At 48.0% G+C, this 60,948-nt stretch overlaps 1 protein-coding gene across 2 annotated transcripts; it reads right to left on the bottom strand.

The window, feature by feature from the left end:
• Window positions 1-14,630: 14,630 nt before the first annotated feature.
• KCNJ15 (potassium inwardly rectifying channel subfamily J member 15) lies at window positions 14,631-50,142 on the bottom strand. 2 transcript variants are annotated; one of them, XM_084873683.1, is made up of 4 exons: window positions 49,922-50,095; window positions 20,555-20,643; window positions 19,280-19,317; window positions 14,631-18,368 (listed from the first exon to the last, which is right to left on the bottom strand). In XM_084873683.1, the coding sequence occupies exon 4, from the start codon at window positions 18,346-18,348 to the stop codon at window positions 17,242-17,244; it is 1,107 nt and encodes a 368-aa protein (XP_084729809.1). In that variant the 5' UTR covers window positions 18,349-18,368; window positions 19,280-19,317; window positions 20,555-20,643; window positions 49,922-50,095; the 3' UTR covers window positions 14,631-17,241. The 2 variants fall into 2 exon arrangements, with proteins under 2 accessions (XP_084729809.1, XP_084729808.1); XM_084873682.1 differs by lacking the exon at window positions 19,280-19,317 and having other exon boundaries at window positions 49,922-50,142.
• Between the last annotated feature and the right edge of the window lie 10,806 nt (window positions 50,143-60,948).

Here is a 60,948-nt window from a genome sequence, read left to right as displayed (position 1 = left end):
GACTTCCCTGTGAACAGGGCTGGTCTTTCATCTTCACTCGATCCCTGCCATGCTCTGAAGACCTAGCTCTAGCCTGTATTGCCTTAGGGGCATTTATGAAGTCAGTGTCTCTGAAGCAAAAGCAAGGCCAGGACCCTGTAGTTATAAACATGGTTATGAATGTGTGATGACAGTGCATTGTGGTAGACAGCCTGCATTTGCGTACTTCACAGAGACCTTTCCATCCTGAATCGTGCTTCTATTTTATGATTGTTTGGGGAAAGGGAGGCATTTGAGGTGGGGAAAGTGAAAGGAGTTTGGGAAGATGGTTGTGGACGGGATGTTTCCTCCTGGCTGGACCTCGCCATGCATTCCTGGTCCCACTTGGAGATCCACTAGGGGAGTAAGATGATAGAGGAGATCCAACCCCTGTCCTAGAAACAGGGAAGAGAGTGTGGGGCCGTCAGTGAGTAACATCTTTGTAATAAGGAGCCGAGGTTTTCTCCAGGGCAAAGGGCCCACAGGTGCTCCTGGAGACTTCTGAGGCTGGCCTATCAGAAAGGGAGGAGTAAGGCAGGGAGAACCAGGGAGGGAAACTAAGGGAATGAACATGACTCTATCCTTTTATGATCCTAGTAGACACGGTTCTAGCATAGGGTGAATTTTCCACTTCTTCTGGTCTACGTGACTATGTTTAGAAGTGTGTCTTCTATTAGAAACATGGAGAACATGAGTGCATGGGATCAAAGGTAATACCGGTGAGTTGATGAAGGCGATCTTTATAACTGGTTGTCATGGTGATGAAGCCCTGTAAAGAAACCTCTGCAAGCTCTGAAAAATTAGAGTGAAAGGGCTAATAACAGTGGTTTCCTGTGTTTGCTGGAGGTAAAGAGCTCAATAAACATCCTTTCAAATCAGAGTGATTATTCATTCTATCAACACTTGTTTAGCACTCATTAGGTGTCAGATCTAGGCATTACAGATGAAATAACCTCACAACTAAGGCATTGCTGTGTGACTAGCTGATTAAAGACATGGCTACCACAGACAATAGTATGCATTTTTCTGGAACGCTGTCAGGCATCAAACCTGTTGGTGGAAAACATAGGAGATCTGAGTATGAGGCTCAGAAGCTTAATTACCTGTATAACCTCAAGGGTCAAGATCTTGGAGTGGGGATCACCCTGGAAATGTCCACTTAAGCCTCCTCACCTCTCCATGGCTGAGACTCTTGACTTTGCTACAAGGATGGGAACCTCCATCACTTCAGGGGCACCTCAGGCTCCACCAGAGGTGTGTTTGGAGCAGCAATGACTATTGATGATGTCATGTGTCTGCCCTCACGTGGGGCTTGTTGCCTATGGCACTTGGAGAGTCTGCCCACGTGTGTCCTCTGGCTGAATTTCCGACAATCACATGAGGCTCTTCTCCTCAAAGGCAAACACAAGGCTGTTCTGTCAGCTAGCAGAGGGGGCTGCTGGCCCACAGCAAGGAAGCTAGCTGTGACTCATGGTCACCAGGGGTGGGCACGGGAAACCCTCCTTTATGAAAACAGAGAAGGGTCCTTGAGGAGAAAGAACGGAGGCCTATGGTGGGGAATGTTAGGGTAAAAATAGACCTGGAAGGAAAGCAAAAGTGTCATAGCTGCCAGGAACCAGGTCTGCTGGGAAGTGCAGGGAAGGGCTGGCCAGGGCACCTGGTCAGGAAGCTTGGGACACTTCACCTCTGGGCTTCAGGGACCCTCTGTTGTCTGGACAGGAAGGTGTGTGCATGGTTATGGGGGCTCTGTGTTCTGTGTCCCTTCCGCCACCCCCAAAGAGGACAAGTTATCTGAAAGACTCACACACCATGCTAGGATTAAAGATCAACATATTGGAGGTTAGGGTCTATTCAGAAAATCCAGAATGTGTGGCTGTCACGTGGTAGGAGGTAACACTTCTTCCTCACCCCCCTTGGAGGGATAGTACATACTTCACTCTTCTATCAGTCTTACTCTTTTTTCTTATTTACTAATTTCGTGAAAACATAGGCAGGTATGGGTGGCATTTCCATTGATATTTATACTTCATACTGTTCACATACACCTTAAAAGAATGATGAAAAATCTCTCTATCCCTGCGGGTATTTGTAAGGTAACATCTATCAATAAATATTTTCATCATAAGATTGAAAAAGTCTATTCCTTGCTAGTAAATAAGACAAAATACATTATTGTATACGATGACATAAGATGATGATTTATGACAGCTAGCATAAATGTTATATGACTCTGAAAAATAGGTTTTAAGCATTTTATTGACTAGAACATGCCAGCTCTGAAAGGAATCTCATAAAATTTTCGTTTCCATACCTCATGCAATGCACCTCGAAAAATCCGATAGTCCTACAAAGCATTTTGTTTGCATTTATAAGAACAGTGACCTAAACTGCCCTGGCTATTCTGTATTCAGGATATCCCACTACACACCCGCCGCGCTGCTTCCAATACCAAGCTTCACCCGGAACAGAAACATTGGATGAGGAAGCCAGGAAGTCCTATGGGTCCTGGTTCTTGTTGAGTCAGAAAAATAGTATCTTTCTCCCATCCATGTGTTTTATCCAAAAGCAGTGAGACACAGTGATAATTGAGGTGGGTAAGGGACTATCCCTAAAGCAAGCTCACTCTCAGGCCCATTGCAGGACAGGGTCCTGTCTTTGTATGGGCCCTTTGAGACAGATTCAGAGAGCAAGCTGGGAAAGTTTACTGGGGAGTGTCCTTGGGAGATATCCATATAAGAGAGTGGGGATGGTAGAACTGAGCAGAGGGAGAAATTGCCCCAGAATGCAGCTATAATTGGTGCTTCAGTGTATCTACGGGAGCTCCACAGCCAGAGTGATGCTTCAGAGTTGTCCCAAATGGAGGAGAGAAGATGAATGTACTTGTCCCTGCAGAAGCCAGTCATTGGTGACAGTCATCCCCTGGGAGGAGGTCTATGATTGGGCAAGGCAGGCCTGTGGCTGATGGCGCTTCCCATTGAGGGGTACAGCTGAGAGCCACAAGCAGTCTCCGTTCCCATCCTCTGGAATGAGTAAGTCTGCGTCTAGGAGCACTGGGTGGGAACTAGAGCATCTTCTTTGCATGGAATGTTTGTGTCCTGCTGAAATCCCTGCATTGAAATCCTAATCCTCAAGGTGACAGTATTAGGAGGAAGGTCATGAGGGTGAAGCTTTTGTGAAAGGGATTGGGACCCTCGTAAATGGCACCCCGGAGAGCACTGGAGGCCACTTTCCACCACGTGACTAAGTATACAATGAGGAGTCGGTAGCAGTCTGTAACCCGGAAGAGGATCGTTGCCTGAACCTGTCAAGCTAGCACTCTGACCTTGGACTTCCAGCCTCCAGAACTCAGACATTAATCTCTGTCGCTCATACACCACCCTGTCTGGGGCACTCTGTTATGGCTGTCCAAGCAAACTAAGAATATCCTACAGTCACTGCTCTTGCATGGCTCAGATCTGCTTGCTTCTTATGGTAAGTGTGTCCTGTATGGAAAGAGCTTCTCTAAGATTGTGGATGTTTCCTGGAAGTTACAAGAGAAGCACTTTTAGAACAACCTCTCCCACCCCTGCAAATGGTCTTAAACTGGTGCAATGACCTTCCTAGGAGTTTCTGAGTAACTTGCTATGTGTATGGGGTGAGGCCTAAAATTAAGCTTCAGTATTGTGTGTTCCAGCGCCTAACATGGATTCTCTCCCCATTCTGCTCCTTCTGAATGGGACCAAGTGCCACGCCCACTTATCCCTGAGAGCTGGGCACCATTTCCCGGGCAGAGTTACTCAAGCAAGCCAAGCACCTCCTGGTGTCCATGGACCCAGGCTCACGCTGCCCGTTGGTTCCTATAGAGCCTGGCCTGGTGGTCCCAGCTGGCTTGCCTCTGTCCAGAGTTGGATGTGTGCGTCTTGTCAAAACCTAGGGCAGGCATCCCTCCCTCGCCATGTGGGTGAGTCAGAGGCAGCCAGGACCATGTGTGGCATCCTGCGACACCCAGACACCGGTGTGAGCTCTCACTGTTGTAATGACAGTTTGGAGGAAGGTGACAGTGTCATTTTTCAGTGATTTTTGATCAGTGTGTTTAGCTTGTGGCATTAGTCGCTAGAAATGGGATTTTTCGGGAACATCCATTACTCATCCAGGACGCACATTATTTATGCTCACACCTTGTTGGCCAGAACTAATCACATGTTCCCAACCTGGCTGCCAATGAGACTGGTACAAGGGGGGAGGGGTGCAAAGAGGGAGCGTCCAAGTAACAGTGACAACTGCCATTGTCACTGCCAGGTGACTCTACTCGGGTCTTCTCATTTTAAATCCAGAATAAATGTGGTCTTAAAGAGAGATGCAATCTGTCTCCTCTTTGTACACCAGCCTACAATGAAAACTGGGGGTAATGAACCAAAATAACCCTTTTTCTCTGGATTATTTCCATAACTTTAATGGCCACAAATTGGAATCCCCAGGGTGCCTCCCAGACACCAGAATCAAATATCATCAGAAACCCCCAAAATCCGCTGCCAGGCCCTCTCCTCCTGCTGGGCCCCTCCCACTGTAGACAGAAGTGGCCCATGGTGGTTGCACTATACTGTGGTCTGGGCTGCGTCCCTGACAGGAAGGTGAGCCTGGCGTCCCCTGCCCCATCCCTGCCCACCTCTGAGACACTTTCTCCCACCATCTCTGCTTGTCCCTCACTCTTGAGCATTTGATAGGCATTGCCTTTCTTATGTGTCTTGTGGAAAGAAGGACACATGGGGATGGTGGCGATCCCGTGGGCAGGGGACGCTGGAATGCTCCAGTCTTCCACTCTGAGACGACTGCTAGGGGATGTCTGTCTGACAATTCCAGAGGAGAGACTGGAGCAACAGACACTGAGGTGTTTCCCAGGCTTCCCTGAGCCCAGCTCTACTGACCTTACCAGCTCTTAACTTCCAAGAGATCTTCAAAACCATTCCTTCAGCATGTTGGCCTGCACCCATTCTGAATACGTGGGTCATTCTGGGCCTACCCCTGCCTGAAAGTGTGAACTTTCCCTCAAACAAACATTGGCTGGCATACACATTTTCCAAAACCTAGTGGGTTTTTTACTAAATTAAAATAGTTTTGGGGGAAAAGTGATAAAATATTTCTCAGACCTGCAGGAAACTTGACTAAACATCTTAGCATGCCTAGGAATTCTTTAATCCAATTTACTGTAGTAAAATTCAGAGAAAATAACAGCATCTATTTAAATTGTTCTGCTTGGTGTGTGTGAGAGAGTATTGAGATATACTTGATATACAAAAAGTTGTTTTTGAAAGTATATATATATATATATATATATATATATATATGATTTGGATATATGCATACATCTGTGTACTATTACCACAAAGTGCTAAACTTACCCCTCATTTCCAAAAATGTCCTTTCTGTTCTATTGTTGTGTTTGTTTATTTGGCGAAACCACTTAATATGAGAGCTATCATCTTAACGTACTTGAAAGGACACAAAACTGTAATGTCAACTGTAAGTACTATGTCATACAGGCCATCATACAGGCCATCTATGTCATACAGGCCATCTAGAACACAAATGAAATTCAGAGCCTTTCGTCACCCCCAGTAGTTTCCTCAGGCCCGTGTGCAGCCTCTCCAGCCCTTACCCCAGGCAGTCACTGTCCAGCTTCTATCACTGTCGGTTATGGGACATATTTAGAATTTTACATAGATGGAATCACATAGTATGTCCTCTTTTGTTCTGGCTTCTTCTGATCCTCATTATGAATTCATCTATGTTGTTGTCTTTATCCATAGGTCACTAATCTTCATTATATTCCCTTGTACGGATAGATCACATTTTACCTGTTCGCCTATTGAAGAGCATTTGGCTATTAGAAATAAGGCTCCTATGAACAAATGACACATACGTCTTTGAATGGATATGCATTTTCATTTCACTTGGGTATGTCAAAGAATGAAACAATTGTGTCTCTCATTGCCTAAACATTAGACATTTTGCATTATCCCTTTGGCCTCCATGGTTTGTTAATTTTTTTTCTTTTATCTCTTTCTTCTTTAGTTTATATAATCCTACTGACTTATATTCAACTTTAACTATACTTTCTACTTACACTTCTATTTTGCTATTCAATCCATCTACTAAATTTTTTATTCCAGATATATTTCTTTTCAGTTCCAAAATTTCAACTTTGTTCTTATTTATATATTCTATATCTCTGTTGAGGTCTAAGATTGTTTTTGACTCATTTCCATTATATTTTCTCTACCTTATGGAGCATAGTTTTATCAACTGTCACCTCAGGGCTGACCTCTGTTAACTGTCTTTTCCCTTGAGAGTAGGTCACTTATTTATATACCATTTTATTTTGACTTGAATCCTGAACATTGTTAGAACCATATTATGGAGACTTTCAGTTCTGTTCATGAAATGGCTGATGTTTTTCTTTTAGTAGCAATCAACACGGTCAGATTAAATTTCAAACTTGATCTGTGGTCGGTGATGCAGTAGCCTGTTCTAGGTTGGACTTTGCAGTTAACCCTGTGTGTGTATGGGTCAGTGGTCACCCACAGACTTTTCTAGAGTTTAGGTATGCATAGAATTAGGGTTCCTATGCCATGTTCTCTCCTCTCTTAAGTCTCCCCCACCCTACAGTAGCTCTGATTGCCCTTGGTACCTTCCCTTTTTTTCTAAACCAGAAAAATGGTGGCCTTCATTGTGTTTTAGTTGACATTTGACACATCACAGCTACAATTGTCCTGAGGGCAAGGCTGAAAGAAGGAAACACCCCCCCCCCCCTCAACCCCCATGCTCCTGTGGCTTCCTATGAGTTTCAACTCACTTCAGAAGGTTACTTGCTTCCCTTCACTCTATGAAGTCCTTGGGTAGTTGATTTTATGTATTTTTTCCCAGTATAGATACCTGTTCTCTGAGACAGGGTAAGTTTGTTACCACAAGCAGAATTATTGTTTGTGTATTTTTTATTCCATTGATTTCAGTCTTCTTTTAGTATTTTCTTCCTTCCATTTATTTTAGTTTCAATTTGCTTTTATTTTTCTAACTTTTTGAGGCTGGAGCTTAAATCACTAATTTTAGACTTTTCTTTTTCTCTAAAATAAACACCTGAAACTATAACTTTTTCTTTGAGCACTCTCACTGATCCTATCTTTATTTAAAATATTGATAGTTTGTCTACCATGAATTTTTTGGCATAATTTTGATTTAAAAAAATATTGCTTCAAAGTATTGTCTTCACTACTTAGTTTGTTAGCGCCCTTTACATTTTGCACTTGAGGCAAATGTCTCATTATCTCACCTTCTGAGAGGTGGGTGCTCTGCATCACAGGGAGTCCATAGTGCCCAGGAGTTTATCAGGGACCCATAGCCATGGTCAAGAAAGCCCATCATACAAGGTGGCCTGCAGAGCCAGCGGGAGTTGGCCAGGGCCTTCTCAGACTGAGGGAAAAGCATAACAAAGGCCCGGAGGCTGGAAAGAGGAGGCAGTGTTCAGGGAATTACTAATAGTTCAGGCTGTTTGAAGATAGAACACGAAGGCAAGGGATGACAAGAGAGGTTTTCAGGAGCCAGATCGAGAGGAGCCATTCACCCCATGCTAGGACATGGGTATGAAGAATCAGCTTTGGAATAAGGGAGTAGAATGATCAGATTTTAGTTATGATTTTAGGATGACCACCCTGTGTACAGTGGGGCAGATGGGTTGGAAGGGAGAAGGGTTAGAGGCAGTGTAGCCAGTTTAAAACTTCTAAAAATAAACAAACAAACAAAAAACACACACACCACAAAACACAACAACAAAAACTGATGAGAGATAATGATGTATGGATTGTGGTCATCCTCCACAGTCAGCTCCATTCCTGCGCTAGCCCTGGTCAAAACACAGCAACAATAAAAACCAGTGAGAGATGATGATGGCTGGGGGATGGGAGCAGTCATTTGAATGGAAGAGAAGAAACGGGCTTGAGAGCCATGTCAGGGGCGATATGGACAGGGTGATAGCTTAGACACTTGTGGTGAGGAACTGGGGGAAGACCAGGTGGGTCTCTGATTCCCAGCATTAGAGGAGGAGACGGTTTGGGGAGGAAGACAGTGTATAAGAGCATTGCTCCTGGAACAAGGTGGTGCTACCTGATGTGACAAAATGGTGTAAGTGAGAGGACCCAGCAGGCATACGTCAGCTTGTGGACCGGTGACGGCTGCAGAGACACCTTGAAGAAGCCTGCCTTAGCTGAAGGGAGGGTCCCTCCCAACTTTTATAGTAGGAGACACAAATGCAAAAAAAAAAAAAAAAAAAAAAAAAAGACAGACACATAATTATGAAATTTATTTAACAGTCAAGCACTTTCAAGTGTTGGGAAATCAGCAAGCTCTTCAGCCGTTGGGAGGTGAAGCCCAGTACATGATTAACTTGCCTCTGACCATTTGGAAACCAGGGCTACAACCGGGGGAGACAATTTCCAAAGGAGAAAACTCCTATTCTCTACCCTGAGAACCAGGAATCCTCTCAGAAGTCATGAGATGTGTGTGTGTGTGTGTGTGTGTGGGTGGGTGTGGCTTGTATGATCAGAAGAGGCAACACACTTCACAGGTGGCAGATTCGTGATGGGGGCGGGGTAGGGGGAAGCACACATGGTTCTGTGTGGATGTGAGGCAGTGAGTCTTGTGCTAGCAGATGTGGCAGATCTTTACGCACATGTACACAGTGCACAGGGAGGTGGACTGTTGAGAGCAGGAGTTCTCACAAACTCAACAGGGGAAGACCAAGAATGATAGAGAAAGGGGTCCTCGGGACTGGAAAAACACATGTAGGACATTCAAATATACCACGTGCTGAGCAGTATAATGGAAGTGTTACATTCAAATAAAGGGGTAGAAAACTTGAAAAATATTCAGTGTTGGGGAAGGATAGGGACTTTTGCATGAAATTTTAACCATTAAGCTTGTTTGTTTGACATTTTTGAAGACAAGTGAACAAAAGCAAGAACTTCTGAGAAGAGGGCTATGGCTGCCAGGATGCCATGTTTCCAGCCCAGAGCCCAATGCTGCTGTGACGGTTCCCATAGTCACGGCCCCAAGGCCATGGTGCGGTGAAGGCAAAAGTTGTCCTTTGTCTGGGACATGGAGAGCTCAGTCCTCAGCCAAAGTCACCCACTAAGGCAAGCAGATGCTTGAGGTAAAAGCAGAAAATAACACGTGTCTGAGAAATGTCGTGCAGGTTAGGATGAGCTTCATCACTACATCCCAAGTCACTGTGCACTTTCTGGAAATCATTGTGGTGGGTTTCCCCCCAAAAAAAAAGCATCTGAAAAGTTAACTTCCTGCTCTGTGACCAACCTTTCTTATTGCCAGCTGCTATATTCTCACTCAAAGAGCAGTCTTGCCACCACTGAGAATGGTCAGCCAATGAGCCAATGTTCCAAAGAGCAGGTTCCCAAAGATACACTGGAAGCTTGGGGCTGTGGCAGCCATGTGTCTACGTGTGCTTCCTGTGGCAGCCACATGTTTGTGTGTGCTCCTGTAGCAGCCACGTGTCTGTGTGTGCTCCTGAGGCAGTCACGTGTCTGTGTGTGCTCCTATGGCCGCCATGTGTCTGTGTGTGCTCCTATGGCAGCCACGTGTCTGTGTGTGCTCCTATGGCCGCCATGTGTCTGTGTATGCTCCTATGGCCGCCATGTGTCTGTGTGTGCTCCTATGGCTGCCATGTGTCTGCGTGTACTGCTGTGGCAGCCACCTGTCTGTGTGTGCTGCTGTGGCAGCCACGTGTCTGCATGTGCTCCTGTGGCAGCCACGTGTCTGTGTGTGCTTCCCCAGACAAGTGCTCCCAGGATGAAGGCGGTCCCGTGTGCTTGGCTCTGCCCTGTGGATTTAAATGGCTGTGTTGCTTTACAACGGCCCCCACATGGTGTCTTCAGGCTTATGTAATTATGTTTTCTTTCTTTTAATGCATCAAAGTAAACGAGCTATGGAATGTAAAGGACTTCGGTAGGCAGTGAGGTGCTGAGAGGTTGCTGTTAAATAATGGCTTGATCTTTAATTGTTGGCTAGAATGAAATGATCAATAGATCATCAAGGCCAAAATTTGTTATTAAAAGAGGGGCAAGGCACGGATCTCAGTTCTTTTCTTTGATGAGAAAAGAAGCAAAATGCAGTCCGTTAGGCACTGATGGAAACTAACATTGTAAGTTCTTAGGATGGAGCCATTTCCAAATGACTGTCGTTAGGACCATCGGAAGCAGCTATTTCAAATGTGTTTGCCTCTGAGCTCTCTCAGGAAATACTGGCTTCGTCTCCACAGGGCACCACAATAGCACCATCTCCACTCCGACAAAATAAACACACTTGAGACTAGAGGCTTTACTACATTTATATTTCCTATGTTTCACAGATTAGAGTGATTCCACATATTAGAAAAGAACGGTGATGGTGATCAGATGGAAACAAGAAAGGGTTTGACAAACAGAGGTATGGGTTTGTAGACCATGAGGGTACATCATTAAAGCTGATATGGGATGTCTGGGCTCAGCGGCGACAGTGTGCATACCAGTCAGTGTGAGATTTCCAACATGCACCCCACAGCAGCTCAACCATGAGAAACATGAGCCACTGTTCTGCTAACGGCAAATCCAAGTTTAAGACCAGTTTTAAATCAGAGGAAAGCAAGGACACTCCAGTGCCACTACAGAGCGATCAGACAACGATATATGGCAGGAGACCGAGGCCCAATCCAGACTCTGGTGAGAGAACACCGCCGGGCTTTGCCAGGAGTGGGACTGTTCGCTTGCAAAATCTGTGTGTGACTTGGGATGTTAATCTTCATAACAGTCCCTTGCATTCCATTAAGTGGTGTTTTGGAGTGGGTCCTTTTGGAACCGAGCAGTCTGTTTACCAAAGCGTTCTTTTCTGCAACTTACAATTCCATGACACCCTACAGAAATAATTCTTCCTAAATAGATCCAAGTTGGCTGTTACCCTGCCTTCCTCTCCTGGCTGCTACTTTACACTCTGGCGGCGCGCAGACACAGCTTCCTCTGTGATCTGGAAGTTTGTTTTTTTAAAAAGTCCCCGGTACAGTCATACTTCCTGCAGCGATTTGTTTTAATACGACATCCTTACTCTTGAGGTTTGATTGCAGATGAAAAATGTAGTTAAATTTCAGTGAATGAAAAAACAAAAGCATTTCTTTGAACTCCTCTCCAAATACCTTCTTGGAAGCTCTTTACTTTTTAAACAATATGAAGGACATTTGCAATCTCGACAATAGTAGTACCAATAAGCCAAAGAGATCACATTTCTTAGCTTAGAGTCAACAACTTCTGACTTTTTTAGGGGGGAAAATTATATAAGTACTCTATAATCAATTGTAGGAGCTCCATTGGACTCTAATTTTGAGGGGATTCTTGAGTGTTTTGGGGTATCTTAAGGGAGTGGGAAGGGTTCATACTAGATAAGCTTTGACCTCAGATAAAGAGCACAGTGAAGCACTACATCATGAAATGAGAGCTGTTGAGCAAAAACCTTGGGGATGGACTTTCAGGCTGCCTCCTTCATCTTTGGCTTTGCCCATCCACTGCTGGCCAGGACCACAAAAGCCGTGGCCTGATTCTCCAACGGGAGTTGGGGATGAGGGCATGCATGCCATGTGGGGGGGCTCTAAGCCCAACAATAGAGTCTTCTCCTCGATGGACGGGCTAAAATAGCATTCTGCTCTATGCTCACAGACCGTATCAAAAGCCCCCAATGATTGGTTGAAATATATTTTATTAATTGAGCAAGACAAGAAAAAAATTTTTTTGGAATACCCCCTTTCTCTACTACCAGTTGTATGAAAACTATAGCTTCTAAAGCTTCTAAAGCAGTGGTTCTCAACCTTCTTAATGCCACGGCCCTTTAATACAGCTCCTCATGTTGTGGTGACCCCCAACCATAAAATTATTTTTGTTGCTTCTTCATAACTGTGATTTTGATACTGTTAATGAATCGTAATGTAAAATAATTTGATGGTTGGGGGTCACTGCAACATGAAAAACTGTATTAAAGGGTCACAGCATTAGAAAGGTTGAGAACCATTGTAAGGAAGGGACATTTGTTCTTTGCTCTTCTAGAGAAGGGCATAGTTTGGGATTCTGTGAATACTTTCTGTAAGGTTGGCAGCGTTAGCAACTAAATATACAAAGACATCCAGTTACATGTGAAGGTTTATTTTCTAACTGCCTATGCAATTTTTAATTTATTGACAAAAATGAAGATAGGACATTTAGAACATCTCAATAGTCTATCCAGAATGCAGTACAGGAGACCTGTCTTGCATAGACAGCAAGTCTGGTATTCCTAATTCTGGGATTATAGTCAGAGTTATATGGCATTTACATACATATATGACATCTTAGGCTTCTCTAAGTATGTATCGAAAATTATGTCCTGCTCAGCAGGCATGGCTCAATGGTTGAGTGTGGACCTAAGGACAAGGAGATCATGGTTTGATTCTTAGTCAGGGCACATGCCCAGGATGTGAGCTCAATCCTTAGTGTGAGGCATGCAGGAGGCAGCTGATCAATGATTCTCTCTCATCATTGATGTTTCTATCTCTCCATCCCTCTCACTTTCCCTCTGAAATCAATAAAAAAAGATATGTCCTTATTTTACACAATCAATTCTTGTAATTTTATTAGGAATTACCCATCACTTCTAATCAAGAGCTTTTTCTTCGTCTTCTATGTTTATACACCAGCAACATAGTAATTGGAAAAAAAAATTCCTGTCCCCAATTTTTGAGCATCTACCATAAACATCCCAGGATTATGATTTTGGATTGATTACTTTGAACCCACAGGATTATCTGACTTGGTGGAATGGACAGCCAGGACAGAACAGCCAACCACCACATATCAAGTGGAGGGGACACCAAGTCCCCAGGAGGCAGACAGAAGATGAGAAAGAAGGGAAAGGGCTGAAGCCTTATCTTTACCTCGTATTTTGTTGTTAGTCAGCATTTAGTGGGAAAACTTTTGGGGGGGGGGGCATTGAACTTAATCCATCGATGTTTCTGAAAGACTGGGGAAATTGGTCCTCCTGGGAAGGCTGAGAATATAATGACAGTCAGTTGTAATGTAAGATGAGTGGCCAAACTTTGCCTGCAAAGAAGTTCTTGCCTATTGGGAGAAGGGCTTACATGAGAGCTGCTCAGTCAACCCCAAGCTTTCCATTTTTACACTTTTCTCACTGCCTTCCTTATTTTCCAGTGGTGATGGTGAAGATTTTGTTTTATATTCTTTTAAAAAATCAGAACATCATAATAAAAAAAAGTTTACTGACAAATACCAGTACCTCAAGAAGTTAACTCTTTTCATCTTTAAAATCTCAATTAGATTCTCACATATCAGTTCATTGCACATTCTAACTGTGCAGACTCTTGGCTCTGCTCTGGGGCCCTTCAGGCTGAGAACCAACACCCACCACTCACTGCGGAACCCAGGCCCAAGGTTTGGTTGATTGGCAGGTCATTCTGATTAAAGATAAACTGAAACTCACAAAGGGCAAAATGTGCACAGTTGATCCATTAGAAGTAAAATGTCAAGCTTTGGACCTTCAAGTGTACGTCTTCCCGGGGGAAGAACATCAATTGCACCTTGGACCTACCCTGGGTCAAATGTAGGAAGTTGGGTCGCGCTAGAGAGCTTGAAAACCAAGACTGAATGTTGATGCCTCTCATTAAAGAGTCCCATCCCACGGAGCTATGACGAGATAACCAGGATTCAAAACTAGTTATTTCAAAGAAAAGCCGAGATTGAAACACTGGAAGGCTCCCTTATGTAACCTGATCAAAAGTTTAACCTTAGACCATGGTGACAAGACAGAGAATGAAGGCCAAGGGTGAGATGATCTTTACCGAGCTACCAGGCCAAAGGCCCTGTGCCTTCTTTGCCTTGCTTTTCTATTTTCTTCTTCCTCCAGGTGATATAGGAGGACTGAGCATCTAAGCAAGAGAGAAGGAATCATACTGTAATAGAAGTGTCACATGTCTCTACACCTTACTTTACATTTCAGTGATCATGAAATCACAGTGAAGTAAAAATTGAAAATTGAATTCAATGGGTTGTTTGAATGCATCTAAATATGTGGTCCACTCACTGATGGCATCTCCTCCCCCCCCCCCCCCCTGCTTTTGAACCAGCTATTTCAATTTCTGGTCTCCTCTCTGAGCTGTAACATCCCCATGAGTGGGGCAGGGAACCCCTGGGTGCCTCCACCCCATCCGACTGGTGGCCCACTGTGAGGGCCAATGAGGGAAACTTTGCTATGCTTCTGGGACCACTGGCTGCTGGGTACCATTCAGTATAACACATCTTATTTCTGAAATAAGACATGGCTTTGTGGTTTCTCTGATGGAACACAGCATTTTTGAATGGTCTCACTGAGAAGGCCTGGTGCATTAGAAATCCTTAAAGACACAAAAGCCTTTTTGGGTCAAAAACACTCCATTAGTTGACTTCTTCTTAGTTTTGGGGAGTGGGAGGGGGTGGTCAGGCATAAATATATTTCAGTCAGAAGACTGTCCATATAGAATCAGTTTGCCATCAGAATCCTTTCTTTGTTAGCATTAGAGTCAACATTAGTGTTTTGTAGAAAGTAATAATAAATATCACTGGAAAATGCTAAGTTTCAAACCAGCCACAACTTTAGAGCTATGTATGAAAAACCACACTGTAATATCACTTATTGACTTCCACGAGTATTGGCTTTTAAGACACTGCATATTTATTTTGTGTGTAGTGCGAAAGATCAGGTGATCAAGTCTTCCAAATTTGGCTGAAGTAGATTGCCAAGTGAACATAAAAGAGATTTTTTTTATCCTGTGCTACATCATTGTACCATATACAATATAAGCATGTGAGATTCCTAACCTTGATCACATTCCAAGTGACATTGATGGCAATACTGTGAGAAGAATTTACTCGTGCGACGGAAGATCTGTAAACATGCCCCTGGCATTATTCTTCTGCCAATTATACTTCAACATACAATAAAAAAGCACACATCACAACGAAAAGGGGTCATATCTAAGTACACGTAATTTTTTTAAGATCTAAGATAACCTACCATAAAGTTATCAACAGAAACAGAGGAAAACTTCCTGAATAATAAGACAAAACCTATTGTGCATTGCGATTGTTCTTTGAACCTTTACAACTTTGCCCCCATTATTCTGGCCCTGCATTAGATGGGCTGCTCCAGGTCAGTGGTGTTAGCCACATGTTCTGTTAAAAGGACATTTGAAATCTGATGACATCAAGAGATGGCCACACTTGTGGTCCATGTCACCCGTTCACCAAACAATCTGAATCCCGACCACTTTCCCCATTTCCTCCAAGTCCCAATGTTTCCCATCTTAGAGAACAAAATTTTAATTGCAAATGTCTTTCATTTAAGAGCTAGGGTGTGCATCTCTGTGTGTGTGTGTGTGTGTATTATATGTGTGTGTGTCACATGCATGTGTGTGCCTGTGTCTGTGTTGTTTGCATGCCTGTGCCTATGCATGCATGTATATATATACATATGTGGCATCTACATACTTATAGTCACAATTTTCTTGAGGGAATATACAAATCCATCTGTTTCGAATGAAGTGAGAATTCACCTTTAGCACATTTAGCCAATTGTTGCCCATATTTTCTCTACTCCAAAGAAATTCAGGGTGCCTGGTCCCCAAATGCTGCCAAAGGCAAATGTTACCTCTGTAACACTGAGTTGCACAAGCTTTGTTTAAATACTGAGGACATTCTTGACATGTTATCAAATTATCAAATTTTGTTTATGCTTCCAGGAGTGGTCTGTGTATGAATTATTCATCCTCAGCCATTCCCCTTCCTCGTGACTCCACCTGACCTGCTAGATTTCACCATCGGAGCACACATCTGACCATGGCACAACTTCATTTTCCTGTGGTTCTAACCATCATCAACAACCAGGTACTTAGCATGAATGAGACGACCATTACTTACAAGAGTTTTATTTTGCTCTCGGAATGTCAGTGGCACTTCCTCTGTGGACAAGATATTTTAATAGATCAGGGATGAAGTGGCTGAAAGGAAGCTTGGTGCACAATGATGAACCGAAGAAGGACAGATCTAGAGGCCACCTGGACAGGGAACCCTCACTGTCCCGCAGCTTCCGAGGTTACTCTGAATGCACTGCCCAGAGAGGAGCTTTCCAAACTCCTGTGTGAGTGAGTGAGTCCGTGGGGGCCTGGGGACCATATAGATTTGAGTCTCTAAGTGGGGTAGGGCCTGGGCTCTATGTGGCTAATAAGTTCTTGAGGGGCTGATGCTACTGGCCTGGGAGCCACATGTTGAATAGGAAGGGGCTAGTACATTCCAGCAAAAATTAGTGCGGACAACAGCCTAGTTCCATCTGTACATGTTCTCACAACTGGTAATTCCTGATTGACCGATTCCGCGCTGCACAATTAAGTCCACTGGGAAAAGGCAGAAGTGGAATCATTATGTTTTCTGAGTATAGACTCCCCCTGCTCCATTTGCTGTATTAACAAATAGCCTCCAGAACATACAACATTTTCTCTGCTTGAAAAGAGTTTAAACAATGATGTGAGTGAACACTGAACCACATTTCAAGGCCATAATGCCTTTGCTATTGGATTGCATAAATACCTTATATTACAGCTGACGACCTTATAGAGAAATGCCTTCCCTTCACTCTCAGCATGCTGGATGTCTGTCCATCCTGCAGGACGTCTGCAATCGCCCCACACCAGTGGCTGGCAAACTCATTAGTCCACAGAGCCAAATATCGACAGTAACAACAATTAAAATTTCTTTGGAGAGCCAATTTTTTTAACTTAAACTTCTTCTAATGCCACTTCTTCAAAACAGACTTGCCCAGGCCGTGGTATTTGGGGGAAGAACCACACTCAAGGCGCCAAAGAGCTACATGTGGCTCACGAGTCACAATTTGCCGACCAAGGCCCTACACCAAGTCCTGCGAAATACAAAAATTTGAACTTTGGGAGTTCGCTTCAGACAAAGCATCTAAACAAGGAGCCCTCTCGAAGGTAGAGATTCTTGTTGCGCCACCAAATCAAAGGAGAAGATGGATGTTGCCCATCGGGGCAGTGTGTTTAGAAGGTACCCACCCAATTTTGTTCAAAGGAGCTCCGACGTGGGAATGGCCGCAGGGTCAACCGAGGCCAGGGCGCCGCCATCAGACGTTGCTCTGCTGTAACAGGAGAGTCCGCAGTTCTCTCTCCCGCTGGTCCTCCTGCCTGTACTTCTCCTCCAGCTTCTGCTTCTCGGAATCCGCGCAGTAAAACGTGCTGTCGGGGCTCTTCCGGATCTGCTCGAACTGGCTGAAGTCAGCCACGTACTTGCCGTTCTTGGAGAGAGAGACCACGGGCACGAACTCAAAGCCCCAGTAGATCTCCTCGGGGATGTACGACGTGCGGCTCTGGCACACGGCGCTGGTGGACTCCACGGTGGCGTTGAGGAGCACCACGAGCTCGAAGTCCTTCTCCTTCAGGTTTTGGGGGGTGAGGTCTCTCAGGGGGCTGGTCTCATCCAGCACGTGGTAGAAGGTCAAGGGCAAGATGAGGAAGGGGCTCTCGGAGGAGGAGTCCACGTGGAACTTGACGGAGGCCTGGTTGAGGAGGATGCGCTCGCCCTCCTTGGTGACGTGGGTCTGCAGGAGCTTGCCGGAGAGCTGGCACTGGATCAGGAGGCTCTTGCGCATGTTGGCCACCTGGATCACCAGGCACAGCTTCCCATTCTGCTTGGTGATGACCGCGCAGTGGCTGAACTTGATGGTCTCCGCCCGCTTCTTGGGCCTGGCGATTTTGGCCAGGAAGGTGCCCGTGATGAAGATCTCGATCAGGGTAGTGATGACCAGCTGGGCGACCAGCAGGAAGATGGCATGAGGGCACTCCTCCGTGATGGAGCGGACGCCGTAGCCGATGGTGGTCTGGGACTCCAGGGAGAAGAGGAACGCCCCTGTGAGCGAGTCCACCTTCATGATGCAGGGGGTGTGGTTAGAGATGGGCACGCCGGGCTCGAGGTCGCCGTGAATGAACGCGATGGCGTAGTAGATCACGCCGAAGAGGAACCAGGTCATGACGAAGGTAGCCGCGAACAGGGTGAGCTTGTATCGCCACTTCATGTCGATCACGGTGGTCCACAGGTCCTGCAGGTAGAGTAGGTAGATGCCATCCACCTTGTCGATCCTCACATTGCTGTGCCCGCTCTTGGACATGACGCGGGGCCTGTCCGAGTGCTTCACCAGGGGAGCGTGGGACATACTGAGGTGCACGGGGTCCATTGCCGGCCTCTTGGAACCACCTAGGAAGGGACAAAGAGAGATGTGTTGTCACTGTCACAGGTGGCAGAATGCCCAGCAGCCAGAACCTGGATGAACAGGTGACATGAGCATGAAAGCATGTGGATGGACAGAAGCAAGGAGACTTCTGCAGGCAAGAGGAACCCACTTGGACTTGAGGAAGGCAGCAGGGCGAGGGGAGGAGCGCGGCCCTGGAGACAAGCAAACCCAAGTTCAAAGCGGACTCTCCCAGTTATCCGCTGGGTGAGCCGGGACAAGCGATTAACCTCTCTGGACCTCAGCTCTCTGATCTGTAAAATGAGAATGAAGCCTAGTCTTCAGGGTTTTGTGATGGTTAAATGAGATAGTGCTATAAAGGGCCAAAACCGAGCCCCCATTCACCCCTCTCCCTCCCTGCACCCCCCCCCCCCATTTAAAATGCGATGCTAGTCTTCCCTCTGCGATACCATACTCATATGCACAACCCCACAGAGTGTTAGGCATGCTTATGTGTATCCGACTCCATCCAATTGTAGAGAATTTAAAAGTCAGTTGGCTAAGCATAGGGTCAGTAGCGATAGAACTAAAATTTACCATCCATAGGCAGTTCTTGATGAGCGACGGAGAATACAAATACAAATTTTTAAAACTTGTAATGAAAATATTTAAAACTTACCCTTTTGCATGGTATTCCCTGAAATAGCCATTTATCACACATACCTCCCCCCCTTCCAATGAATACTCTAGAATCCACGACCTCTCCTAATCTTGGTTACATCAGAAGAGACTAAGTTATCCCCAGCCAAAAACAAACACGCAGTGAATAATTAAGCTTGACGAATAGCTTCGTCGATACGCCGGTTAATCTTAGAAGTGCTATCAATATCCCGCATCAGGTGTGGCATTTTGGTATGGCACGCACATGCTGCCTTACCTCTTTAGAACTCCGCAGAACCAGCGCAGGGACGCACTCTAAAGAGTTAAAGAACAAGTGAGCTCGCGCAGGCACGGAGCCGTGGGGCCAGCAGACCTACCGGGAAGCAAGCTGGGCTCCTACCCTGGCTGCTGGTCCACAGACAGGGACACGCTGGGGCTGAGGCCACCCAGCCTCTTAAGCACCTGCCTGGGGACTGGGCTGAGTCACCCCTAATTCCTTGGAAAGATAATGGGAGTGATGAGGGGAACTCTACCTGGCTGGCATGTTTACTTTTCCCACCCCAAATGGCATTGAAAACATTTTTTTTTTAATCCCGTGATCAAAAGGAACTGGTATGCAGCGGTCTGTGATTCATGCCATAACCTTGCTCTGGAGCAATGGGACCTGGATCGGAGGTTTGAGAGTCATTCCCAGCAAATCCTGCCAAGGAGAGTGAAAGGGGTCCATCCCAGGCGGCCACGTGGGGACGGACGGCAGGCCCTTCAGTGTTCCTCTCCGTCAGTGTAGGTGTCACTGACTGACTGTCCCCGGAATGACCTGGCTCTTTTCTGAGAAAGGAAACTCATTCTCTCTTGTTATGTCCATGGCAAAGGAGGGCCATGAGCTGTTCCGGATTTATTTTCCCCACTGAAGCCTGTTCCTCTTACTTGGGGATCCATTTAAAAGAAACGCACAGGATCTCATGGGTCTGTAGCGCCCCCCCCCCCCTCCCCGCAGTCTCCCGTCTCCGTGGCCACGGGGGATGGGACCAGGGGGAACATTACGCTTGGAAGCAAGGCCACACTGGCGAGCCCAAGGGTAGCGTCAAGCTCAGAACTCCCGCTTGTCAGAGACAAGTCACTGCCTGCCCTTAACACACAACCTGCGGGATGGAGCCTGCCGTTCAGGCCGCTGCAGATGGGGGTGTGAGGGAAACACGGGGTCCTGCGGGCACAAGCAGCTACCGGGAAACTTGGCCTGGGGTGTGTGGAGGCTGTGCCATGGAGCTCCAGCCTTAACCTCTCCCCTGGGGGCAGCGGGCCAGCAGGAAGAGCTGCATCCGCTTCCTGCCCCTGTTCCTGCAGGCCTGTGTCCACGTCACCGCCCACAGCGCCTCCTAGCAGCGCCCCGTGCGTGGCCGGGGCAGGAAGCCCTGGGGCCTCTGGGTCTTGGGGTCAGCATCTCTCCGTGCAAAGGAGCAGCGGGGGGACAGCACTCCGAGGGAGACCCCTTCGGCCTCCCGCTCTGCACCCCGTGCCCCCCGCCCCGTGCTGCTGGCTGCTGGCCACTTACTCAGCAGGTCAGAAGCCGTCTTCTTGAAGGCGGGCGCACCGTCCTGGCTCCCCTTCGCCCACCTGGCCACCATGGGGCGCTGCTCCTGCCTGCAAGAGAGAGGGACACGTGGGGTTCCCAGGTGTTCCCAAAGAAGCTGGCCCAGGGAGACGGACCCTCCACAGCCCCACTCCCCCCACCCCCAGGGCTGGGCCCAGCATTCCTCCCCCACCCTGGCAGGCTGGCATGGTGCCAGGCCCAGGCTCAGGAGGGTTTGGGGATTAAATTGCAGCCCCAAGCCCAACCCTCGGGAGGGAACTCTCACCCTCCGCAGGGAGTGCCACCGTAAAGCCCCCTGGAAAGAGGGTGAACTGGCCCCCATTGAGGCCCACTGTCCACTGGCCCGGGCAGGAGGCAGGAAGGGGAAGTGCGGAGGAAGTAAACACTGCGGGCTGAAGGGAAGAGTCTAGAATATTTTTACCGCCTGTGGAAACGCATTATTGTTGTTGAGTCACAGACCGTCAGAGTTGAAAGGACTGTCAAAGCCTAGGCTTCCGACACCCATTTCGCAAGCGAGGTGGCGGGGACCTGGGCGGCGGGGCACCCCGCCTTCCCCACGCAGACGGCTCACGGCAGGAAGAGCGGGGCCCGAGATCCTAAGCCTCGGCCGCCGGCGTTGAATGTGATCGCTTTCAGACCCACAGGGTCTGTTACCTCCTCCTGTTCTGAAGTGCCTCTTCCTGAGCCTCTCTTTCTCTCTCTCTCTCTCTCTTTCTCTCTCTCTCTCTCTCTCTCTCTCTCTCTCTCACACACACACACACACACACAAACACACACACACACTCACACTTGCACACACTGCTTCTCCGTCTTACACGAAGAAGGATACATACACTTCACTCTTTTCTAATCCACCAGTGACTGGAAATAATTGCGGTAGTTACTCTTCTACCATTAAGTAATCCCAGCCATCAACCTGCGTAGCTTCTTTACAGGCAGTTCTCCCGGGTGCTAGTGAGTTTGGCAAATGAACGCTTTCTCCGTCATCCTTCTGTGGGGGTCGAGCAATGACCTCACTCACATGCCTGCTTTCTCACTTACACTTTATCAGGTGCTTTTTTTTTTTTAATGATTTTTATTGATTTCAGAGAGGGAGGAAGAGGGGGGAGAGATAGCAACATCAATGATGAGAGGGAATCATTGACTGGCTGCCTCCTGCACACCTCATACTGGGGATTGAGCCTGCAACCCAGGCATGTGCCCTGACAAGCTGTGACCTCTTGGTTCACAGGTCAACACTCAACCACTGAGCCACGCCCGCGGGGCATCGTATGCTCTTCATTTATAGTATTTTATTCCTCCTCAGGAGGAGGGAACCGAGGCACAGACAGGCTCAGTGAATCACCCAAACTCTCCGCAGCTGGCAGGCGCCAGCAGCGCCCCCCGGAGGCGCCTGCGCCCATGCTGGCCGCCACCCAACACAGGTGCTCAAGTTCAGGGGCCGAAGAACCGCCTGCAAGGCTGGGAGTTTCTGATTCAGGAAGTCTGGGTGGAGCCCAAGGATTTGCATGTCTGACAGGTTCGCAGGTGATGTGCGGCTCCGGGAACACAGGTGGAGAGCCAGCAGGCCGTGACACCCAGGTGGGGTTACTCCCCTCTCCCCCCACCCACTGCCTCTCAGCATTCTCAGATAAGACTGTCGCACACAGGCAAGGCAAGCATCTGGTGATTAGTTTCCAGAATGTCCAATCTATACCATCTTTACAGGTGAATGCCAGCTACTCAGTAGACCTGTGCTAGGAAGAGTATTAACGATTTTTCCCCCTAGTTAATGCAACACTGATACCTTCTAAAAACCCAGCGCCCTGCTGAGTCCAAGTTTATAAGTTTCCCATTTGCCTGTGCTGGGAAAACTCCTCTGTTCCAGGGGGCAACAAGGCCTTTGATCCTGCAGAAAAAATGACCAAGTAAAACTTGGGGAGGCAGCAGGTTCCCAAACCTGCACTTTCTCCTGCCTCAGGGAGTCCTCTGACCTCCCATGAGGTGGTGGGACCCCAGCTTGAACGGTAGCATTGGCTTTAATCAAAATTTGATGAGAATTTGACTTTAAAGCTCTAGCAAAACAGCTTCCTGTTTGTAAGAAAAGTTGCTCAAAAACTCAAAAAGCTTCCTTGGATGTTGAATATTACTGACAAAACAACATCTCTCTCTCTCTCTCTCTCTCTCTCTCTCTCTCTCTCTCTCTCTCTCTCTCTCTCTGTTATGAATCCAAAATACCTGGGTTAAATTTCACTTTAAAGGCACAGGGTTAAATATTAAACAGGCAAAGAAATGCTTGACAAGGGGTTCGCTGGACTCGGAAGGTTTAACAGTAATTGACAATAAAATCAGTGAGGCTTAGCTATCCTCCCTTTGGATCCTGGGACCGTGGCCGCATGGCACACAGGACCTCTGGCACTGGCCTCCCGCCATCGTCCCCTGCTCCTCTCCCCTCTGCCCCACCTCCCGCTGTCCAGGACACGCTTCAGTGGCTGGCCTGCCTGTTCTGAACCCACTTCTTGATTCCACCCACGCCTGCCGAGGACACGATGGCTGTGCCCAGATGGCCTTGGCCATGCACACACTCAGTGAGGAGGGATGAGGTGGCCCACGTTGACTCCCAGCGGATTCCCAAGGGCGGCCCCTGGTCCTCCTCTGTAGGGAAATGACTCTTTCTGCCTGGAGACCCATTGCCCCCCTCGGGCCTGAAGGACTGAGGATGGCCGGCTGGAGGGGTGGCAGCTCCTGGGCGGCTGGGGAATGGGCCATGGCTCCTCAGAGACTCACACTGCCTTTGGGGAGGAACTATCAATAGCTGAGATCATGGCACACTTATGCTTCCATTTCCTATGTCCTAATGACCCTGGTCTTATCGACATGAACTGGGCTCTAACTCGCAGAGATTCCGTCATTGTTGCCCTTGCTCATTGTTTGTTGCTGCCAGTTACTGGCCACCAGGATCTGTCCATAGAATCCCTCCCTGCAGGGGGGGGTGTTTTCACCCATGTGTCCCACGTGGTCATATGACTGCTTTAGCCAATGAAGTGTGAGGTGGGGTGACTCGGGCCACACCTGGACAGAGGGATGTGGCACCGTCTTGGAGAAGGCTCAGGTTGAGCTGTTCCTTCTAAGGGGACCAGGAGGAGGGGACACTTGGACACAAGCTATAGCTGAACAAAAGCTGACTTGTCAGATGGTGAGAAAAACTCCTGTTGCCACAAGCCATTGAATCCTTGGAATTGTCACTGAGACAAAACCCACAGACACCCTTTCTACAGATCTTGTGCCTGACCTACAAGGTGCTGTGCTTAAAGGTACATGTAAAGCCTTCGGCTATCCTTAATGTAAACTCTAAATCCTGGTCTGTGACAAAACGAAGAATAGAAAAAATCCAAATGAACAAGATTCCAACCGGAAGAAGAATGGAGAAAAGAAGTGAAAAGTTGAATACTTTTTCTCATTAACTACTTCTCAACCAATATTTAAATGTACCTTGACAAGACAACTGTTCAGGGCAAGGAATAGGCCTTAGATGCCGTGACTAGAATGTTCTGTGGAGCAGGAAGCCTGTGGTTGGGGACGTGGTGGCCGGGTGTCTGTGAGGACAGACAGACACACTGGGGAGTACTGGGGGCCATCATCATCAGGTCACCGCTGCCTCTTGCTGATTTGGGGGCACAGGACACTTCTCAAAGCAGTTCCAGACGGTGTTAGCTAACCCTGGGAACAAAGTATTTTCTCCACGTTCTAATGAGGACTGCGAGAGTTGGTGCTGCACCATTATCTGCTCAGTGAATTGTGTAGACGGCCTGGGAAATTCACGAGCACGTAAGCTGGGAGGTCTGCAAGTTCAGACTCACTACCTTGAAACAAAGGAGCAGAAACAGTCCATGGCATTAAATAAACAAATATGGTGGCTGCCGGGCAGAGTCTCCAGGTAGCTAGGCGCACTGGCTTATTGTACTGGGACAGGGGGCACCATCCCGGAGAACATGGGAGGCCTGAGGAGGGAGCATGGGTTCTGGGGCCATGAGAGCCGCAGCTGGAAGGACTTTAGCCGGCCTCCAGCTAAGCCTTCCCTGTGCGTGGTGATCACATGTGATCCCAGAGCGAGTGATGTGCTCAGATGACCGGGATGCTTTACCTACCAAACCTCTAAACACCACACGGTCTGCACCCATTGGAGAGTCATTCCACATGTTTGTACAGGACAGGCCCTGAGAAGTCCTCCAGCGCAGACACCTGCCTAACTGGTGTTTATCTGACATTTCCAGAACTTTAAAGAGTGCCAATCTGGTCTAAACTGTACTTTACGTCTGGGACGGGGCGGGGGGGGGGGGGGGGAGGAGGGGGAATAAAAAAAGAGAGCAATTTGTTCAAGGTTCCTGAGTTGATGGCAAGGGTAGGCCATTCTGTAGGCAGACACCTCTCGTGGTTGCCATGAAATATCCGGAGGTGAGCAGTCCATCTCACTGGACACTGAAGGTAGGTCAGCATAGAGTAGGGGACCCCCAAGGGCAGCGTGGCATCACTTGGGGTTCATTAGAAATGCCAGTTCTCGGGCCCACTTGACCTTCTGAATCACAGTTTCTCAGTGCTGCCCAGGAGCCTGTCTTACAGGGAATGCAGCCCCAAAGGCTCCCGTGGCTGGTTCGCCTGTGTGATGGCGTGTGACTTGGCCCGGCCTTCCTTTTGTCCTATTATCCACTGGAAAACCAACAAGCGCTCCTTTCAAAACAAACCCCACATTTTGCATTGCCTGGGAGCGTCTAATGATCCAATTTGCCTCTGTGGTCAGATATTTAGCCTTTTCCCTGTGTTTCCATTCCATTGTTATTGTTTTGAATTCCATAAGTCCCTTTCCATTTCTAAATGTGGTTTGCATAGTTATACCCTTTCCTCCTCAACGCAGTCTTTTTTTCTTTCTTTCTTTCTTTCTTTCTTTCTTTCTTTCTTTCTTTCTTTTTTTTTCATTCCATAGAACATCAACCTTTCTCCACTCGGCAGAGACAAGTTTCAACACATACCGGGTTCAACGGGAGATTCATTTTCCATTTTCCATGGCAGAGATTCTGAGCACCGGGATAAGTCAGAGGTATCATTTGCCGAATGTGTTTGCAAAGACAGTTTAATTTCAGGCCCTTTATTTGCAAGAGAGCTGGCTAACCCAAATAAAACATTATCCATCTGTCTGTTGTTACGAGTGACCAACTTCAGCTGCACGTTATTACTTAATAGCAGCTAACTTTCCTATAGAGTAAGCGCAGCAGCTGAAGGGAGAATGGAAATTTCCTTTGGTCTGCCCCCCTGCCTTGCCATGCTCCGACATGTGAAGAGCTTGGTAACAAGCACCGTCTCCCTGTAATCACAGCAGGGCTCGGACCTGCATTGTTGGGAGATGACTGGGGAAGCTTATGTCTGAGGAGGGGAGAGAAGCCCAGGGCGGACGGACTGCCTTAGCCTCCGAGGTGCTGCCCCCATCTTCTCGGCAGAGAAGAGGCTCCTGGGATCTTGTCTGCATTAGTTCAAAGGCAGCACAGACAAGACAGTCCCGTCCCCATAAGGAGAAGGAAGCGCAGAGCGTTGAGTCCTTCTGGTGTGACCTGACGTGAGTGAGAGTGGAAGACATCTGCTTTTGCAGACAGTACTGGTGGAAAAAAGATTACTATATATATATATATATATATATATATTTGTATTGATTTCAGAGAGGAAGGGAGAGAGATAGAAACATCAGTGATGAGAGAGAATCATGGATCGGCTGCCTGCTGCACGTCCCACACTGGGGATCAAGCCCACAACCCAGGCCTGTGCCCCAACAGGGAATGGAAGCGGGACCTCCTGGTTCATAGGTCAATACTCAACCACGGAGCCAAGCCAGCCGAGCCTGGCAGAGAAGGATTTCATTCGGTGTATTTCATCCACTTCATGAAACCTCACACTTGTCTCAGTTGGAGCATGAGAAAGGGGAGAAAAGAATGGGGAGCAAGCAAAGGTGCCGCTTGCTCTCGTCGTTGTCCTGGAACGATGGGCAGATCCCGGGGTTTTTATACGGTGTTTCTCAAGGTGACTTCCCCCTACATAAACCTCCTACTCACTAAGACAGTGAATGCACCGCCATTAACTACTCATATCTTTCTCTGTCTCCCATCATAATATTTTTACGATGTGATGGCATGGAGATAGAGAAAGAGAATCACATTATGAATGTACATGCTGACTTCAGGCGGGCTTGGTTTACTGGCTTCATTCTGACCACCTGTCCTGTTTAAAGTGAATTTGGAACTGTTGGTCTCTGATGGATGATTAATGGCCTTGGGTGTGACTCACCTGTGTAAGAGGGTGGAATTATTCTCCTTGGTGATTTCCATGCTCATTATGATCATGATTGGAATCTCCTTCCAGAAAAAGGCAAGTACGACTTTTGCTAGGTTTGGGATCGAGTTATTTAACAACGGGAGGTTTCTGAAGGTTTTGAAATTCCCTCTCACTGTCAGTCTAATCGTTGACCACATTGCTCTGATATGGAAACTGGATAACACAGGGTCTCCGGGAAACACAGCTAATACCAACATTTTTGGACTGCAGTCCGTTTACTTTAGGAACTGGCAGTATTTCCGAATTGTCTGCTTGTCCCAAAGTTGAAAACATAGACGCTGTGAGCGGTGAGTGATAATAAGGAAATTTCACATGTCAAAATACTTCCCTTCACATTCAGTCAGAACCTGAGCCCTCGAGAGAAGCAGTGCCCATCGGTAAACAGTGTGAGAAAACATGTCCTGACCATCAGTGGTGAATCAGCTTGAGTACTGTTGGCCCAACTGTGGTGTTTTTAGGGCTGTTGGGTAAAATACAAGATGTCCTGCCCTGGCCGGTTTGGCTCAGTGGATAGAGTGTCTGCTTGCGTCGATCAAGGGCACGTACCTTGGTTGTGGACACATCCCCAGTAGGAAATGTGCAGGAGGCAGCTGATCGATGTTTCTAACTCTATAAAATATATATATTTTAAATACAAGATGTCCAGTTAAAACTAAATTTCAGATGGACAACAGCTAATTGTTTAGTACCAGGATGCCCTGTGCAGATGGGATATAAACATACACTAGGCATTATTTGGTGTCTGTCTGAAACCCACCAGCGGCTCCCTCTACAGACAGGACTAGGCGCTGAGGCCAGAGCCATTCCGTGAAGGGCTCAGTGGCTCCCTGAGGACCATTGCCTTCCTCCCAGGGGAAGGAGCACCTCAGGGTTTCAGTCACATCAGAGAGAGGCTCAGACTTGCTTTTTTGTTTGTGTTGTTAATCCTCACCTGAGGATGTTTTTCCATTGATTTTTAGAGAGTGGAAGGAGAAGGGAAAGACAGAGAGAAACATTGATGTGAAAGAGTCACATAGATTGGTTGCCTCCTGCATGCACCCCAACCAGGATCAGGGATCGAGCCTGCAATCAAGCTATATGCCCTTGATGGGAATCAAACCCGGGACCCACGGGCCAATGCTCTACCTACTGAGCCAAACAGGCCAGGCCAGACTTGCTTTTCAAAATCATTACTTTGACCCAGCATGGGGAGTGGGTAGGAAAGACACAAGCATAAATGCTGAGAGTCCGGTGAACTGGGGCTTTCAGGGACCCCTAAAATGCTGCTGCCTGGACAAGGGCAGTGTTAGCAGATCAAAGAAGGGAGGACCCCATTGCAGGTGGGCTCAAAGGGCAACTCTAACAGGTGGGGGTTGGGGTGAGGGTAGACAGGCAGACAAGGTCCCAAAGCTGACTCCTGACATCCCTGCCTGAAAATGAGGTGACTGGGATGGTGGGAGTTTACTGGCTCAGATGGACCTTCCTCTGTAATTCAAAAAGTATTCCTATGTTATCAGATAGCCTAGTTGCCCAATGGTTTGCTATCCTATGGGATTGGAGTTCACTTCTTTAAAAAAAAATACATATATATAATTGATTTCAGAGAGGAAGGGAGAGGGAGAGAGAGATAGAAACATAAATAATGAGAGAGGGAGAAGTCCAGGCAGAGAGGCCTTCCCAGGGAACTCAGAGCTGTCCAGGTTTCGTGACTGGCGGGGCTCATTTGAAGATATGGGATGAGATGTTCTGGGTCAGAGGGGAACCAGTTCCAATCTAACTGGGGGTGAACGTGGGGTGGGGGAGGGGCACACAGATGTCACTGACTTGAATGACTGAGCTAGAAATAAAGACTTAGACTCGATTTGGATTCAGAACACAAGGACTATCCTTCCATGTTCTGCCTTCAAGAGAAAATGGTTTTACATTTCTCAAACTGACCATGTTGATAAGCACTTGGGGTATCACATACCCCATTTAAGCCAACACATCTCTCTCCGTGTGTGTTTCTTACCCCACGCAGCTTCCGAACGCTGACCAGCCTCCACAGCGCCCTCAGGGGCCCTCAGCTCTACCTGCCTCCTTAGAACGGGCATCTGATGTGTTGAGGCGAGGTGATCCAAGAGCGGGCCGCGAGGAGGTAATAGCAATAGAATCATTCAAATGTAGACTCTACTGCATCCTTTTAAATGTTTATATTTTGTGCATATTTTATAATATACATCCTATGTTAGTACAGCAAAAAAAATGTATGTATTGTTCATGTATGTCTCCGTGTGTGTGTGTGTGTGTGTGTGTGTGTGTGTAGGGGATTATGAAATTTCGAAGCCATTGCTTTAGGCTAGTGGTTATTAAATTTTAATGTGCAGATTCCATGGGGATCCTATTAGAATGCAAATGTCTGGGTCCAGAGGTCTGGGCTGAGTTCTGAGAAAGTGCACTTCCAGCCGGCGCCCAGGTGATGGAGCTGAGGCTGGAGGAGGCTGCCCTGTGGGTGGTATCAGCCTTTTGCACCAGGGCTGCTCATGGAACTATAGCACAGAACACAGAAGACAGAGTCCGTGACGGGCCTCATCACTCCCACCGTGACCATGGGGAAGCACCCCTGCAGATGCTGGGAGAAGGCACCTCCCTCATTCCAAGAAGAGGAAGGTATGGGGGCCAGGAAGGCTGGTTTCTCTCACAGAACTTGGCCGAGAAGGGGCCTCTCAGAAGCTTGCTGGGCACATAGCTTTACCTATGGGAGAAAGTTCAAGGTCACTAGCGGACCTATAATGTTTTTAAAAGCACTGTTTATAAATCACCATACAGCATTACAAACAGCCCTGCAGACAGCAGTTCTTTTCCAGTGTTTGGCTTCTATCTGGAAAATTCCTTTATGAAAAGCATAGCTGGAAACCAAGGTCTTGGCCACACCCGATTGTCAAAGGTCCTGTGATGCTAATGCTAAGGGGAAGGGAACTAAGTCCGGAGTTACTGGCTAATAAGAGCTACCTCCACACACTCTCACCCTGATGGGCCACTGAGGGTGGGAGTCAATGGGTTTCAAATGCTCCTTGACCAAAGAAGAGGAGAAAATGAAGCACACACACACACACACACACACACACACACACACACGCGCGCACGTTACTGATGAGTAATTCACAAAGTCTACCCACTAAGTCAAGTTTGCGTGTCCTAGTACAACTTCCCAAAGACTACCTTGGTCTAGTTGGAACCATATGTCTCAGCCTAACTTCTGAGCCAGTATGTGCTATGCAATAGTGGTTGCAAATACATTTTCAAATATCGCCATCATCTATACTGTGTAACTGGTGTCAATGAGTAGTGACTTAATTCAGTCATAATTTAAGGAGAAAAATGAAGCACACACACACACGCACACACACACACACACACACACACACACACACACATAATGCAGCCAAGCAGGACTTGGTCTCTAACCACCTTGACATCCAAGCAAGACCACATGTTCATGTTTAACACATGCAATGGAGTGGTTGGGGGCCCATAGTCTAGGCTTCCTGAAGCTGTGGGAGTGGGGACAGAGAGTGTGTCTAGTGAGAACAATAGTTTGGAATACGGAGGTTTGGAAAAGTGCCATGTAAAGAACTGGAAGAAGAGGAAGTGTCTAAAATGGTGCTGAGAAGGAGCCAGAAAAGTCATTGGGAGGAGACCATAGCAATAGTATGAAATGCTATGAAGTGCTGAAGAAGATGAGGAATAAAATGTGCCCACCAGCTAAGCTGCTAGTGATTCTGGTGGAATGTGTGAAGACGCTCTCCCCTGGGCTGAAGAGTCATCACAGCCAACGAGGACATGGAAGAATGTGGTGTTTCTTTCCTCCTCAAAGATTTCCCCACACCCACTGATTCTGTTCCCCAAGGCGCAAAGTCAGTGCTCCCTGACAGGGAGTCAGCATTGTGCCACACCGCTTGCAACCCCTTTTTTTTAAAATATATATTTTATTGATTTTTTACAGAGAGGAAGGGAGAGAGATAGAGAGCTAGAAACATTGATGAGAGAGAAACATCGACCAGCTGCTTCTTGCACACTCCCTACTGGGGATGTGCCCGCAACCAAGGTACATGTCCTCGACTGGAATCGAACCCGGGACCTTTCAGTCCACAGACCGATGCTCTACCACTGAGCCAAACCGGTTTCGGCACCACTTGCAACCCTTGACCATGGCCACATGGACTTCAATCTTATCACCTAGATAATCCTTGTTTCCATCCCTGCTCCCCTGCCCTTTCATCACCTGCTCATCTCTGGCTTTTTCTTGACCTCCTTCCCAACTTCCTGCCTTTTAAAGCAAATATCTCTACATGCAAACATAACCTTTCAAAAGTCTATGTTTCTTCCCACAGCAATCTCTTCCTGCTCTGGGCTCTTTTAGGACCCCCAACTCTCCTTTACCACTAACATGTAGCATCACCACGCCTAGCGCAGCATCATGGTTTTCTCTCAATGTACCTGTTTTCCCTGACACTTGGCAAGTTCTTTGAGGACAGGGTTGGGGCCATGTACATCACTGTATCCACAGTAACACAATTCCTGGCATTCAATAGGTATTCAAATAAAAGTTGTAATGACTCATACTCATCACTCTAAAACGAGTCAACAGAATAATGAAAAATGGACTAATAATCAATCCATAAATTAAAATATGTGAGTGGTTTCAGCACATTTATCATTACATGTGAAGTTTTCTAAATTACCTCTTTGGAGTGATTTATAATATTTACACATTGTTCTATCTCATGGGAAACGAGTTTCCATAGTGTTGAAATCCCCTGGGCTAAGGAACTCTTCTTTTATCTGCCTGATGCAGGCACTCCCAGAAGCGGGACTAACCCTGTCACTCAGTCAATGACGCCTGCTGTGGTTCATGAGTGCCCTCCCAGAGTACATGTTCAGATCTGGCTTTCCCCACAAGGACAGTGTATTTCTTATGGGGTGATGAATCAGACCTGGAGTTGCTGGGAGGATTGAAGATTCCCAATGGAGAAGCAGAGTTACTTTCACAGGTACACTGGTTCCTTGGTCCTGTTGATATCCATTCATTGGGGAACCATTTTAGCAGCTTTCTTGACCACATCTTTTAGAAGCCCAAGGGCTTAATTTGAAAATCATGGCACAGTCAAGAGGGAAGCCATGGATATGTTGGGTGTATAGATGTTTCTGTTTATCCTCCCCTGTCCACCATTTGACAGAAAACCACCCATTGATCTCTAGGATTTATTTATTAAAATCAAAGGGGCTATGTTTATTGATCACCTTCTCATTCAGGAGGAAGTAAACCTAGTTTCTAATATGTTATTCTTATCACTATTAAAAAACATTGAACAATGTTAGAGGGGAATTATAAAACTCAGACATAGCTTAGAATGTAAATGATGACATGGGTCTTTGAACTTGAGTGGGATACCCTTCTGCCCTGGCCGGGCACTGAACTATGGCACTATTTTCTTGGAGGTGCCACTCTTCTCCAATGACCACTAATCTAAAACCTACCATTCATTGACTCAATTATTCAGCAAACATGTAATACTATTATATGAAAGATGTGGTCTTTGAAATATATAAAGGTGAGTGAATGGTGCATGGTTCTGGCCCTCAAAAATATACCATCCAATAGAAGAGATGACATTTACATGAATAGAATAGAATCCTTCATGTCTAAGCCCTGTCTCATGAACACTTCTATACTTCTACCATAAAACGTATGTTATTCATTAGTTCATGTTTTTTCCCCATTCTAAATACTATAGAAGTATTAAGGCAGAAACCTTGTCTTATTCTACTCTATATGGCTGTATATAGCAGTCTTCTTGACTCACATGCATGAATGATATTTATAGAAACATACTAAGGATTTCCTGGAGAAGGATAGGTTTTTTTCCAACTAGAAGAATCGCAGAAGTTTTCAAGCATCCTTCTGGGAAAAAGGAATGAGGCGGAGGGAGGGGAGGAGATTCCTTGCATGGGGAATTGCCTATAAAATGTGGGTGGTGGTAATGGACTTCCCTGAGTACCCATTTGATGCAGTCAGACAGTACACCAATGATTCTCAAACATGGCTACATAAGGAAATGCCTGGGGAGATTTTCAAATGCCCAAGTGCTATGGCTCCACCATAGGCCAATTGAATCAGAATCTCTCATGGGGGCAAGGAGAGGGATATATGAGGAGGAGCCGGAGTTTTGCAAATTCTTAAATCTCTCCATTTGTTTCAACTGTGTATCCATGGTTGAGAATCACTATGGTACTTCAAGAAAGTTAGTATGAGGCCAGACTGGAGGTTAGGCTGGTGATAGATTTCAAAAGGCCATGGAGGTTAAACTGAAAAGTTGGATCTTTCAACAGGCCAGACACAGCCAGGTTCAGCTAGCCAGGTAGATTGAGACAATAGCTATAGAGAGATGACTTAGGAGGCTCTTGCATTGGTCCAAGCAATGCATGAACTCAGGAGCATCACTGCTTTGGGTTACCAACAGGTGGAATTTGTGCCCCTATGAGATGTAAAGTGGTGAAGGGGGAACTGGAGCTGGAAGGACCATGGGGTTTGGTGCCTGGATGAAGAAGAAACCTTGAATGATAAGGAGAGGGCATTGACAGCATCGTGATGACCTCGACTCTGAGTTTGCTTGCTTTGAGGTGTCTGTATCTAGGAAGTAAATCTGGGGCTAGTCGTGAAGATTTGGGAGTCATTGCACAAGAGGTGGAAGTTGACCAAATATAAGTCAATAAAACTTGCAAAAAAAGAAAAATATGAAATGCAGAAGGCAGCTGAGAGCAGATTGTTGGAGACTACCTGGATTGAAGAGAAGAGAGGACTTCCCAGAAAAGAAGCTGGAGAAAGAGTAGCAGGTGGCTGAACAACTATGTCAATTCCTCAAGGGGGCAACTAGGGAGGCAAGATTTCAAAAAAGGGGGTGTGATGCTGAGGTCCAAGATTTGAGGGTGGACAAGGAGGCACTGGTTTTCCAGGGGTGGGTGTAAGTCTTAGAAAGGAAAGGAACACCTATTTCCCTCAGACAGGAGGGAAAGAGAAGTGGTATGTCCACTGCATGTGTATGTATTCAACATAGGTTCCAGTTGTGGAGAAGGAGGAGAAAGGGTATGAAAAAATGAACAGTAGAGGATGAGAATTGAGGAACTGATGGGTCATTTGGTGTAAGAGGACCAGGCTAAAGGATGGGAAACAAAGGTGGGTTAGTTCTGGAGTAGCATGTAGGGTTGGTAATTAGAGATGAAGAAGGGAGTTCAGCCAGCTGCAAGGCCCCTAACGGGCTCCCAGGCAGGAACTGGTATCTTTGGTCACCCCTATGGTGTCCTTGCCATGGCTGAGCAGCCTGGGAACACTGCTGGGGAATGGAAGAGGTGGGCTACCCAGAGCTGAAGATTGGTAAGGCCTCTGTGGTAATAGGCTACCCAGGACTGGGGCTTACAAATACTACATTAGAAACATAAACATTTGAAAAACCACAGAATGTAAACGCTCAAGGTTGAGCACACTCATCAGCTCATGGAGTCCGTATCGTAATTGAGCACATTAAGGAGCCTACTAGTTCTGCTATCTAGTTTTAGAAGAGCTGTAATTTAGTATCGCTAGGTATCCATTACTCCTGTTTTCCTCATCTGTAAAATGAGAGGTTTGGGCAGAATGACCTCAAATTTCTCTTCCAGGATGGCCCATGGCGAATATTTGAGTGCATGTGAGAGTCTGAGAGTTAATTTACTTGTTTAGCATTCTCATCAAATGTTTAACTATCAGTGTCCAGCATTCAGCTTCAGAGCTAATACAGCTCGGTGAGGTTAGTGCACAAAGCCCTTAGTTCTGTGAGCCACCCTGGATTTCAAATGGATTGCCCTGTGAAAATGCACAACCTAAATTTTGGTGGCAGAAATCTCAAGTGCTATGGGTAATCAAATAAGATAGTTGATAGAACATTGAAACAGATTGGCTAAAATTATTAGAGATGAATATGTTTTTTTTTTTTTATCTGCAAGCTGGGGTAATTGCTTTGTGGATATTGGGAGAAAAGAGAGAGATGTTGGTTAAAGGATATTGAAGGAGGAGGAGAAAGAGAAAGAGGAGGAGGAGGAGAAGGAGGAGGAGGAGGAGGAGGAGGAGGAGGAGGAGAAGAAGAGGAGGAGGAGGAGGAGGAGGAGGAGGAGGAGAAGGAGGAAGAGGAGGAGGAGGAGGAGAAGAAGAAGAAGAAGAAGAAGAAGAAGAAGAAGAAGAAGAGGAGGAGGAGGAGGAGGAGGAGGAGGAGGAGGAGGAGGAGGAGGAGGAGGAAGAAGAAGAAGAAGAAGAAGAAGAAGAAGAAGAAGAAGAAGAAGAAGAAGAAGAAGATAGCCAGCTGCTATTTAACAGTTTAAGAATCGCATCACTTCTCCACATGCAATGAAACTTGTGGATAACACAAAATCTTGGAAGAAACACACCTAAGAACCTGTGCTTTCCCAGACAGCTGGCTTGTTAGACATCTTCTCATGGAAATCCTGGTCTTTAAGACTGGAAGCTCTGCACTCCCTCTGCAAGTTACTTATTTGTAAATTTAATCTGAACGCATAGCTAATTGCTGCTTTTAGAAGCATGCTTGAGGCTTTATTATTAGCTTCACACCCAAAGCCTTTGTTTATGGTACAGTGCTAATCACTTGTTTTCCTTACGCAGTTAATGCCATATTGGCAATCTCATGTGGGACAGCTTGATCGTTTTTTTAGTAGTTTCACAACTCACAGCTTTCTTCAAATCTGTAAGATATGCACTGGTTGAAATTAAAGAATGAAGAGTGGGAAAAACGTTATGCCTGAGGTCAAGATGCCTCACTTTGGTTGAACCTTCCAGAAAGACCAGGTCCTCTGAGGTTCGAGTGCTTTGATTTTCCCTTTCCTAGTTGATCAGTAGGATTCACTCCACTCAAGGGGTCTTACCTTGAGTCCAGGTGTTGGGGTCCATTTCAGCTGAAGACCCCAGAGATCCGGGGAAGTGCTGAAGGGCCTGGCTCTCTAGGGAGGACGCTGGGAGGGCGTGAGTGCAAATCAGACCTAGGAGCTACTGCTTAGGTGACAGCTGAGGGAGCGGGTGGAAACAGCCCTCCACCCCAGGAACGGGGGCTGGGCAGTGAGCAGCTCACCCACCTCCAGGGCAGAGGTCCTGGGACCAGGGCTTGCCGCATGGGTGTTTGATCTTAATGGGTGAGAGGCAGCTCCCTGGCATGGAAAGGTGTGTATAGGAATACAACTCCAGTTTTTTCTAAAGTTATTTGACAACCAAACCTGCTAGCAGAGCCACCACCCAGGCCTGGAAGGGAGCACAATGTTCTGTCCCTTATCAGAGGTGCCAGGGCCATGAGGAATTCTCTCTCTTTCTCCCTTTCTCTCTGGTGGGAAGGACCGCATTGAGCCTCACATGTCAGCAGTTCTCAGAGCTGCATGGGCCTCACACATTCTGCCAGGAGCCCCACTGAGTGCTAGATCACAGGCTTTGTGGTGTGTGTGTTTTTATAGAACACTAGGCCCCTTGTGGTGGGTAATCATATAAACAAGTGGTTATTGCAGACTTGTAGCATCACGCTGAGTGAAACAAGTCAGACGGAAGGGACGAGAACCATATTATTTCACGCACATGTGGGATGTAAGTAACAAAAAGCAGCACAAACAAGCAGAAGACTCATAGACACAGACAGCAGTATGGCGGTTACCGGAGGGGAAGGGAGCCAACTCTAGGGTGATGGCAGGAGCCGACTTCGGGTGGTGAGCACACAAGGTAACACACAGAGCACGGACTGTAGGAATGTGCACCAGTGTTTCAGGTGCACAATAACGTTCATTTTAAAAAACCAATAGACCCCAGCATAACCCTATGTGATACCATATTGGTGGATACGCATCATTATACACCTAGACCAGTGGTCGGCAAACTGCAGCTTATGAGCCACATGGGGCTCTTTCGCCCCTTGAGTTTTTAGCAAAGGCCAGCTTAGGAGTACCCCAATTAAGTTAATAACAATGTACCTACCTATATAGTTTAAGTTTAAAAAATTTGGCTCTCCAAAGAAATTTCAATCGTCCTGTTGATATGGCTCTGTTGACTGAGTTTGCTGACCACTAGTCTAGAGAAGTGAAATTCAGGAAGGACGTGGTCTGGCTCCATGGGGAAGGGAAAGCCGAGCTTAGAGGGTCTTGAGGGGAGAAGGAGACTGAGAGGGAAAGGAAAGGAATGATGGCTTCCAGGAATGAGACCACACAGGCAAAAGCAAAAAGGAGGGGACGAATCCGGACCAAGTGGCGGGCGGGGCTGATAGGGAAGAGCGGAAGGAGGTGGGGAACCGAGGTCAAGTGATGGAGAGCCTTGGCGGTCTGCCGTTCTGGCACAGAGCTCCAGGAGACCTGGCGGATGTACATGCCGACGAGGCCCTCAGACCCAGAAAAGCCTGCCACTAATTGCAAAGGTCCCCACGTCCCAGGACACCTGGGGCTCTGTCAGTGCCAAACTTCCTCCCCGATTTCCGAGAGCTCTGTGGGTTCTTTCCATACCAGCCCGCGCAGTGTGTACTCAATCTCCAGTTTACGGGGATTTCTCACACACCCGTATACGTTTTCCACTGGAGTCTGTGCTTTTTCCTAGACCCACCCGAATTCCAGAGCATGGTTCACTTGCATGCCAAGTTCCCAGTCTTTCTCTCGGTCACTCTCCTCTCCTTATAAAACCGAGGAGAAAGTTCCCATTGTGATGCTGCTCCGGGTTTTTACCAGTGGAGAGAGGACCTCCAGAAGATAATTACGGGGTGGTTTGTGCTTCGGTTTCCGTGGAGAGCGGCAGTCCTGTCTAGAGGCAAAGCCAGAAAACGAGTTTGTCCAAATCTCAACTTTTGTTCATTAAAGTTTGAGTAGCTATCGGGGCCTGATCCCTTTTATACGTTAGAAAGAATTAAAACTATGGGTTAAGGTTCTTGTAAGGGCTGTGAGTTAGATTCTGGAATTCTGAGTTTCTTTATAGTAAAAAGCAATAACAACACAACAGCCACACACACACGAAACTGTAAGAGGGGAAGGTAGGATCGTTTGGGGGTGACTTTGAGAATTCTTGTTCCCCGTGGATTCATAGAAGGCAGAAGCAGCTTCCCCACACATTCCCGGAAATCATCTCTTTTGACGCTCCCGTTGTCCCCGTGGGTGGAGGGGCTCCAGGTTCACAGATGAGAAACTGAGCAGCGAGGTGGCTTGTGGGAGTATCACGCAGCCTGGGAGTGAGCCCAACCCAGGGCTTTCACGTCTAAGTGTAACTTCTATTTTACTTTTTTCACCAGCAGTGTTAAGAAAAGCCTGTGTTGAGCTGGGGTGGGGGAAACTGTGAGGATTCGGTGCAGGAGGGTGGAGGCCTGCTGTGGGATGGGGAGGCTGGGGGGGAGGGTAGGAGGCCGCCTCTGCTGATCTTTCCCACCTGCCCTGCAGAGCGCTATGACCCTGCGGCTCAGCTCCTCACCCAAGGGTGCTGTGGCCAGGAGCTTGCACACCTGGACTTACCTCCAGGAATGTCAGGGCTTTTTCTCGCTGCCTTCTCATCTTTTTATTTAAAAATACATTTCTATTGATTTCAGAGAGAAAGGGAGAGGTAGAATTAGAAATATCAACGATGAAAGAGAATCATTGACCTGCTGCATTCTGCTCACCCCACACTGGGGACCGAACCCACAACCCAGGCATGTGCCCTTGATTGGAATCAAACCCAGGACCCTTCAGTCCATAGGCTGACGCTCTATCCACTGAGCCAAACCAGCTAGGGCTTCCTTTTCTTTTCTTTCCTTTTCTTTTCTTTTCTTTTCTTTTCTATTTTTCTGTAGGGCTTCGAGAATTCTTATCAGGTATTTATATTCTCCTATCCAGAAGTTTTCAAAACATTAATTATTTGACGTTTTGCTAAGAGAATTAGGCTGAAAATCTTTTAACCCACCTCCATGGTTTGCCAAATGCCTGGACGTTAGCACGTTAGTTTTGCTGGCATTTAACGTGGTCCCAGGACGGCACTGGGAAACCTGGGGTGGTCTCAGCACAGCACACTTCCCCCTGGGGCCAAGGCCGGCAGCCGAGAGCTGCTCCAGCGGAACTGGCGTCACTTGCTCATTCACGGTCCACGGTGTGACAACCTTTGTCAGATCCTGTTTGTGTTCAAAAGGTCGCCACGTTTATGAAAGGCCGCGCTGGAAAGTCTTGCTTTAATCATTGCAGTAATTAGCAAATTTGGACACTGCATCACCTTCCCCCTTTTATTGGAAACACGTTCAAGTATGGGTTTGTGGTTAATCCAGAGCGACTCAGAACACCAAAGCACGTAACTTGTCAAATCCAGTGTTTGCCCAATTCTCAGTTGCTGGAATCTTCCTTCAGGAACACATGTAACCATCCCTCCGTGCTAAGCTTACACTTACAAAATCATGATAAATGTTAATCTATTGAATAACTTGATTTCCGTCAAGGAGGGAAGGGATGGATTAGCCACACTTAGAACAGGAACTAGAGGAAAAGAAACGTTTGCCACTACCAGGTGAGGAGGGTCCTCCCCTCAGACGTCTGGGGCCTCTGGTGTGCCAGCCAAACAACAATCCCTCCATCCCTCTGACTCCTCCCCGGGAGCGGGAGCTGGGAGGGGGTACTGAGCCCCCCTGCACCATCTTTCCTCTTTCATTTCAGACTCCCCTCAGCTCCGCTCCTTCACCTCCCAAGCGCTTCTCCCCTTCTCCGATTCATGGGTCAAGCTGGTACTCTTGGTAACGAGGTTTTACTCAGAAAATGCTCGCTCTCGGCTGCAAGTGGGCCAGAAGACTCTTCAGTCTCCTCTCTGCTTCTCTGATGATTCCTTGTCTCTCTGCTTGGTGGGCGGTTCCTCTTCCTCCTTCCCTGCCCCTCACAATGATGTTCCCCAGAATCTTCACTCGTCCTCCTGTTTCTCTTTGTGTTCTCTCAGATTGATTATCTAATGTGCAGCTCACAACCCCAGACACCCGTAACCTTCAGTGAACCCCAAACGTCCTTCCCAGGCAGCCTGCCCTTAACACATAGGGTGTGGCATTTAGTGACTAACGAGCTTACTTCCAAGTCCAGCTTCACCTGCCCCTGAAGCCTGTGACCCCAAGCGAGTAACTTTGCCTCTGCTCCCTGCTGCCCTCATCTCTAAGCCAAGGCCGATAGGAATGACTGCAGGATGGGCGGTTACTGTGTGGATTGGGTGGGCACTCAGCATGGTGGCCATCGGCATCGTCATGACCATTGCCGTCTCTCTCCCCTCCATCCCTGCAGCAGACAGCCCTCGGCACGCAGGGGCCTCCCTGCGCTTGTCCTCTGGTGCACCCCGTGCCTGCGTCCCGGGGCCTCTGATGGCTTCTCCTCCCGGATGACTGCAGTCCCGCTCACTGCTCAAGGCACTCGCTAATCCACAATGCCCTTCTTGACTGTTCCGAATGGATCTGGTCTTTCCTTCTGGTTTAATTTTATCATTTTATCCTCTGAGGGTTAGGATGTAGCTATCCAAATTCTGATGGGAGTTGATTAAAAACCTCATTAAATACACACCCAGGGATATGCTTTTAATGATTTTTAGAGAAAGAGAGAGAGAGAGAGAAGAGAGAGACAGAGAGAGAGAGAGAGAGAGAGAGAGAGAGAGAGAGAGAGAGAGAGAGAGACATTGATCCACTTCATTGGATCTTTATGCACCCCAACCAGTAATCAAACTCAAAACCTGAGTAGGTGCCCTGACCGGGAATTGAACCCAAAACCTTTTGGTACACGGGACGACGCTCCAACTTCCTGAGCCACCGGGCCAGGACTGGGCTTTCCTGCCTGACAGTCCCCAGCTGTCTGTGAAGCCCTCGTGGCACTGTCCTCGCGTTCTCCTGGCCAGAGCCATTCCTGTGCCAGAGAAGTGTTCACTGCGTGTCCTGCTCCATTCCCACCCCCTCCTCCCAGCAGCAGACGGAGGTGCCAGGATCAAGGACTGGCTTCTCCACATGTGTCTCCTGGAAATTGCTGAGGGCTAGAATGTAGCTACCCAAATCCTGATGGGAGTTGATTAAAAACCTCATTAAATGCACATTTCTACCAACTACGGGGCTAGTAAGTCGTAGGCTGCTTTTTTAGATACTGAAAGCTAAGCCAAGTGCTGTACAAACGCACAGTTTAGGAAACACTCCCCGGATATTGGGCTAGACACGTTAATATCCATTATTATGAGTTTTATGCTTACATATACATGCCCTCATACAGCCTTCAGCTCTGGAACCCCACGCACTGGCAGTTCCCAGGTGGATGAAATGCACGTGGTTGTAATCATGGAAAAGTGGCTCTTGTGTTAGTCCTATAATATTTCATCTTTAAAATGGGCAAATCTTAGAAAATGCTCTTCAGCTTACAATTTAAAACACTTTGAGAGCCAAATATCCTTAATGCCACAGGTATGCTAATATAGACGGTGTCTAAACATAGCATTCAAGGGAGACTGAAATCATGTGAATTCCCTTGACTCCTGGCTGGGCCACACCATGGATCACATCACCCCTCCCACCACCGGACTGCAGCACATTCCTTCTTCCCCAGGATCGCTGAGTGTGCACGCCCACACTGAACCTGCTAGCTCAACGCTTACTTCTGTTTGATTTCAGTTTCCCTCTTTCCAGAGTACTCTGCGTGCTTCCTATCTCCCCTCCACGGGCTTTACACAACCACCATGTTATAGGTACATAGTGCCCTGTTCCTTGTCACTCATAAGCATGTGTTTCCCTCCTTAATCATCCCATGTGTGCCATTCCAGCAGCCAACTTATCCCTGTGTGATGTGCACCAAGGGAGGAAAGGCCCTGGTCAGGAGTTTTTAGATCTAGGTAATTTCCAAAACATTCAATGAAAAGGTCTATGTTGTGTGTTTGCAGAATGTGATGGACATTGGTCATGATGCAATGGGAGAGGGAGTTATAAGAAAAATTGTGTATGCGGCTTTAACAAGCATTGCCTGAGGAATAACTCGGCCCAAGCTCTGGGAACGCAGAGGAAGAATCAGGTAGAACCTCCACTGCCACTGAGCTGGCACCCTGTAGGGGAGAGAGAGATAAGCAGACAGGCTGTAGGAAGGAGAGCCAGGTGGGATGACCCAGTGGTGTCCGGGATTTGAAGGGAGGGCTAAAGAAGGTCCCTAGCTCGGGTCATTGATGGTATTCTGGCAGTGGTGCTAGAACAAGACTAAGCCAAAGGAGAAACTTAATAGTGTCACTTATAGACAAATGCATTATACACATAGTAATGGAAAGGAAACAATAAGACACTGTCTTTCAAAAGATTTATCAAATATGGCGCATGTAAAACTAGATTCAAAGAGGGCCCAATAGACCCCCAGGTTCCAACATAAAGCCTCTTTAAAACCTACATTCAATTCTGAAGTCGCAAATGACAGGCTCTCTGTATGTATTTCATTCCTAGCTCCTTTAAGAATAGATAAAAATCCTGTAAGTCCATGATTCTATCAAATTACCTCTTTGAGGCATACCCTAACTTCCTTTTTCCTCCTATACTAGTAGTACTTTTAACTCGCATTACATTCCTGTGACAGCATTGGATGTCTTTGTAAATTCACCTAAATCCTTTCTGGAATAAGATGGATTTAACGAAACTAAAAGTAAATCAACTTGGGGAGCTACCTACCCATGGCCACTTTGCAGTCCCAAAGGCTGGCCTGTCCCCTGTGGGTTAGCTAGGGTCCCCAAGGACAGTTCACCATCCAGTGGAGCATGGACTGCTCTTTCGTGGAGCACATGATACCTTGCGCCCCACACCAATCACTGTGTGTAAAAATGCCCCCAACGGGGTCCCATGAAATGCTAATCAGAGGGATGAATGACAGTTGTAAGGAGGTAGCTGGCGGTACAGGCAGTTCTGTAGTCCGACATGGCTGTACAACTTGGAATGCAGGGTTGGGGACTCCTTCAGTGCAGTGTTTCTAATGTGGCAATGAGACTGTGAAGATCTAAGAGGGAACTAACCAGTATGACCACAACGACAGGGTTCCCCAATCTCTCTGAGCACAGACCTTCTTTCTTGTGGAGCAAGAATGAAACAAAATGCTTCTCAGGACTCTGCTTGAGGCAGTCGGACATCCCTCTCACAATCCTGGACCACTGGCTCCTAACTGCTCACCTGCCTGTCTGCCTGATCGCCCCTAACTGCCCCTCCTGCTGGCCTGGTTGCCCCTAACTGCCCCCCTACAACTGGCCTGATCACCCCCAACTGCCTACCCTCCACCCTCCTGGTGGCCCCCAACTGTCCCCCCTCTGCCAGCCTGGTCACCCCTCACTGCCCCCCTCTGCCAGCCTGGTTGCTCCCAGAATAGATGGTGCTTACTGTCCAACATGATAGTGTTTCAGAACTCCCCTCCTGCCTTCTGGCCAGGAGAACCACTCCTGTCCCCAAGCCCCTGAGACAGGAAGCAGAGGCCCAGCATCTAAGGGGTCTCCCCACTTTCGCCAGGAAATTGAGTCATGAAGGCTAGTGCCCTCCTCTGCCCTCCTCTTCCTCAGGCAGCTTTGACCTGCCTGGGAGACGCCAGTCTTTCTCCTACCCATAAGGAGCATGTTGGGGTGGAGCCAGGAACTGGAACCGTGAGTGTTTCTCCGTCAGATTATCTCAGTGCTCCTACTGCCAGGAACCCAGGCATGTCACCTGACACCCAGGTCCTTTGTTGAAGAGCGACAGTAAGATCAGCATCCCTGTGACAGCACTTTTTATAAAAACACTGTTTAGAGGGGAATTTTGTAGGACACTTAGTCTTCAATATGAACCTTAGGGGGAAACTGTAGATTTAAAATCTATTAACAGAATATTCCAAATAAAGCACCATTGTGGGTGCCATTGCTGACCCTGAGATATTCTCGCTGCACATACACCGTCAGTTTCATGATGGCTGGTCTGGCTAACCACCCACCCACGCGGCACTTGTAAATATGTGTCTGTTTATATATAAATTCTTTTCCTTTTGAAAAGGTGAAGCAGTCTGGGTGGGTCCTCATTCCTTAGCATTTAGAAAATTTGAGACAAAGGAGCAAGGTGCTCCAGGCTCTGGAATGTTCTTTAACTCCCAGCAGGGTGTGGGGATGGGGTTGTGAGGAAGGCAATGGGTGATGTTTCCAAGCAGAAGGTAAACTTCAAATGTGTCCTCAAGGGGTAGGAATGGGCGCAAAGGGCAGTAGGGAAGTAAGAAAGCCAGAGCAGGGAGCCGGCCTGTGCTCTGCCGCAAGCAAAACTCGGAGGGAGCGCACTATCAGTCGGCAAATATTTGAAGACGTAAACATCACGGAGTGACAGCACGATGTGGCCCGGGAGGCACGAGGTTAGCAAACACTCTTACCGGGACAGGACGCTGGCAGCAGCCATCGGGGCTGGAAACAGCATTGGTGGGAACCGAGGGGGAAGGGGCTGTTTCGTGCCAGACATTTCACTAGGGCTCGGCTCACGTGACAGGAGCAGCCTGCTCTTCATGCATTTTGAGTATCATTCTAAGTTCTAGGTCATGACCAGCCTTTTCGAATGGAAACGGTGGAGCATTCACTTTAGAGCCCACACCCACAGCTGCAGGAGGCACAGAGCTTCCACAGCATCTTACCCTGGGCCTGGGTATGACCCTCAAGGTCAGCCACGTGCAGGAAGACCTACACCTGCGGCACCATGCCGATGGAACGGGAAGCAGTCTGAATGTCATCCAGACCAATTTCCCATATATGCTCACTGGTCACTAGGTATGTAGAAGCATGCTTATTAAGTATTTTCGCTGATCATGTCTCAGAGTTACTCAGAGGGAAGTGAGCAGCTAAAATTTCTATTAGTTCAACCATCGCTTCAAGAAACAAGTACAGGCCTTTACGATGTATGACTTCCTGTGGGCTTGTGCACTTGCTCCCACCTTCTCCACAGCTTTGTACCTCATTTCATAGTCACAATTTTTCACTCCTTTTCCTGGGAGAGGGACCCCAAGTTGGAGTACCTTCAAGCTCTATCAAATGTGGGTGTTTGTTTTTTTTTTAAATCCTCACCCAAGGCTATTTTTCCACTGATTTTTAGAGAGAGGAAGAGAGAAAAGGCAGAGAGGAACATCGATGTGAGAGAAACACATCGATCAGTTGCCTCTTGCATGTGCCTCAACCAGGGCCCGAGCTGGGGAGCAGCCTGCCACTGAGGTACATGTCCTTGACCGGAATTGAACCTGGGACCCTTTGGTCCACAGGCCGATGCTCTATCCACTGAGTCTAACTGGCCAGGGCAAGCTACATTAAATCTTGATCAGCCTCTGGTGCCACTGGCACTGAAGAAGCACATGAGAATTTCAGCCGGAACCCAGGCAATTTCTCCTGAAACAGGATGTGGGTGGTAGCCCATACCCAGCTCCTGGGTCCTGAGCAACCCCTGGGAATCGGATCCTGACTGCGGTGCCTGCCCTCCGAGCCAGCCCCTTTGTACTCCCATGACCCCGTTTGGCTCTGAGGACTAAAGTGATCTGTCATCGCAGGACGTGGTCAGTTCCAGGATGTCATTTCCATGAGCTCTGAACCCTGGATGGGGGTGCGAGGGGCCAGGGCAGCTCTGTGCCTCCCCTCCCCCCACCCCATGGAAGAGCTGCTGGCCCTGTGCATTGTGGACCACGCGCCTGTAGATTGCTCTCATTTGACCCGCAGGGAGAACCAAATGGAACTTACTCTGTTGCTAACTCATTCCCATGTTTCCTCTAGGCCAGTGGTCGGCAAACTCATTTGTGCACAGAGCCAAATACCAACAGGACGAAGATTGAAATTTCTTTGGAGAGCCAAAATTTTAAACTTAAACTTCTTCTAACGCCCCTTCTTCAAAATAGACTTGCCCAGGCCGTGGTGTTTTGTGGAAGAGCCACACTCAAGGGGCCAGAGAGCCGCATGTGGCTCGCAAACCAAAGCTTGCTGACCACTGCTCTAGGCCTTCTGTCCTGAGGCAGCACAGACTCACTCTTCATTGCCTCCTGCCGCGCATGCACCTCGCTCTTCTTCCCGCACACCTTCCGGTGGGATGAGCGTGACCAGACAGCCCTGGCTCATCTCGTACCTGGGATTTCGCGCTGGAGGGTTTTAGGTCTGGAAGCGCAGACCGCACTCGGGAAACTAGGCTGCACATGAACGAGAGGCCCAGGGACTGCGGTGACCCTGGGTTTCCGACCTCCCCCAGTGGAGATGCCATGCCGGGGGCAGCGGTGCAGACACAGAGTCCTCCGGAGCGCGGGCCTTTCTTCATGAGATGAGCGCAGTCGGTTGTGGCAGAAACCCTGGGACGCGGTGAGGGATTCTGTGTGGACTCAGGCTATGTTACAGTGGGCAAGAGGACACCACCGCCATCTGGGTGAGCCCGAGAGCACCTTGCAGAGGGACAGCACCTCCTCCGTAACTACTGCTTGCAATCTCTTTATCAGGATGTCTGCTTGCTCTTTTTTTTTTTTTTTTTTTTTTTTTTTCCTCTTTCAACTCAAACAAGTAACACTTAGCAAATAAAACTTCTATCCCAGACCCTGATTTTTAAGATTATATACTAGCCCTGGCTGGCTTGGCTCAGTGGATAGAGCATCAGCCTGTGGTTTGAAGGGTCCCAGGTTCGATTCTGGTCCAAGGACACGTGCCCGGGTTGCGGGCTTGATCCCTAGTGTGAGGTGTGCAGGAGGCAGCGATGGATGATTCCCTCTCATCATTGACATTTCTCTCTCTCTCACTCCCTCTTCTTTCCTCTCTGAAATCAATAAAAAAAATCTATATATATAAAAGCCTAGCAATTGGAATGGGGGAACAACCGGAATGACCTGTGGCTATGACTCACACTGCAGCAGCCAGCTGGCCTGATCCAGCCCCCAATCATCCCCCACCCCTGGCTGGCTGCAGCCCCTCCTCCCAGCTGCCCCTGCCCCTGATCAGCCCCCAACACCCTGATCTGGGGCAGGGCTGGCCTGCCAACTTCCTGTGGTCCCTCCCCCACACCAGCCTGGCCCAATGGGCCCCTATCAGGGCAGGCCAGCCAGCCCTACCGGGCACAAAGTCATGCCCTGGGCCTCTAGTATATTTATAAATAAATTATATGCTGTCTTCTCTCACTCTGCACCCTCTGTTCTCCCTTTGCAAGTAGGGGGAGGCTTCACTGTGCTCCTGTCCTGGGGGGAGGCCTGGCCATTCAGGCCACAAGCCCCTCAGGCCACAAGCCCCTCAGGCCACAAGCCCCTCCCTGTCTGGATAACCTGCTCCAGGAAGCCGTCCTGATTGGCAGCAGAGAGCCAGGGCTGGTGGGTCAGATCTGTGCCCTCCCATGGCACAGCATCCTTGAGGAGCACACACCTATGAACCCCCATTGACCTGGGCTGTCCGGGTGCCCAGCCCTGCCACACAGCCCACCCATCAGGGGCACCAGAAGCCCCAGCCCAAGGTGGCAGTCTGCCTGGAGGGGAAAGGCAGGCAGGAGGGAGGAGGACTAAGAACCCCGGCCTGACCCTCATCCTGCACTTCCCACCCGTAAGCAGCACACGCCACTCCGCACACACAGCAGCCACGGGAACCTGGCCAGAGCTTCCTGACTCTCTGGGGAGCAGAGTTATTTCGACTTCAAAGAGGAATGGAAACAGCACATTTGGAGACACCCATGTACTCCCTCCGCCGGGGAGTGCTCGCGTTGTTGAGGGGAAAAGACAGTAGCTGGGTTACTTATAAAGAAACGGCTGCGGCAAACGACTGGGGAGATTGCTGTGCCTCCACCAATGGTCCCCAGGGGCCCGTCGTCCCAGCGGTGGGGGGGCCCGGGACTCATTCTGGGGGTCCTGAGACTGGGACGGTTCACCCGGCAAGTCTCCGCACGGCCCTGGCCTCTGAAGCCACATGTGAGAGGAAGCCAGCTGCTCGGCCGAACAGAGGGGAGGGGGTGCGGCAGGAAAGGAGGGGTCAACGGCTTGGCATTTACTGATTAAGGCCCAAATGCTTGCCTCTGGGCAGCGCCTAGAGCCACACCTCGGTGGTTTTCCTTGCAGCAAGCCTGTCGCTGTCATTAAGGTATATAATCACGCACACACATACATGCACACACATGCACAAACACACATGCACACACATGTATGCACACACATGCACCGAGACAAGACTGTGCAGCCTTTTCAGCCTCCTCCTCAGAGGCGTGTGCTGAGCCCCGTGCAGTGCAGCCAGCGACCTGCTTTTGTTGGCTCCCCCGGACGGCGAAGTGGGAAGGCTGGGGGCTCGCTCGCCCTCCCCCCGCCCTCTTCCCCCACCCCTCCCCCCAAGCAGGGCTGTCCACATTGGTTAGAAGTGTGAAAGGCAGAAATTGGGGAAATAGCACTTTGTATAAGACGACCACAAGTGTTGGGGGGCGGCAGGAGGGGTAAGAGGGTGGGAGGACTTTGTAAAAATGTGTTTTCCTTAAGCAACCAGAGTCACAGACTTCAACCGGGTCTGTTCCTATCAAACCCCAGGCGTTGGATGCGTGTGTTTAGCTCTGAGGAGCCGGCAGCTCCGTTATTTCCCGGGCCCGTCTGGGATGTGGCTCCTGGCGATCTGGTGAGACTCCTCCACGTCCCAGCCGTCTGTGAGGACTGGCCACATGACCTCCGGGTCGCCGCGGTAATTTGTCACATTCACAGCCAGGGAAGGAGGAAATCTGCTAAAAATGAAGCCCAGGAGAGCAAGCCCGGGAGCCGAGGGGGCGGTAAGTGCTCTGTTGTTCACATGGAAGTCTCCTGGTGTCTAATGTTCATGAAAGGATGGCATTGAAAAGGGCTTTGTCGTTAAATTTGACTCATTTCTTTGGATCTGTAGGACAATCTTCAACTGAGAGAGCTTTCCACCCAAGGCTCGTGTTGATTATTACATATTTGCTTAAACATTTACCAGGGTAGACAGCCTGGGACACGGCCTGGGGGAGCAGCTGATTATGTGTGCGAGTGTGATTTTCAGCTTGCAAGAAAAGAGCTTTAAGAATCACTTGTACTGTTTTTTCAAAGTCCTTCCTTTCGATCAAGAGCAGAAAGAAAAAAAAGGGTAAGGTATGTTCCGATAAGAGGAAATACATCTTAGTGTTTGAATGGAGTGGGACCAAGCTGGGTCTTTGATTTTCCCGAGTGAAATACGGTGTGTGGTGAAGTGTCTGAACCCGGGACTGCAAAGCAATTGTGAGGTCAAGACACATCCACTGAACAACAAACTCTTGTTTCCTCCAGGCAGCTAAACGCGGAAGTGCAGGGAGGAGATTAGAACAAACCAGTTTGGAGGGAGGAATGTGGAGATGTCCCCCCGGGTAACACGGGCTAGCCGAGCGGGCTCCCCAGGCACACGAAATCATACCCAGACGGGGAAGGGCGCTAGGCAGGGGTCGTGGGCAAGGCTCCAAAGGTTTCCGAAGTCAGAACTGTTTACATTCCTTGTACCTACCACGGAAGACTTACATAACTCTCCCGTAAGGATAGGTAGCAGACTGTTAACTAGTCCGGTGAGGTTTCGCCTTGCGGCAACCCCAGCTGATTTCTCTACCGGCCACGGGGAAATCAGAGCCGGGGAGCGACCCCGCGAACTCTCCGATCGCTGAGAATCAATCACACGCCCGCCCTGACAGACGGCAGGAGGGACCCACACGGACAGAGAAGCCGGAGCAGTTCTTTCCCCCTCATCTAGATCCTTTACACCCGCAAAAACAAGACAACATCTGGATACTGTTTCACAGGCAAGAATAAAGCACCCTTTTTGCCCCATCATTAAGTAAGAACCTGCTTTCCACATGCAAACAGCACTTGTAAATTCCCGCAGATAAGCTGGCCGTCTGGAATGATTGCAGGGAGTTTGAAAGGAATCCCGCTCTTCCATTACCGTGAGGAGGGCCGTGCTCCCGAGCTCGCTCCCACACGCTGCCTGCTCCGGGCTGACCCCCACCTGCCTCTTACCTGCAGGGGCTGCGAGGCACCGTCCCGGTGGGAGGGGGCTGCTGTCTGTCTGTCGGGCGGGGAGAGGGTGAGCCCAGCAGGTCGCCTGGGGAGCATAGGCGTCCAGGTTCCCCAGGAGGAAGACAGCTGGCCTTGCTCCCTGTCAGTCAAAAACGAGTTGGTACAAGCTTGAGTAGGGTTTACCTGGAGGAGCTGAAGGGAGAAAGAAAGAGATTGGAAGAGACGGGGGGGGGGGGGGGGGGGGCGGAGGGAGGGAGGGCCAGGGAAGGAGGGAGGGAGGGAAGGAGGGAGAGAAAGTGAGGGGGGGAGAGAGAGAGAGAGAAAGAGAGAGAGAGAGGGAGAGAGAGAGAGAGAGAGAGAGAGAGAGGGAGAGAGAGAGAGAGAGAGAGAGTCCATGATGTCAGCAGCGTGTCTTAAGGAAATCTACAGACCAGGAGAGAAGGCGAGTGGCCCCCCTGCCGCAGCTCCGCAGACACCTGTGGAAAAGAACACCCTGCCCCTTTAAAGGACGCCAGTTACTCTTTGAAGAAACTTCAGCCACTCTCCTCAAAGCCTTTGTAAGGTCCCTTTGCCTAAATAAACTATAAATAAGTAATCAGGTTATTTTTTCTAAGTAACTTTCCTTTACCCCAAGTTCTCTTTCCTTTACCCCAAGTTCTCTCTCCTTTCTGCTCTCCCCACTCCAAATGCACAGCGACAATGCACTGCCTCCGGGAGACTTCAGGACAAACCCACGCAGGCAGTACCCACGTCAACTATGAATCCACACCACGGCGCAGGGGAACGAACGCTCTGTGTTTCTCAGCGCAATCCCTCGTGGCCGTGCTGGTTTCCCCTATAGGCTGTGTGCTTTGGTGGGAAAGTGTCGAGCAGCTGGGTAGATGTGGGTCCAGATGGGTTCTTCAGGAGCTTAGAGGCTGGGGCTGGGCACCGGGTTGGAATCTTCTGTCCGGCACTGATGCTCAGAGTCTGGCACTTCCATGTGAAATGGGCAGAAGCCCACCCTCAAAGCAGGAAGCTGAGGGGGTGATTCCCAGTCTCTGGGAATGGGGGCGGTGAGCTTCCTCCTTGGACACAGCTGTGTGTCTTCTTCCTGCGGAGGGAGGGAGGTCGGGCCGTGTGGGCCACCAGCCTTCCCGAGGCCGGAGCACGTGGAGACCCTGGTAGATTCTGAAAGACCATGACTTTCCTGTGGGCACTTTCGCCAGTGATTCCTGCCCTGGAACAAGGTCAACTCCAAGTGGACGCTCCATGTCCCTTCCCCAGGCACCTGGGCCAGGTGGACAAGGCTGCTCTAAGACGGAGAGGGCAGTAGGCCACATGCTTCCTTGGAAGAGGAGGAAATATCGCCTCCCCTGAGTTCGGGGCCTGGCGGGGAGAGGTGTGACGCGCTACAGCATTCTCTTTTTTGGAAATGGTTCTTGGGAAATGGCTCCCTTGGAAAAGCATTTCTCCTCCCCTCTCCCTGACTCAAAGCCCTGCCCGAGGTCACTCCTTTCCCCGTTTCCCCAGTGGGAACCTCGAGCCAGTGTTCTTCCTTTTGGTTCTTCTCTTTCCCAGGAAGCAAGGGTGTCCTCTCCAGTCTGAGAGACAACGGTGACCATCAGCAGTGTCATGGCTGGAGAGACGGAAGAAGCCACACAAGGTTCGGCTCTCAAAGCTGGCGGTCTCTCTCCAGAGCTCAGAGTCAGGCAAACCTGAGAGGAGGAGGTTGTAACGTCCCAGGCAAAACCAGGGCAGGCAGAGGTGGAGAAAAGGGAAAAGGGAAAACCCAGAGCTCAGGCTCTGACCATGTCCTGCCTCAGAGGATTTGCTCAGGCTGTTCCTTCTGCCTGGAATAGCCTCAGGTCTTCATTCTTCCGCCTGGTCCGTTATCACTGCTCAGGTCTCAGGCCAAGTGGTACCTCCCCTGGGACATCATTCTTAAGGTCCTCACCTCATATCATCCCCATCAGACTCTGTATCTTAACATTCCCTACTACTTACTCTGAAGGCCACTGAGCGCTGTCTAAATTGTGCCAACTCAACTCGGTGTTCCATTTCAGAGGGCCACCGCACCTCCCTCTGGGTCCCTCAAGGGACATCTGACATGGCATAGTGTCCCCTCCCCACACACACATACACCAAATATAATTGCCAAGTAGATTGATAAAAGGTTATAAATGAAGGTTATAATTTGTTATTATGGTTGAATTTTCATTCTTATCTTCTGAGTTTTAATTTGTATTTGCAGTCTCCCCTTTAATTAGTAAACTAACACTTGAATGCTCTCTCTTCATTTAAAGAGCTCTTTCAATAATGTTTTTAATTTGATTCTCAGGCCAAAATGCATGATGAGCTGCATTTTAAGGGCAAGGAAGTGAAAACCAGAGAGGGCAGTTGATTTGCTCAAAGATACAGAGCTGGGAAGAGGTGGATGGAGGCTCCAAACAGCTTTTCTCACTCACAGGCCATGCACTTTTCATTAGGCCACATTTTTCTCAAATTAGTCTATTGCAGGCATACATATGCATGTGTAGATTCCTTTGAGTATCAAGTAATACATGACATGAATTATAACGATGGCCTAATATGCTGGAAAGTTTTATTTCTTGCAGGACCGTGCATAGTAGAGCTCGCATCCATTCATAACAGTCTTGAAAGTGATGAAAGAAGAAAATGAGTCCAAAGGACTATAAATCCATGAAATAATTTAAATGTTAAGCCAATATTCTTCAGTTTGGTGATGTGTGCCTGTTTTCATTTGGAGATATTAAAAAAGTTAGACATTGAGGTTGCTGATCTGACAGAATTCACAGAAGGAGAGGCATATAAATATGTGATTAAAGTGTGGAGAGGTGAGTGGGAAAGTTCTAGAATAAGCATCTATACATCTACGAGATTTCTGTCACTGAAGACAGAATTTATTTTACATATTTTAATAGTTGAATGATCTAAGTATTTCTGGAAACTTCTGGGCTAATGAGGGAAATAAGACAACTAATCTTAACAAAAAAATATTGTGTTGCTCAATCTGGAACTCGTTTACTTCACAAGCTGAGTCTAAGGAGTAGGGTCTGGGATCCACCATACAAGATTACTTCAAATACACAGTTAATCATTTCATAACTGAAGATGGTCAATGTTATCGGTCCTGTGACCTAAAATAAAAAACAAACATGAATGGCTATTCACTAAATCACCTTCCTTCCTTTTCTTTCTTTCTTTCTTTCTTTCTTTCTTTCTTTCTTTCTTTCTTACTTTCCTCCCAATTAATTGCAAGCAAAGTTCTTGCATGTGTCACATTTAAATAGAACATACATCCAAAGTCTGGATTGTTACCCAAAGTTCTAAAACGATGTCTGAAAACTGGGCAGAGAAGATGACAAGAACTAGCTTTTTCAAGGGAGCCATTTCCCAAGAACCATTTCCAGAAAAGAAAATGCTGTAGTGCGTCCAATCTCATCTTGGCTTCAGTCGAGACATGAAAAGCTTTGAAGTGTGATGAGAGGGAATAAAAATACATGTTTACCTTTGAATAGATCTATTTAAGTTGGGTTAGATATAGATCTATTGGGGTGAGGGGTATGTCGGTTTTTAAAACATTTTCAAAGCTTTCTATGATCCCCACCAGCTTAGAGTCCTCCACAGGCCAAGCCGGACTTGGTCATTTGCCTTCGGTTTGCTTCTACCATCCCTGTCCTGGAAGGGGGTAAATGTCGCCTTGGAAGGTAGAGAGCCATGAGAATGAAGGATGTCCGTTTGAGGCACGGTCCTGCCTGTCTCTGGCCTGTCCGGAGAGAACTTTGCGTTAGGAAGCCATGGAGTTGAAATCTCTTCTAGGAGTAGATATTCTAGAAGCAGATGTTGAGACAAACATTCATGTGCAATTAATAAAAGAAGTGCTCCTAGAGGAATTGGAAGGAAAGTAGGGGAAGCAAGTCAGAGGAGGGAGGAAGTCAAGTAAGAGTGCGATTGTAGGCCAAGGCCATTCCCTGCCTGACTCTGGAGGGAGTCCTGGAGTGAAAACAGTGTCTTAGGCAAGGGAGCTGGGCTTCCGTGCCCTTGGCCCAGGCAGCTTTGCTAGGAGTAGAAGGGGTGATGGGCGTACCAGGATGATTCTCTCACCAGCTGAGCTACCTGGCCAGGGCCCATAGCTAGAGGCTTTCTATTAGCCAAACAGGAGTAACTGGCCTTGTCACAAGGTCTAGGAAACGTTGAAAAGCTCACCCACAAGGCCAGCTTTCCCACTGGGTTTCTGGGAAGACCTTTTCTTGGCCTTATTTGTTCAGTGCTACCCCTATGACTAGAGTAGTTGGCTTCTTAAGCTCTTCTTCAAAATTGTTTATTGTTGATAATTTCAAAGTGTCTCAGGTCTTTTGCCTTATTCAGGTGGGACATGGTGGTTTATACAACCTTACACCGTATCTAAACACATCCGGGCCCACTCTTACTAAATGGGCTTTTCTGTGGAAATTCCCATCAGTGACAGGGAGATGACCGCCTGGGACAGTGAATAAAAAAGCAACATCTTCTGAGCCCAACCATCTTAATGACGTGGCAATAGTTCAGTCTTACTGTCAACTCGGAATCAGCTTTTCGGGCAATACCTGTGGCCAGGAACCCAATCCCCACCAGATGGCCAAATGCGCTATTTCCTGCACAGGAGGCTGAGCTTGAGTCCAAACTCCAAAAGCTACATTCATTTTATTTATTTGTAAGCACCTCTGCAATTGTTTTATTTATGTAATTATTTTTGTACTTCATATTATAGATGTAATCATTTTTATGTTTCCAGTTTTATTGATAAATGATTGACAAACACCATTGTATCAGTTTAAGGTACATGGCGTGATGGGCTGATTTACATGTACTGTGAGATGATTACCACAGTATTAGCCATCTTCTTTTTTTAAAAAAAAAAAAATATATATATATATATATATTTCTTTATTGATTTCAGAGAGGAAGGGAGAGGGAGAGAGAGAGAGAGATAGAAACAACAATGATTAGAGAGAATCATTGATTGGCTGCCTCCTCCATGCCTCCTACTGGGGATTGAGCTCACAACCCGGGCATGTGCCCTTGGCCGGAATGGAACCTGGGATCCTTCAGTCCACAGGCCAATGCTCTATCCACTGAGCCATACCAGCCAGGGCAGCCATCTTCTTGTATTAATACAAGACAAAGAAAAGAAAAAGAAAATAAGGAAAAACATCTGTTTGTAATGAGAACACTCAGGATTCACTTTCTCAACAATTTCCCTGCATATCATACAAAAGCCACATTTAGAATATTTGAAATGGAATAGTACGGAAAATGCTATTATCACCCTGAATAATTCCAATGATCGATGGGGCAGACAAGCGTAGTGAATTATTCTACAATATGCCTATTTTCATACTTTAGCCATTGGGTCTGAGTTAGTGATGAAGCACATACTTCAGCTTTAAAAAATCAGAGTCAGGGGGGCATCTTCCTTCTTGGGTTGGTGATCTCAATGGACAGGCAACATGTCTGATGCTATCTGTGGGCTCAGCTCCCCCTTTATCACCCATTTCCCTCTAATTGGCCCCGCCCCACAAGCCTCACTTGTCCTGGCCTTTTTTGCTGTGAGAGTTTGGTCTCTGAGCACAGGTACAGTCTCTGTCCCACTTTTCCCAAGTTCAAAACCTGGCCTTGGGCACAACCCATTGAATGCACATTGCATGTTTTCCTGCCCTTTATATATTTTAGCGCTTAATGGTATTATTACGCTGGGACTTCCTTCTTTGTAATGACCTCAATCACTTCTTTGTGAATCCATGTCATTTCTACCTCAGAGCCACAAAGAAAAATGTCATCAGAACCCTGATTCCGCATTAGCACCCCCATTTCTACCCAGAAGGAGAGCCTTGGAGGCTTCTCAGGACTCGTTATTAGCAGAACTGGGTAAACAACTAGGTTTTTCACTTTGGGATCATTTCCATTGCAGAGCTGTACCTTTTGCCAAATATCCTAGTTAGTGTGGAAAAACTGAGCAATTCAAATTGGCTAAATTATGTGAAGTGAAAGATCTTGGCTGAGTCGTGATAAATTCTCAAGGCCTGAATGCAGTGTAACCATAGAAAGAGGGTGCTGGGCCCTAGCTGGTTTGTCTCAGTGGACAGAGTGTCAGCCTACAGACTCAAGGGTCCCAGGTTCGATTCCGGTCAAGGTCACATGCCTGCCCGGGTTGCTGGGATCCTCAGCAGGGGATATGCAGGAGGCAGCCCATCAATTATTCTCTCCCATCATTGATGTCTCTGTCTCTCTGTCCCTCTACCTTCCTCTCTGAAATCAATAATTTTTTTTTTTAAAGAAAGAGGGTGCTGGGCACTCAAAACCTCAGCTCTACACCCATCTACTAGTACTCTTTACTCGTAATACCTTAGCAAAGGGGAGGGACTACTCGGCAGGCCTGCCTGGAAAAGCTGTAGAAGTGGTCATGTGTGTGCCCAAAGTGACACGAATTTATTACAAAAAAAGTAAAGCTGTGCACGGTCACTCATCTCCTGTCACCGCCTAGCATCTTGTCAAGTAGAGGTGTCCTGACTGCGAGCCTCGAGCAGAATTAGGAGAAGGTAAAGAATGCCAGCAGAAGGGTGTTCCTTGTTCTCCTCCTTGATGATCCAACCTGAAGAACGGAAGTTGGAGGACTAGGAGGCAGGTCTGGACTCCTGCAACCGAAGTCATACAACCCTTGACAGCCCAGATGCTTGACGCCACCTGGAAGGCTGGGAATGGAGTGGCCAGATTCTCCTTCTCCCCCTTGAGACCAGCCCTGGGAGATGTCACCCCGTGCGTGTGCATTTATTCTCCACCGCACGCGGGAGCACAGTTCTGTTGCTGCCCCGTGCTCTGTCTCACCAGCTCTGCTTTTCCATGTGGTCGCCCTGACCCGGAGGGAGTGTGGACTTCAGACTTGCTCTTCCCCAAACTGCTTCCACCAGGGAACTTCTGGCAATCATTGACAACCTGCCTTCGCGCCTTCCCTTCTGGGATCGGTGAAGACACAGGCAGCTGCGATCCAGAGGAGGCAGCACTGCGGTTGATCAGTTAGCAGTGAACAGCGGTTCCCAGGCAAGCGTGGCCCTCCCTCCCCCAGGCCCATGCCAATCTCCTGGGCAAACGTTCTTTTGCTTTTCGAGTGGCTTAATGGTTTATCCTACTAGTGAGTGAACTCTCATTTCACAGTGGACAGGCCCACAGGACGATGAACCTGAAATGGAACCCTTGCCTCCAAACAATGAATCATTTTGTTCTTTCTTTCTGGCCAGGGGGGCAGTAGAAGGGACAGGGGGAAGGGAGAGGGAGCACCTTTCATCCAAGGTAGATGTGGCTTCAGTTGTAGAATGGCCGTGCATGGGCCACATGACCTGGCCAATCCCCGTCTTCTCTGAGCTGCTGTTTGCAGGAGTGAACCAAGGAGAACCCTGCCCCTCAGAGCTCCCGAGCAGGGTGGCTGAGGAAGGGCGGGGGGCGTGGCCTGCCCCATGAGGCGGAGGGGACATTAGGAAGTGGAACTCCACAGCACAGGTGGCCAGCGTCAGGACACTCTCCCTGCCCATCGTGCTTGCCCGCTGCGACGGGGTCTTTCCTGGCTTTGCCTAAACCCACAGCCAGGAATGGTCACGGTCACGTGCTGATCTCCATACTAATACCCAGATTCTCCCTTCTCCCTCTGCGATTGAATGGTGGGAGGGGTTGGTGGGGTCCTGGGTCCCTCCAGGTCTGTTGTAGAGAGACCTGAGCTGCCTTAACATGCTCCAAATGGCTCGCAGTCACCAGCAGTCCCACAGCTCCCCCAGAGGACAGCAGGGTAGGTCTAGGCTGCTGCGGGTCTCCCTTGATTGCTTTTATCAGGAACCACTTGAGAAGTCAAACAGTTTAGGTTCCGTGAATAAACAGAACCTAGTTGATTGCTCCTGGGAAGCCGAGGTAGAGAGTGCCAGTTCCCTGTGGCGCCTGATGTCGCGGTGATAAGCTGCAAGGTCAATGCCACCGAGAGAAGGAGCTTGTTTCTTAACTTTTATAGGACTTCCATATTCCCAGCAACTGAGCGGGAGAATCTGTCTCCATCTTGGTTATCGAACCTAAAACAGCAGATGACATTGCTCAGACACCCTTCTGTCCTTCACTTGCAGTGCCCGGCCTTGAGTCGGATACATTCATAACCAGTGTGCTGGTGTGTGCAGGGCAAAGGCAGGGTGGGAGTGTGTGTGCTGCTTGCCGTGCTTTGCCATGGGTGGGCTCCCGCTGGCCACAGTCCACAGTGAAAACTCGCCCTGAATTGCGGCAGCCATTTGGGCAGTGCCAACCTGGGCCCAGCGTGGAAACGATGACATTTGTCAGTTCACTGAGCCCGAGAGATGAAATCTTAGCTAGGAGGCAAGCCTGAGTCAGCAAGATTCTTTCTAGTGTTTGCTAGGTGTTGGGTTTCTTCCAGCAAGGGGGTGGCAGGTGAGGGGAAGCGTCTGCCAGCAGCTATGCATGCTGAAGCATGTGCGTGTCTGGGGAACATGGAAAACATGGGACCCAGTACAAGCTGGGACAAAAGTGACCACGGCCACACCAGCCTTCAGCCAGAAGGCTAGCTTTGCAGGTGGCCACCAAGAACACGACTCTATGGAATAGCCGTTTTCTTTTCTCGCCTATTTTTATTAAATCAATCCACCATGCATCCTTTAGTTTCTGATTTTATTCTGTAACTTTGCCTTTTTCTTGAAAACTGAGGCCCAGGATGACTTCCAACATTAAGTCTCCTGTCAGGAGGGCTAAGTTCAAGTCTGGCTCTCAGACACGCTGTTTGGGAACAGCAAATCCCAGATGTTAAATTTGCAGAGTGGGCCTGGTACTGCCGTCTGGTCGATAACTGGGTAAACATGTGTCCCTTTAATACAGACACACACACACACACACACACACACACACACACACACACGCACACACAGGCTCGCTAGGTAGCAAGGACTGTGGCCAGAACAGGCACAACTTCAAACATAATTTACCTTCTAAGATTAGGTTGGAATGCTGCTTGTTTGTAGTATATTGCCTCTTAAAAAAAAATTGAAATAGAACATCAGAGAAATTCACACTTTGCCTACATGGTTACGGTACCCTTGATTTCAACCAAGATTTCAGAAACACTCCCTCCAGGTCAGCAGAGCTCATCTGGTGACCCCAGCAGATAGCGGGGACCATGGAAATATCCACATCCCTCACAGGAGCTGCTGGGAACCCAACACAAATCGAAGGCAGCCCTGGAATGTTTTGCGTTGGCCCGGGTTCTGCCGAGAGGTGCCTCCAAATGTCTGTCGCCGGCAGTAACCAATACTCCTGGGTCTGATTGAACTTGGCAACACAAGAAAACTAGTGAGCTCACTGCTCCGAGAAAAATCAGGACTTCATTAGCCGGCTCGGTTCTTCGTCTTGAGCCTACAACAAGGAGTCGGAGCTCTGGCCCAGACACACCACTTACTAGTACTTCAGTTCTATTAGTAACGGCTGCCCTTGGCTGAAGGCTCACCGTGGCTCAAGGACTTGGTTTAGGTGTTCTCTGCCCACTGCCCTGTTTAATGATTGTAAAGCATTGAATGCACGATGGTGCTAGCACATCAGCGTCTATGAGATACGGATGGTTTTTGCTACTTCCTAAGTGAGAAAACTAGGCTTCCGATGAAGTTCCAGTTCAAATAGTGAGTGATTGGAAGCACACAGGTTCAACGCTTGTTCTCACTTCAAAGTCCACACACAGAATCACTGTGTGTTCCAGCCACCCATGACTTCACAGACCATGAGGGTCATCTCGGGGTTAATGGAAGAGCCATGAAGAAGGCTGAAATGGCCCAAAATGAGCACATGTGTCAGAACTGAGATGTGTGGATTTCCAGCTGTAGACACCTTTCACTGTCTTTAAAAACACAAAGTGAATTATTTAGAAGGTGATCTCACGGCCTCAGTTGCAGCCTTCTGAGGAGGCTCCTGTGAAGGATTCAGAGGCAGCTGGTAGTCTTCCTGCTTCCCAGGAGGATGGTTTAGCAGCCTGACAATAAAAAGGAGAGCTGAGTGGACCCCAACCCCCACCACATAATCACCCAGAGAGACTTTGTAAATGGTCACGTGATTCTGACATATTTCGTCTGGGTGAGGCTTGGGCATCAATACTGTGTTTAAGTCCTGAGATAATTTGTTTTTGGGTTTGTTTGTTTTGCTTTTATAAAGTATATTGGGCTGACATTGGTTAATTAAGTTATATAGGTTTCAAGTGTACAACTCTACAATCCATCAAACGTATATTGCATTGTGTGCCCACACCCCAAAATCCAACCTCCTTCTGTCCCCAGACTCGACGCCCTCTTTTCCTCTGGTAACTACCATACTGTTGTCTGTGTCTATGAGTTTTTGTTTGTTTGTCTTATTTGTTTTACCCCCAAAACTTGAAACCATTTATTCACAAAGATATGTCTACCCCTATGTTCATTGCAGCATTTTTCATGGCGGCCAAGACATGGGATCAACCAAAGTGTCCTTTCATAGTTGATTGGATAAAAGAGATGGGGTGCATATACACAACAGAATACTGCTCAGCCATAAGAAAGGATGAAATACTGCCCATGTGACAACATGAATAGGTCTTGAGAATATCATACCAAGCAAAATAGGTCAGTGAGGAATGTCTCGAGATGGTTGGAATGAAGGCAAGGCTGAGAATCACAGAGGTGGACATGGAGAGAGGCCATTAGGGACAAAATCAGGATGAGGGAAACTCGGATTCCAAACCAGGTATCCAGCCCCCACCTCTACCCACTGAGCCTGTTTCCAGACCCTGTGATGACGGCGCCTCTAGAAACCTGTGGTCACAGAAGGGCCGTGCCTTTCTCTGCTCATCACGGATGAGTCACCAACCCCAAAGGGAGCATCTTATACCCACAACGTCCATGTGGTCGTCTGCCTCAGGATGTGTCCAATTCTCTTCGCTGGCCCTTGGGTCTGCTCACAAATGATCTCTGCTCACACACAGTCCACAA

The sequence above is a fragment of the Pipistrellus hanaki genome (assembly GCF_964339955.1).
Source record: "Pipistrellus hanaki genome assembly, chromosome: 2".
Taxonomy (NCBI): Eukaryota; Metazoa; Chordata; class Mammalia; order Chiroptera; family Vespertilionidae; genus Pipistrellus; species Pipistrellus hanaki.
The sequence above is the reverse complement of the archived record's forward strand: the minus strand, read 5'-3'. Positions and strand labels throughout refer to the sequence as shown.

Excerpts from the sequence above, each read along its gene's own strand:
- KCNJ15 (XM_084873682.1), bottom strand. The coding sequence starts at position 20,627 with ATGGTGGCCAGGTGGGCGAAGGGGAGCCAGGACGGTGCGCCCGCCTTC. Across the intron at positions 18,369-20,554 it reads GACGGCTTCTGACCTGCTGA|GTGGTTCCAAGAGGCCGGCA; the intron begins GTAAGTGGCCAG and ends GTCCCTTCCTAG.